The following is a 72,089-nucleotide window of genomic DNA, read 5'->3' on the forward strand; positions in this document are numbered from 1 at the left end:
TCTGTTTCATGCTCAAAGCCCTGTTTTCAGCCTCCAGAAGCCCATTTTTAGGCTGTAAAGCATCACTTGAGGGCGCCAAACCCGGTTTCAGGGTGGAAAGCCACATTTTCATTGCTAGAGCTCCACTGTCAGCACCCAAAGTTCTGTTCTGAAGGCCAAAGCCCTGCTGCTGAGGGTCCAGACTCAACTGTGTGGGGCCCAACGCCCTCTTTTCCAGCTCTAAGCCTCCTTGTAGATCCCCAGGCCCTCTAATATGGACCAAAGCTTCATTTGGGCAAGGAGGGGCAAGAGGCTGCTGAGGGGACTGGAAGACAAATGTTGTGAGGGGCGTCTGAGGGAAGCCGGGCTGTTTAGTCTGGAGGAGGCTCAGGGGAATCTCTTCCGAGAGAGGGTTTTTAGGCCCTGGAAGGGGCTGCCCCGGGAGGTGGCGCAGTCGCCAGCCCTCGGGGTATTTAAAATACGTGCAGACGCAGTGCTTAGGTGCCGCAGCTGAAGTTTTGCGGACTCAACTCAGACCAGTGTGATCAAGTGCTGAGCTCCTTTATTGAAACACACACAGAGCTTATACAGGTTTCTGTATCAGTGCACGAGTTCCATTACGTTGCTGTGGGTCAGATGCTCTGCTCACCCGCCTTACCTGCGTCTCACTATGGCTAATAATGGGTTGAGGCTACACAGTCACGCCGTTCCTTTTTAAGGCACTTGTTCACATTCCTGCAGTTTGTTATCTCATGGAATTGCCTGCAAGCTCGTGTTCTCAGGGACATCTGCTAGCCTGTTACTGCATACTGACACGTCTCTGCTGCCTTCCCCAGGCCTGATTATATGGGGGTCAGGGATAAATCTGGGTGGGCTACAAAACCCACTCCTCTCAAAATGCATTGAAACACTTAGGGACATAGTTCAGTGATGGCTCTGGCAGGCCAGCTTGATGGTGGGACTCGATGATGTGAGAGGTCCCTGCCAGCCAAGACAGCTGAAGGATACTGTGATTCTATGATGCCTTGTGGCCATCAAGGAAGCAATAGGTTCCCCCCATTTAGAGGGCCCAAAGTCTGGTTTATAGCACCTGTGTCATGCTGGGCAGGTCCCATGCCCACCTGCCTGCTTGCTGACCCTGTGAGCACCCGTGGCCCTGTGTGCCCCAAGGTGCAGTTTGGCCCAGGGAACTCCTGGGTTTGCTGCTGTCACGACCCAGACAGTTGTGCTCTGATCTGTATTTCTGTCTACACGTTTATTCGGGTTGGGGAGGCGGATTCCATTCATTGGAGGGCTGGTAGGTGTTGGGCTGGTCCTGTAATTCATTCCTGTCTGTGCTGGAAGCTGGGGTGGAGGTGGGCGGGGTGGTGGGGTCTCCAATGTAGTGGGAGCAGGCCCCCTCCTGGTGCTGGGTGGCTGCCAGGCGTCTTTTCCAGATAGAGGAGATGACTGTTGCTGTTGATGCCACCCCGCAGAGGTGCTGGGTTATGTTGTCTGGCAGTTGAGCAGCGAGGTGTAGCTGCTGGTTTTGGACCAGGCAGAGCTGCGCCTGTGGAGACAGGAGGTTTCTGAGGATGTGTCCCAGCTGTGGTGTTGAGGGGTACAGGATTGGCTTCAATGCCATCCACATTGTGCGATGCAGGCGCTCAGCTGCATGTGGAGCTGTGGGCAAAGAGGGCTCTGTGCAGAAAATGGGGTGCATGGCACCCCTTGGCTCATCTGGGGCTCTACTTGCCTGCTGCTGGCTCTTCTTGTCTCAGAGATGAACGGGAGTTGGGGAGTTGGACTTCCCTGTGCTGGCTGGGGTTCCTGGCGGACAGGTGCCCTTGCGTGAGGACACACTGTGGTCTTCGCCTGCAAGAGCACAGTCATTCATTGGGAGGACAAGCAGAACCCAGCAGCTCTCCTGCTCACCCCCTGGAACCTCCTTGATGGGGTTGCTCAGGGCCAGCGGCGGGGAAAGTGGTACTCACGGTCTGCAGCCTTGATTCCCCAGCCAGGGAGCCTCTGGCCTCTCGCCTGCTGCAATTTGCTGCGCTCATGGCAGGGGATTTGACGTCCCTGGATGTAGAGGGAGCCTGTGGCAGCAGGATCCAAGCCCGGTGTGGCTGGCAGCTCAGTGTTGGCTCTGGGCTTGGGCATGCGCTGGTTTGCTGAAGGCTGGATGTGAGCTCGTGGGAGCAAGGGCAGGCTGAGAGTCAGCGCCTGGTGAGTGTTGTGACCCTTGAGTTCATCACACGGAAACTCCATCTGGGAGGAGAGAAAGCAGCAGCAGCTCAGTTCCACAGGCCTTGACATGAGGTGGGAAGGAAAAGTCGTCTCTGGTCGCCCACAGGTGCTCGCTAAAGCCTGGCCCTGTGCCTTCCCCTGGGTGCAAACCACACTCAGCGCCCTCAACTCAAATGCTCTGAGCGGGCACAGCAGCTGCCTGCATCATCTGCCTGCAGCAGTGCTGACTGCCACCGTCTGCCCTCAGCACTGGTTGAGCCGGAGCAGGCTTTGCGGAGAGAAGTGCCAGGCTCAGCAAGAAAGGCTCTGACCCAGCCCCAGATAAAACTTTGCTGCTGAAAAAGATCCCTTGGAGTTTAGGCAGAGCTTGGGCACACGCACTGCCTTTGCCTCAGGGTGCCTGTGGAGGGCTCATCCCCATCCCTGTTGCATCCTGGTGCAAGGCAGAAGGCAAGGCATGTGGGGAGAGCCGTTGTTTGCAGCGCAGAATTCACCAAGAGCCTTTGGTTGCCCAGGCTTCCCTGTAGTCCCCAACGTCCCAGAACTGGAACAAAACCCATGGACCCAGACACCACGTGGGATCTCGTTGAACTGGGCCGCGCCAGGGCTGCTCGATGCCTGCGCGTCATTGCTCACGCCCCGCCCACGAATGGCTCTCCTGTGCCGGCCTCGCAGGGTCGGCCTTCCCTTACCTGGCCTTTGGGCTTAATGGTGCTGAATTCCTGGGTGTCGGCTGGTCCCTTGGCTGTGGGGAGCAGCTGAGAGAGCTGATCCACAATGCCACAGCGGCGGATAAGATTCGCCCGCTGCAGAAGAGCCTCCCTTCTTTCCTTCTCCTCCTTTTCCACAATGTCCTGGGGCTGCATAGAGTTGTACTGCATGGGCTGCACCTTTGGAAAGACAGACCCGAGTTCCAGCAAACTTGAAGCCCTAGTGATGCCCGAGAGACACCAAGCCACAGGCTGCTCCCAGCCCTAAGGAGAATGACAGACTTGGGGCTGGAGCTGGGACAAGATCCCGGTGGGAGTCCCAACAGCCCTGGGACGGGACAGCCGGGTGCTTGCAAGGGCCTCCCAGCACAAGCTGTCAGCTCTCCCGACATCAGGAAGGGGAGTCAAACCTCGGAGCTCCCTTGCCTGGGAGACACCCCTGGCTAGCCCAGCCCTGATCCACCTTACTGCCTTTGAGGGCCTCATGACCACCAGTGCCAAGAGCAAGGTACCTTCCTGTTCCCTGCGATGCTGAGCCTCTTGGTGAGGAGGATGGTGGGAGCTGTGGGTTTTGCATGGATCTGGGATCTGTCCCCAGCTGACACTCCTTGCAGGTGCTCTTTCCTCTCCGTTTTCTTCTTGATGGTGAGAGCCTCCAGCTTTTCTTTTCTCAGTCGAATTTCCTCCAGCTTCTTCCTGCTGGAGAGCAGGAGTCTCAGTCACCAGGTCAAGAGGAGCCGTAAGAACCAAAGGCGATTACGAGTCTGGACTGAACAGACCCGAAGAGAAGGGTGCAGGGAGATGGGCCAGGAGGACTTGGAAAAGAGACTCGCTTGGCTGTGAGAAACCCCCTTGAATTCGGCCATGGCCGCCAGAAGGGTCGAGGATGCCTGTGCCATAGCACAGGCCCAGAAGTCAGTGGAATAGGGAGTCTGCCTCTCCAGAGGACGCACTCCTGCAGATTCCTTCCCTTCCAGCGCTCACCAGCTTAGGTGCATCTGTTGAGCACCAGAGCTGCTCCCAAGAAGGGCTCAGAAGCCAGTGGTCTCTGTGCCAGCCATGTGAGGAGTGGGTTCTCCACAAGGGTAGCGTACCTGGCACACTCCTCCCTTGCTTTGGATGAGGCGGTTTCCCGGAAGAGGGAGATGCTCTGCTTGAAGAACGGCTCGTACTTCTCTGTCCCACACGCCGGGTAAATGCGCCGGAAACCGCCCAGGTGCGAGTTCTCGTACTGTTCTGCCTCCGCCAGCCAGGCAGCCTGGTTGCTCTCCAGCTCCTGACGTCTGCAAACCGGGAGAAAGCACAGGCAGGGAGTTGGGACAGGAGGCTCCAGGTGCTGCCACGGTGAGGGACAAGGGCCTGGCAAGCTTCTTTCCCCATCTGGTAGCCCCTTTTACGTGCGTGCAGGGAACCAACGTGATCTGTGCTCCACCTACCCCCAGAGTGGGCTGGGGAAGCACTTCCAGCTCTCTCCCCTGCTGCCCACGCTTATGCCATGCTGCCCCTCAGCCTTTTCCCCCAGCTAATCCAAGGAGCAGAGAATTTCCTTTAGAAGCCCCTACTCGAGGCGTTCCTGCTACCCCGCACGCTGTCAGGAGCTTTCTTTGCCAGCCAGCGGGGAGCTTGGAGCAGCTGAGGCTGCAGGGGCAGAGGCTGAGTACGGAGTTAACATGCTCAGCAGCTCCAGCCTGGAATTCTCTTGGGTGTCCTAATTGAAATGGGAGCTGGAGGGGTTCCTGCCCACCACCCCCTGCTCCCTGCAGCAGGAAAAGGCCGGGCAGTGGGCTCGATGGGGATGGACCTTGATGCACAGGTCCCAGAGCACCCAGCGCCTCAAGTCTCCTCGTGCCCAGAGACAAGCCCTGGCGCTTCCTTGCAGGATGCCAAAGGTTTGGGAGATTTGTCCTCCGAGGCCATAGAGTGTCACAGCTTCCGGGAGCTTACGTTTGAAGCCTTGGGGAGATCTTTTCTCACTGGGACCTGAGGCACGATGGGGAAGAGCGGTACCTGGATGCACGGCGAGTCTGATGGCTGTGCAGGAGCCGTTTCTTTACGCGCTGCTTGTCTTCCTGCAGCACCTTCCTTCTGTCACAGGCAGGCACGTTTATCAGGCTGATGGTATCGCGGAGAAGCGCGTCCTTCACCTTGCGGTCCAGGCGAGAGTCTGTGGTGAAGCTGGGAGAGTGGTTCACCTGCCAAAACAAGGAGCTAATTCACACCCCAGCTCCCAGCAAGCGCTGCCAGCAGCCAGCCCCAGCCCCAGCCCCAGACCCAGTCCTACCGCACACTTTCTGATGAAGTTGGCCGGCCGCTCAGACCCCACAGCCCGCAGGACTGGGGGTGTGGAGCAGCTGTCGGGATTCGGGATGCTATTACAGGTCAAGGCAGCCTTGGGTTCAGGGCACTCCCTGCTCTTGGAGAGGGTGACCAGGGAACGGACAGGGACACCCTCCAGTCCTGCTTAGCCTACAGCAGCTCGCCTGGCTACTTGACTTCACAGCTTGTTGGTTTTGGGACCCAGGTGGCCCTTTTGAAGCAGGTCAGCTCTGTTCAGCCCACCTCCCCTCGTTGCACAGTCTCCCCTCGACCAGCCAGCTATCTGCTTTCCACTGCTTCCAGACTTGCTTCAGCCCAGCAGGAGATTCCCCCCTCACCTCGAGCAGCCACGGCTTCAAATTTCTGTCCGGTAGAACATCAAAGCCCAGGATCTGAAAGCAGGCACTGCCAGTCACGTGCTGAGGAAAGCAACTGCGGTACTGGTGCTTCACAATGGGCTGAGCTGAGATCAGCGTCTTGATAATAAGATCTTCAATATCTTCCCTGAGCTTGGCCGTGTCAAAGTTCTTTTCTGTCATCCAGGCAAACAGGGTGGACATTTTCCTGTGTGCAGGACAGAAGACACTAAGAGCTGCCCTGTGAGACCACGATCGCCCTGAGAAAGGCCCTGGCAAACAGGGCTCCCAAAGGCAGCCTTCCTGCAGGTCGTACCCCAGGCATTGCATCATCCACACAAGACCATACCTCTTGCTGCCCTTCACGTCATCCCAGACAAAGTTTTCACTGCATTTGTTGATGGCATAATTGGTTAAATGCATGCAGATGTCATCCTGAGAGAGGAAACGAGAGAGACTTTCATTTACAGTGAGCCACACGGCACCAACACAAACAGCTCACAGACACCCTGAAACACCTTCTGGGAGGAGGAGGCAGGGGTACAGAGTGTGCAAAGAATGGGAAAGAAGCAAGCTGCATGCCATGAAAGCCATCAGACTTGCCTTTTCTACTGGGTTCCTGGTGCTGCAGGGGTTGATGTACTTCACGGTGGCAAAGCGGGCCAGACCCTCCTTGTAAATAAAAATCCTCAGTGGGTCACAAGATGTGACCAGCACATAAACACGAAAGTCAAATTTGAAGCCATCAATGAGGAAAGGCTGTGAGATATAAAAGGCAGAGGGAGCGTGAGAAAAGCAAAGGCTGCGAGGCGGCTGCTGGCTGCCCTGCACGACGCTGGCTGCTCTGTCTCACTGCTTGCGCTGCTCCCCGGCCCCTCAGCAGCGAGGAGAAAGGCAAGCTTTCGCCAGGCCTTTGCTGAGCTGCGGCCACCTCTGTGCCCCTGGCAGGTCCAGAGGACTCAAGGAGGATGTGGGATGCTGGAGGAGCTGCGAGGTTGCACACCCCCAGCTCTAGTTTGAGATCGTCCCCCTTACCTTAGAGATGTACTGCTGGCAGATCATGCGCTTGTCCTGTTTGATCTCCTTTGGGTTTCTCGTTATGAGGATGCCTTTTCCCTGGCAGCCACTCTGAGGCTTGCAGATGAACGTTCCAATTTTCCACTTGCGTATGTAAGCCTGGAAATCTCCATAGCTGTGGAAGGAAGGGGGAACTGTTAAGAGCTGCAAAACCTCCCAGCCCCAGAGCTCTCCCGTAACAGAGGACAGGTTTTCCTGCCCCCAGGAAAGAGCCCCAAGAACAGTCAGAGGCCTGCAAAGAGATGCTCTTTCAGCGAAGATGCTTTCGGTCAGCAAGGGGGAAAATCCTGCTGAGCGGGAGGTGGGTGGGTCCATGGAGCAGGCCTCGTGCCCCTGTCCCGTGCCCTTCCTGGGCAAGCAATGGGCACTGCCCCAGCCCCCGGGAGACGAGAGCCTACCACGCCGCCCCGCCACTGCCGCCTCTCCTCCTCGCTCCGAGCTGCAGAGACACCTTCCAGCCAAAAGCCGATTCACACTCCTCCCTCGCCCACTGCCCTTTGGCATTCCGGGTGGGTGCCCCTCCCCAGCTTTAGCCCCTCTGCACTCTGCCTGCAAGACACACGGCCTGAAGCCAGACACGTGTGCCGACACAGCGCTCAGTCACAGGGAGGGATTCCAAGTCTGAGAGAGGCCCCGCAGCCCACCACAGAGAGGTTCCCGCTGCCTCATTTCCTATCCCTGCTCTCAGCTGCTTTAATGCCCATCACTCACTCAGCTGGCAGGCACCAAGTGCGGGGGAATATCTTGTACTCCTCGGGGAAGAGCTTGAGCATGCGGTTCAGGTTGTGCGCTAACAAGTCCTTCCAGCAGATCTCCATCATGCCTGGGAAGTGGTTGATTTTCTGAAAGAGGTGCAGAGGGAAAAGAGAGTCAGCAAAGGGACAGCAGGGATCCTCCCCCAGAGCTGAGGAAAGCCGGCGCACACGGAAACCAGCGGGTAGAATAGGAAGCTGGGCTTTAAAGCGGTGGCCTTGACCGCCTGCTGAGGGGTTATTCTCCAGCAGTGTCACTGATGGCACCGTACCAGTGGCGCAGCAGAAGCAAAGGCTCGTGAGCGTGCATCCTCTGGAACCTAAGCAGACAAGGGCCATGGGTGATCCTTTGGACGCTTCTGTTTCCTGATGCGACACGCTGTTCCATTACGTCCCCCGCGTATTCTACTTCCCTCCCCCCCCACCCCTTACTGAGCTCCTCCTGCAGCTCTTGACAGGGGGGTACTTACCTGAAACCATTTCATTTTCACCATGTGCTCCAGAGAGACTGAGGTGTCTGCCCAACACACCGTCCACTCCTCGGTTTCTCCCGCTTCTCTAAGCCCGCAGCACTGTGCTGCCCGCCGCACTGGACCAAAGAGAGCAGGTGACAAAGGGGCCAGGCAGAGGGGCCCCGGGAATGCTAAACCCCCAGTGTAACCAGGGACATGGGGGTGGTCAAAACACTTCAGCCTGTGCTTCCAACTACAGATGCAAAGTACCGGCAGAGACCTTCAGTAGGTGACCGAAAAGCTTTATGCAGCTAAACACAGCCCAGACCTTGGCTGCCAGTATTCCGGGAGCTCTCAGCCCCCTGAGTCCACATGCCTCAGGGTCCCAGGGCTTACCACTCTCATACTTGCAGCTGGTCAGGTTGATGGAGGGAACACTGGAATGGAATTAGACAAGAGAGCAGCCGCTCAGCAGGGACCTGGACACTGGGCTAAGGGGCAATTCTGCCTCAGAGCCAAGAGTGGCTCAGCAAGCCATGAGGTGATGTGGCAGAGGGGCCCTGAGCAGCAGCCTCTCCTTGGCCGTGTCACGCTCAGGCTCAATGGGATTCCCGGCTCAGGGGAAAGAGCGAGCACCTCTTTTTCCCATCCCTGGTGCTGCCCCATCTGCTCCATGGGACTGTTGGCTGTTCCAGCCTGTTCCATGGGGACTGGGGTTCACCCAAGGGGAGCACAGCAGGGCTAGTTGTGGAAGGCTCATGCTTTCCTGACAGGACATCTCCTGAGGACGGCCGTCTCTGAGGCTGAAAGCCGGCACTCAGCTGGGCAGCCTGAGAGCCATGGCCCTGGGGACAGGGCTGTGACAAGCCCAGGGCTTGGAGATGTGCTCCTTGCTGCGCAGCCTCCCCCCAGACCAGCCAGCTGTCGGCTCTCCACTGCTTCCGGTCTTGTTTCAGCCCAGCAGGAGATTCCTCCCTCACCTTGAGTAGCCATGGCTTCAACGTTCTGTCCAGTAAAATGTCGAAGCCCAGGATCTCAAAGCAGGCACTGCCAGTCACGTGCTGGGGAAAGCAACTGTGGTACTGGTGCTTCACAATGGGGTGAGCTGAGATCAGTGTCTTGATAACAAGATCTTCAATATCTTCCCAGAGCTTGGCCGTTCTGAGGTTGTTTCCTCTCATCCAGGCAAAGAGGGTGGACAGTTTCCTGTGTGCAGGACAGAAGAACCTAAGAGCTGCCCTGTGATACCACAATAGCCCTGAGAAAGGCCCAGGCAAACAGGGCTCCCAAAGGCAGCCTCCCTGCAGGTCGTGCCCCAGGCACTGCAGCATCCCCACAAGACTGTACCTCTTGCTGCCCTTCACGTCATCCCAGACAAAGTTTTCACTGCGTCTGTTGATGGCATAATTGGTCAAATGCATGCAGGTGTCATCCTGAGAGAGGATACGTGAGAGGCTTTCATTTACTATGAGCCGTGATTGAGGGATGGGACACAGCTTCATGCAATCAAATGTCAATTTATTGTTTGCAATTGGAGGCATATATACTCTTTGCAAGCTATGTCTGCTTGAGCTTGATTGGTGCTTCCTATAACATTCTGTATTTGAGAACTGCTCATTGGTTAAACACAAACAACAAGGCTTACATGACTATTGTTATGTAAACATAAATAATAAATAATAAAAGGATAAATATCTTCTTAGCACAGCTTGTTAGTTCTTCTTTTCAAGGCTGGCTGCTTCCTTCTCTCACAATTTATCACCCCATGACTCTCAGCCCTGCACGAGGCTGCCTGCTCTGTCTCACTGCTTGTGCCGCTCCCCGGCACCTCAGCAGCGAGGAGAAAGGCAAGCTTTCGCCAGGCCTTTGCTGAGCTGCGGCCACCTCTGTGCCCCTGGCAGGTCCAGGAAGGTGCAGGGAGAGGACACAAGGAGGATGTGGGATGCTGGAGGAGCTGCGAGGTTGCACACCCCCAGCTCTAGTTTGAGATCGTCCCCGTTACCTTAGAGATGTGCTGCTGACAGATCTTACGCTTGTCGTGTTTGATCTCCTTTGGGTTACATGTTATGAAGATGCCTTTTCCCTGGCAGCCACTGGGAGGCTTGCAGATGAACGTTGTGGTTTTCCTCTTGTGTCTGTAGACCTGCAAATCTCCATAGCTGTGGGAGGAAGCGGGGGCTGTTCAGAGCTGCAAAAAACCTCCATCCCCTGAGCTCGCACGTACCAGCCCACCCTGTCCAGCTCCAGCTGCCCCAAGATTACAGGGCAATTACGTGTCCAGTTACAGAAACGGCCTCCCAGGCAGCCACGATCTCTGCAAAGCCAAGAAAAGGGGCATCAGAGGGTACCAGGGTTCCCGATCTGGTGGGAGCAGGTCCACCCCTGGTGCTCTGCGGCTGCCAAGCAGCGTTTCAGGATGATGACGATGGCTGCTGCAGATGCTCAGGCTCTCAGAGGAGCTGGGATCGGTTGTCCGTCTGTCCCGCTGCGAGGTGCAGCTGGCGGTGTGGGACCAGGCTCCTGAAGCTGCAGCCAGGTGCCTGTGGAGACAGGAGGCTGCCGAGGCTGATGCAGGCTTCTTGAAAAGAAACCCCAGGTTTAGGGAAGGGGTGGCCCACCAAGAGCTTTCCATCCCGGCACATTCTGCGTGGGACCAGATGCTGTGTGCTTTCAGTTTTGGAGATGGGGTTCAAAAAGTGCAAGAGAGTTTTTGAATCATAACGTTACTCAGACCTGGGGAACTGCAGGCCCTGCACAGCCCCTGCTTTGAGGGGAACGAGCACAACCCAAGGAGCCCTTGGGCTTGGGGCACCACCACGACTGGGACCCAGGAGTCCTGGTGGCTCTGTCCCTAAGAGAGGGCTCTGGTCAATTCAAGCTTAAAAGAACAGGCACAGTCACACACCAGCATGTTCCAGCCACCCCAGCTGTGACAATGATCCTTTTTCTAAAAAAACCCAACCCACAAAGCCCCCAAATAATCTGAGCCCTGTGAAATTTAGGGGGTTAGATCACAGTTTCCCCTTTCCCAACCCTCCCATGCTCACCCACAGGCGCTGGGCCAACTCGTGAGTTGAGACACAAACAGTTTGTGGGACACGCACACACACACACAGAGAGGGATAATAATATTATAATAATAACAACAATAATACAAACAATAATGGGACACATGACAGTCTCCTAAAAGTTCTTTCAGAGGCACAGGCCTCTGCTCATGCACAGACGGCATATGCGAAGTTTCACTGTGAAGCCTTATGGGGACGGTTTCTGAAATAAGACAAGCAATTTTAATCAGAAGAAGCCTTTCACCTTGCATTTGGCAACTGAGGGAGATGGGGAGCCAGCACTACAGAGCAGACACCAGAAAAGGATGCAGGAACCCCCCACCTCCTGTCGTCTTGGAAGCTGTGAGCTGACAGGTAAGGAGCAGAAAGCTGCACATCAAGTGAAACAATATGGAAAGAGTTGGGAAAGAGGAACTTGTTCAGTTCAAAAAGAAGACAGGACATTGCCATGTCCAAAAAAGCACGAGGCCTGACAGGGACTCCCCACCGCTGCCCTTGGGAGCTGCTCCATGGCTGGGAGCAGGGTCAGGCAACGGTAGGGATGCGCTGGGGGACCCCCACTGACAGACAGGAGAAGGAGCAGTCAGAGAGAAGGTTTAGGCAAGCAGCAAACACATGGCTGCTGCACCGTGGCTGTCAGCTTGGAGCTGAGCTGCCTTTTCCCCACACTCCTGCAGCTCTCCACAGAGGCTGAGGGTTTCAGGAGCTGCTTCCCAAGGGGACGCGTTGTGGCTGTCAGCTGACAAAAGCTGTACTTGCTGGGCTGTGGGGGTGGCTGGACAGCACCGGGAGCTGCTGCAGGAGCCTTGCCTGAGGTTCCTGCTGGTCTCAGAACAATGTGGCTGCCAGGACTTCCAGATCCTGATGCCTGGGCTGCTCTGAGCACTGTTGCAGTTCTGTGTAGCTGTGCTGCTGAGATGGCTTTTGAAAGCAGCAGTTTCAGCTTTCTGCCAGCTCCAGACTATAAACATCAGCCAGTTTGAGGCCAAAGTTGCCGCTCACCAGGGCCGAGCCAGTCGGAGATGGTCACAGCGCCACTGTGAGTCACATCGAGGAGAAAAACACCAAACTGCTGCCAGAGGCACTTTGCCACTGGAGAAGGGAGTGAGAAGATGTAACAAGCTGCACAGCCACCCAGGCCAGGCCCAAAGGAGAGTGGGGGGAAGAATGAAGAAGGAGAGTTTCCCCTGCAGCTCGTGGGGAAGACCCTGGTGAGTGTGGAATGCCCTCCCACAGCTGAGACGGGAGACAACTGGGGAGGAATGGACTGAAAACCCCCATTCCCCATTCCCTGCCCCTCCCTGTGCTGCCATGGGGGGAAGAAGGGAGTGAATTTATCATTAAAGTCAAGTGTGTGAAGAGGCGAGGGGTGGGGGGGAAGGAGACGTGTCAAGATCTGGGGAAGGAAAGCAGCTTGTGAGGATCCACCGGAACCCCACTGCCCGTTCCCTGCCCCTCCCCACACCGTGTTGGGGGGTGTCCTGGTTTTGGTCAGGATGGAGGTAACTTCATCTGGAGCAGCGGATGGAATGCTGTGTTTGAGAGTTAAAATGAAAGCAGTGCTGGTAACACCCTGGTGTTTCTAGTTGCTGTCAGACAGTCAAGGACTTTCTCAGCTCTTCATATTTCTCTGTTCATGAGAAAGGAGGGGCGAAGCCAGGACAGGTGACCCAAACTGGCCAAAGAGAGTATTCCATGCCAATTACGTCATGCTCAGTATAAAGGGGGCTGATGGGAGGAGGAGGAGGGGCGGCTCCGGGACGCGCGGTTCTTGAGGGACGGTCGGGTTCTGGGACGGCTCTGGGTGGCACGGCCTGAGCTGTGGGTTCGGTGAGAAACTGCATTGGGTATCAACAGCTTCATATATTTTTGCTCTAAAGTCCTGTCAGCATTGTTATGTTGTATCTTTCTGTTATCTTAGTAAACTATCCTTATCCCAACACACGGGCCTTTTAGTTTCTTGGTTTTGGGATTATTTGCCCCTTTTCGCTTCCCTTGCCTCTCCCCCTCCCCCTTCCCTCTTCCCCTGCTCTTCTCCTTTAAGGAGCAGGCAGCTGCGTGGATCTCGGCTCTCAGACGGGGTAAAACCACGACGGGGGGGAAGAAGGGAGTAAAGTCCTGAATGAAGTTTAAGTCTGCTGAGAAGGGGAGGGGTGTGGGGGAAGGTCCTTTAAGACCTGGCCGCTTCGCATTTTTATTCCGACTCCGGTTCACTGGGTGTATTAGCTGCAGTAGTAATAAATCACTTCCCTTAATTCTTTGCTAAGTCTGCTTTGCCCATTGCACTAACTAGAGAGTGATCCCTCTGTCCTTATCTCAAGTTCTGAGCCTTCAATATATATTTTCTCCCCTTTTCAGCTGAAAGGGGGAGTGAGCGAGCGGCTTTGGTGGGCATTTGGCCTCTAGCCAGGGCCAAACCACCACAGCACCAAGTCTTCCGTGGGCATGACTTGGTCCCCTCAAAAGGGAGGATAACTCAGGCCCAGCTTTCTCTGGGAGCTGTTTCTCTGGAAGTGTGTTTCTAGGCTGTTTGTGTACACCAGCATCTGTCATTCTTGGGGCAAGGAGCATGCTGAGAGTCTGTAAGATGGCTGTCCAGGGCACAGAGACAGGGGATGATGCTATGTTCTTGCCAAGGATAATCCCTGGGAACAAGTCCCTGGGGGATTCCTTGTTCTGGAATTTCCTGGGATCTTCTCTAGCCAAGAGCTGTTAGCAGATATTTTGAGGAAGGGGAATAAAAAAATGGAGAACGTCTATTTTTCTCCAATGCTTTCACTTTTCCTATCCCTAAAACACTCATCAGCCTTTTTGTCTTTTTCCTGGACAGGGCATGTGAGTTGCAGGACCTGTTCTGTGGTCCAAGAGCTATTCCATGGCAAGTGAGTGGTGTTCAGCGCTCACTGACCTGTCTCCCAGCTGCACCCTGATGAGAGCTGACAGAATGAGGAGTCAATCTGAGACAACAGGACGGGGCTCGCTCCCCCCCACCCCTCATCCTCCCCCCCTGAGCTTGTTGATCAGGGCAATGCAGATCATAGAATGGTCAAGATTGGAAAAGACCTTCACGATCATCAAGTCCAACTGTTAGCCCTTGTCAGGGGCTGTGTCAGCCCAGCTCTGCCTGGATTCTGCCCTCACCCAGACCCTCAGGCAGGGGTTTTGCAAGTCCATGTGGGATGGAGTTGGAGCGAGGCAGGGCTCAGGCGCTGGGGGAAGCTGCAAGAGTAGGTACCTCATGGGAGCGGGGTGAACTGAGGGCTGTCAGCGAACTGAGGAATCACCAGGGGTGGAATTTCCTTCTCCCCTCGAATGCACCCTTCCCATGCTGTGCATGCAGAGCTGGTCTGTGGGACCATGGCACAGGCAGTGGGGCAGGGTCAGCACAGGGAGAAGGTTCTGGCAGATGCCAAGAAGCAGCTGCTGGGGGTAGGAGCAAGGGAGCCCTGCCAAAAATGAATTCTTCTACAGTCCTTTGTTGTGTTACAGGTTTGCATGGCAAGATTTGGGGAGTGGGGGGTGGGCTGTCGGGGTGGCTTCTCTGAGAATCTGCTAGAAGCTTCCCCTTGAGCCAACACCAGTGGGCTCAAGGACAGACCTGCTGCTGCCCAAGGCTGAGCCTCTGGCAGAAAATACTTAAGAAGGAAAACAACCTGCATCCGCTTTTTGCCCGAGAGAAGGGAGTGAGAGGATGTGAGGAGCTGTGCAGGGATCAAAGGCAGGGAAGGGGGGAGGAGGCACCCCAGGTACCAGCAGAAAGATGCCCCTGCAGCCCCTGGAGAAACCCATGGTGGAGCGGGTGTCCCCGCACAGCCCAGGGACAAGGCCCAGACCCCACCTGCAGCCCCTGGAGAGACCCCACGGTGGATCAGGGGGAGACAGACAGGAGCTGCTGTGACCCAGGTTGGAGCAAACCCCTGGCAGCACTTGCAGCCTCTGGGGAGAGAGAGACACAGAGATGGGAGAGACAGACCCACGGAGCAGGTTTGCTGGGGGTCTTGTGACCCCGTGGGGGGACCAGGCTGGAGCAGTCTGGGCCTGAGGGACTGAGAGACACTGTGTGATTGCTGACTGCACCCACAGCAGGGACCCACGCTGGGGCAGCTGGGGAAGAGCTGAAGCCCCGTGGGGAAGGACTCACGTTGGGGACGTTCGTGAAGGACTGTCTGCCGTGGGTGGGACCCCAGGGTGCAGCAGGGGAAGGGTTGAAGAGAGGAGGAAGGGAGAGAAATTGATAATAAAGTTGGGATGGGAAGAAGGGAGGGGTAGTGGGAGGTGCTTTACAATCTGGTTTTACTTCTCCTTACCCGACTCGAGTTTCAGTGTGTGTGTGTGCAGTAAAGTGGATGGGGTTTTTATTCCGTGCTGTGTGTCATTTGGACAGGAGACACCCAACTGCTACATGGTCTGGTGGCTACAGCATCCACCTATAGGACCTGTATTTGAGTATAGTTTTCAGAAATAAAATGTAAGCAGGAATGATTTGAAACCTTTCTTCCATATTTCTGGTGAATCAATTGTTTTAGAGAATTAGCAAGATACTGAGTGCAATGGTATAGCAAGGCTATGATTTACTGTGGGAAAGGAAAGGTGGGAGTGGGAAGGTTACCAATACATACTCATACAGGAAAAGGAATAGATGTAAATTTAACAATTCTTTGTTGCATGGGTAAAATATTTTCTGTTGACATTCTAGTTATCGATAGTTAACTATAATACTTCCAATACAGGTAACCCTGCACCTTTTCTTGTAGAACAAAACTAATGTACGAACTTAAAATTAAACATTTGGGTTTTTTTAATTTCTAACTATTTATTCAGTCATATAATTATGGTCAGCATAAACATGTTAGTGCATTTTGAAACTTGTCATTGTATCCCTTTTTTAGTTCTTTTTGTTTCAATTTAATTGCCTAGGTGCCTATTTGATATAAAAGTTATAACTTGAACCCCTTGTGTTCAAAACCAGCTGGTTCTATTCACTCCGTAAAGTGAATAGGACATGAGGAAACAGCCTAAAGTTGGTCCAAGGGAGCTTTAGATAGGATATTGGGAAAAATTATTCCCCAAAAGGGTTGTCAAGCATTGGAACAGGCTTGCCCAGGGAAATGGCTGGGTTGCCATCCCTGAAGGTACTTAAAAGATGTGTAGAGGTTGTGCTTAGGGACATGGTACAGAGGTGGACTTGTCAGTGCTAGGTTAACCATTGGACTTGATGATTTTAAAGGTCTTTTGCAACCTAAATGAGTTTGTGATTCTGTGAAGAGTCAGTGAAATGCAGAATTCTCATTAGAGGGCTCTCTGTTACACAAGTGTAATTTCTACAAGTACATTTCAACAAACTGTGGCTATTTACTTCCAATTAAGAATAAAGTATTACTTCAACAATGAACTATTACCTGAGAGGTAATGATTATATCATCCAGTGCCTCCAACACTAGCCTCTGAAACGTCATTGCTGTACCCAATTCACTCACATGAAGTTGTAATTGTTGTTGATCTGATGTGAATGGTCTATCCAGTCAGAAAACATACAAAAACCTTCTTAATTCAGAGAGTTTGCATATTCTTTTCTCTCATTTTCTACACAGAAAATTTTACAGTTGACAGCCCTATTTCTTCAAAGACACCTAGAACTCATGTTAAAAGATAAACCTCAAACCTAAAATTCATGCCCAAACAGGACATCTGATACTGCAAACTGAATCAGGATACAAAATTCTCTTGAGTGACAACTTCTTTGTCTGTCTGGGGGTAAACTGGGTCAGCCAGCTACAAAGAACACATTTCAATGGCAGAACCAGCACACAACATTGCCTTGCATGCCAGCCTCTGACATGATGACTTTATGAAGTGACCCACTGCACTAAATTACAGCCATAAAAGAAGGATTCTGAGTGACTACTTACCAAGGTAGGAAACTAAATAGGAGCTATTCAGAAGCATTAATTTCTGTGGAAGTCCTGAAAGACAGTACAAGTTCAGTTGACATAACCTTGAACAATAAAGAATGAATAAGGAAGAAATTTTGTTCCTGTGGATTAAGGTATAAATGCTGTGGCTTTAAAGTATGTAGCCAATTTTCTCTACTACCCATGTGTGTTTCTCTTGGTTAACTAGTGTGTTTGAGAGTCAAACTGTAATGGAATTTAACGATAGTCCTTGCTTTATGATCCTGAGGTGTTAGTCTGACCGCTGAGAACCACTTATGTTGTCAGAGGGATTTTTTTAACAAGCGCTGCAAATTATTGTTTCTATGACTTGCATATACCAAAACACTTGCAGATTAGTAGCAAAAGGGTTAAACATTAGAAAGTTTTCAGGTTCAGAAAGTCAGACAACAATGTTCAAATTGCAAAGACAAAAAGAAATCTTTGATGGTAAAAGCCAAAAGAAAGTAAATGTACACAGGATTTGGCAGTTCGCTTCAGCAAGCCTAAACATAACCTCACTCAAAGTATTTTGCAGTTCCATTTAATTAAATAGTAGAAAACTGTGGGAACACTTTTAAACTGGCCTGCAAGAAGTTCCTTGCGATTTAGTTTAAGTCCGTACGAAATCTACTTAAGGTAAATCAATATAAGCTTTTTGTAAAACAATTTAGGAGTAGCTTTATGAGGGCTTCAGGATTCTAACTAAATTGATTTATTTAAATGAGAGTTCAATTAAATGACTGCAGATTTTGTATGTGGACAAGGCCTAAAGGTGTGACATATTGTCTTGTCTGCACTGAGTTCATCCCTATTTTTAATATTTATTAGATTTTTTTAATCTTGATAATGTTACAGCATTCTTCTAAAAGGGAAAAATGCCAACTTTATTTATACATACTGTGATATATCCCTTGCTCAATAAACTATTAGCTGTTGGTAATCTCTTAAATACCTCCAACCAAATCCCAAAATAGACTTTACTGATTAAGGTGGCAGCAAAACTGCCTTGTCCCTTAACCTATTAGGATAATGAGCAGCATATTTTTCAAAGGATCAATTTCTTCAAGGCTACAAGTAGAAAACAAACTCCTTATTACCAGGCCTACTGACAGCTTTGAATACCACTCACTAGTCATGATAAGATGTTCACTGGTCTGAATCAACAGAGCTGAGATGGGATTACAAACCAGAAGCTATTCACTCTTACAAAGAATCACGCCTGTTGGATGTTGCAGGACACAGCATGACAATTCACATGGAAATGACATTGTTTTAAGCTATTCTGGTAAAATCAGAATGGTGATGGACCTCAGGCAGTCCATCACATTTTCACCCAGAATGTAACAATGCCTAATAAGTTGCTTAACACATCTAATTACACTTTCTATTAGTGTTCAGCGCTTCCAAAACCAGAAAAGAATAGAAGCATGAGGTTCTTCTGGTGCCAGAGTCTCAGGATTCTGTCCCACAGACATCGTTATCTGATTTTCCTTACTGGATTGTTCCCTGACTGACTGCTTCCCAACACAAAGGGGAACCAATCTTCATAATGTCACTAGATGCCAGGCACAACTCTAAATATTTTAAAAAATAAAAATCTCTGCAAAGAATGCCTAGCTGCTACTACATTTCTGGCAAGTTTTCTGCCCTTGTTTCTCACAAATATTTGGATGGTTTTGGGATTTACACTAAAAGTAATACAAAATCACAATGACTTGGAAACTGTTCTGTTTTACCCTTTAAAAAGACAAACTTTAATCATGAAACTGTGACCTTTGAAAGCCCCAGATCTCCAATCTGTGGAACTGTCTCTAACAAACTTTAACCACAATGAAGTGAACACTAGCAGGCACAGCTGCTTGAAATTAAATGACAATGTCTTGCTATACAAGCAGATGTATTGAAAGATTGCTGTTACATTTCCAGGTATACCATCATTATCATCACATTATTCTATGCAGCAGCATAGAATAATGCATGGGAATAAACATTCTTCTAACACTAGGTTACAATTCAGAGGATATAAATAAGGATATATTTCTACTAGGGCAGCTGTGGTTTTGTAAGAAAACTAAAATGTTCCTCTCTCATATCTTTAATAATAGATAGCCATGGAGCCAGTTATGCAGCCGGGTGGGCAGCAGAAAAGAAGTTTATAACAATTAATCCATAGCTATATATTCTAAATTAACAAGTATCATCATATTTTAAGGAATATATTCTAAGCAATAACCGTTTATGCAGTACTGTAAATGTATGCAATACATTACAAAAATCTAAAGACATATTCCTGTGTCTGGATTGCTTACAAGCCACCAGCTATAAATATTCTAATCAGGCTTTTATACCTCCACTGTCAGTGCGGTACCGGAGTGCCTTTCTATTAGTGCATTAAGCTACATGACTAGCATTTTTCTGCCTTTCTGTTCCCAGGTGGAAAATCGCATGTATTTAAAAATAATTAATATTTTATTTTTTATCTATGATGTGCATGCACTTTCACTAGAAAATGCAGACAGAACAATATATATCACATTTTACTGTGTTGAATTTAAAGTACTAGACAAGACTGTTGTATTAAAATAAGTATATTTATATGCTGAACTTGTGGAGAACAACAGCTAGAAATGTCTTGAGGAATATGTTTTATACCCATAGCAGCAAGTATTTTTCATTATTCACATTCCACGGTAATCACTGATGAACTATTTGGATGGATTTTCAGATACACTCAGTGGTGGCCTAACTTTGCTTCAACTGGAAGTTTTATCACGTAGAGTAATGGGAGCAGAGTTGGGCCACTGCTTAGCGCATCTGCAAACTCCAGACTCTGAAGACACTGTGAGAGCATAAGCACACCAGAGAGCTCAGGAGTCCCTGACTGGCTGCTCAGGGACCTAATTAATCTGCCCCAGTTCACTTCCAACCTGATGTAGTTCTTTGTTCACCTCCATATGTATGAATTACAAACTTCCTTCCTGCTACATCAACTGCAGTCACCGACACAAGTCTGCCATTTCTCACAGGCAGTTCCAGTTAACTTTACCACAGTAATACTTACTACTTTCCAGTTTACAGTAGGATGGGAAACAGAAAATCTGAAATACTAAAGTATTAGACTAAAATTGTCAGGTTTAGAGAAAAGAAAATTTACATCACTTGGCATACAAGGTTATATCAGAACCACATCTGTGACTTACCTAAACAAATTCTGTGTCCGTATCTTACTGTGCTATTTTGTGTGTTCTTTTTTTATCACAATCCTTTTTTATCCACTACTTTTTCATCACAATCCTTTGCTCCCCCTTTCATTTCCAAGACACAACCATCCTGCTACTTCAAATCTCAGTCAACTCTAGTTTAGTCAGGAAAATAACAATGCACCAAAAAACTTTTCCTGGGAACATGACACAAAGGACATTTTACTAAAGATGCTAATAAGTTAAATTTGAAATAAATCTAGGCAAGTGTTTTGGTATCACACAGAAAGCACAGAAATGTATATCCAGTTTTGAAAGTTAGAGAGGACAAAAACAATGGGTCCTTCTAACGATTTGGTATGCTTCTGGCATTTGCTTGGGAACCAGAATCCCAAGAACAGACTACACAACCTCAGAGGCCAGAGAGACATTATACTATCACATAGGAAAAAACTCGTAATCATCTATCCTACCTAGATTTCAATAAATGGTAATTACAAACTTATTTCTGCTTATTTTTTTATGTAGACATCCCTTTTATGTCTTTAAAGAAAAACCCACAAAAAAAGTAAAATAAATAGTGCTTGATAGGAAAGTATCACAAATCTTGCAGCAGAAAGATGTGGAGAGCTCCATTAACAACTTTTTAAAAGAGGGGTCTGAATTATGCAGCAGTCTGACATTCAGAATGCGTTACTCTACCCCTGTACAACTTCTCACAGCCCCATCCCCAAAACACAGCAGTCATTTCAAAATAAACTCTCTTGAAGCTAAAGTCCTTATTTTTTGTTCCTTAGTCGAAAATGGAAACCGTTTAATCTGAATTCCTCTTTCAAAAACCAAGACCCGTTCACAGAATAATATTTTTCATCTGTACTATCAAGAAGTTTGACATTATTTTGCGTCTATTTTTATTGTTATAATACTATGATGATTAGAGTTTGCAGAGAACCTCTGAGCTCAGAAAGACAGGTGAGGCAGGCTTTCTGACAGATGTCTGATCTCCTCTTCCCCCTATCTACACTGCCATAAAGTCATCTCCTGTTTTGCCCTACCCCACTGTGCTTCACATCATCTTTCTAAGCACCCTGGTGACTTTTCTATTGGCCAATAGATAACAGATGTCATCAGTAGAAAGTTATCTTCATGCTGACTGACCTGCTGCCTGCAACCAGAGTATTTAACAGCTGAGTTGTTCCTGCTTTTCCCTCAGACAACAGGGAGAACAAACATTCAGTTTTCTCTCTTCTGCCCAGCTTTGGCTTTCCATAAAACATACAATTTCAAGATTCATACCTTCCTTCAAATTTAGATGAAGCTGAATAGCTAGTTCAAAACCTACTGGGGAGGGATTGCAGACAAGAAGTCAGATAGCTTTCATCCTTGCTCTCAAAAAAAAGAAATAGCAAAACTGTTCAAAAGTTCACCAGACAGCAAAGGCAGCAATTGTGTAGCACCTTTCTAGCAAAGAAAACCAAAAGAATTTCATTGTTATTCTTAATGAGGCCAGAATTCTGTCAGAGTAACATGAGTATAATCAGAATTATCTCTATTTCAAAGATAGAGATCACCCAGTCCTGTCGTTTTTCCCAATACTTAATACTGCAAATATCTAACAGTGGAGAACTAGGCCAGCACACACTTCAATGTTAAACTATTATCTTTTCAAGCCACCAATACTTGTGAGCTTTAAATCTACACATGTTAAATATGGATCTCATTCTGTTAAGATGTCTATTCTTGATTACAAAGTAATCAAGAAGTGAAAGGACTTATCCAAACACAGTCCTTTTTTTTTCTAATCTCAGAAGTGGATTTAAGTCTAAACATGTCTTCTTTAGGTATTACACTGAGCCAGCCAGCATATGAAAAACCCCCACATATTTGCTAGCAAGATTAGGTCCAGAGCAACAGTAGGAATGACATGGTGGTTAAGGGGACTGACTAGCATGCAGGGACAGTCAAGCTCATTTGACTGCACTTCAGATAAAGTATTTAATATGGGATTGTAGATTTTTACTTATATTCACTAACCCAATAAATCCAAGATAATAAAAGTACCGAGAAAAAAAAAATTCTTCAGTGTCTCCAATAACATTCCTTTGGTGATCAGTTTAGTGATCACATAACTACAAAACCATAATATTTTTCCTATTTTGCCAATATGGCCTAAATAAGAATACAAAAATAAAAGAGAAATTTAAAAATCCAAATTAATAAGGAATCTCATGTACTATTATTCAATATTCTTATTATTCCTAAACACAGCAGATTATTTAATGCATGTTTGGAATGGAATACTTCTATTTTAAAAGATAAAGCAGATTTTTCAACCTCCGTCAATTCATTAGTGTATTTTTTTTAATTAGACTCCAAAGCTACAATAATTAAAACTATATGTAGGGAAGAAATCTCTCATTTTTTATGTTATATTACTTCTTCAGCATTATTATAAGCCCAGTCTGCCTGATGTGAGTCTAATTTTCTACTCAATCTTACGCTGAGTCCCACTGGGAAAGTGAGATATTGTGATTATTAAGAAAAGCAGAGAAAGAAGAGATTAAAGACTCCCTGCTAATGAGTAGAAGAGAAAAAGAGATGTGCCAATCTACAGAGTAGTACCTCTAAATTGAACTGCCAAATAATAAACAACAAAAGGAAATAAACAATTCTTCATTACAGAGAGAGATATTTTTAGATATTCATAGATAATAAGCGCAGAATGAACAAAAATACTGTTAAAAAGAGAAAACACCAAGAGTCATGCACAAATTGGACTACTTACCTTATAGCCTTTGACAAACAAATACAATACAGACATCAAGTACATTCATTAAACATTTCTAAATATAGATGAATAATGAAGGTTAAGCAATTGTACAGACAAAATACTTAGAAATACCACTGTTTGAGGTACTTGCACTCCCTTGTACTCCCAAAATCTTAATTCTACATAATCTAGAAAAAACACTATTATTAAAATGGCTTTGGAGGCTGTCTACAATGCGAATTCTTTCAAGTTTGATATTACAGCATCAGGTAAAATTTTTCTGTTTGCAATATTGGTGAACAGAGACCCCCCTCTCTTCGGGAGATCTCAACGCATTTTACAATGGAGGAAAAAATTTAGGTGGAGAAAATGAGGGAGAAAAATCCAATTGAATGTCTAAAATTATTAATACCACAGAGGCATGAGTAAGAAATATTTTATTTAAAACTTCATATTGTTACAAAGCAGTATTTTTACATTACCAAAGGGAACTTGATGCTACTTGAAAGAATTACCACAAAGACTGGTGGAACTGTAAACTTACCCACATCTATCTATTATATGATTGGAAAATATCCTTAAAGTACTTTTGAGAATATGTAAAAGAAAGAGTATTCTGACCTTGCCTCACACAAATACAGAACTAGCTGTGATTAAAGGAAGGTAGAATGAGCAAAAAAAACCCCAAACATATTCTCTGTGCAAACTGAAGCTTGATAGGGTGACAACATCTGCTCATGTAAAACTAGAAGCGAATTGCATGGTCTCTTATTGTAAGTAGCCTCGACACTAACTGTTGGGTAAGCAGCACAATTAAACATGCAAAACTTGACTCTCTGCAAGAAATGAATAGAAACAAGAATATCCACGTGTAATACTAATAACACCAGATTCTAAGACGAAAGAAAACCTTTGTGGTGACCTGGAAGGAGCATTCCAAAAATAACAGAACATACAAATACCTAACAAGATAGAAGTAGATGCTCTACTCCCACTCAGTGTTCTGTCTAAGCTGGTAAGGTCAATTCAAGTCTTATTGTCTGTTGTATACTAGAAGCCAATTGTTTCACCTTCATTCTTTGTGAAGTTTTCTATGCTGTAAAGCATTACCCCATGTCTTGGTTCCCTACCCAAACTGAGTTTTTAACCAGCAATCTTATGCTGCTCTGTATGTTCAGATCCCCCAGTCTTTGCATCATCTGCACCTTGTCTATGTCATTTATTCCAGGCCACTGACAAGACCTTAAACACTGTGTGGCCATCCCTGATTGAGATGACAAGACCCGTGCCTGTTTGATGATTATTTATGACTTGTTTAGTAACTCTCATGCACTGGGACAACTTTGTATTGTTCTAGCTGCTTAATCAAAAGTCTTTGCCCTCCCAAGTCTCCCATTGCCATAAAGAAAGCCTACATCAACAGGTCTCTCATATCTATCAACCCAAATTGTAATCTCATCAGAAGGGTGTCATATCAGCTTCACAATGTTTGTGTTCCACAAGTTTAAGAATTATTATTACCCCTATTTCATTTTTACAATTGAGTCCAATATCAACCATGTCATTATTTTGCCTAAGATGGATATCGGTCTGACAGGCCTATAATTACCATTGTAACCTCTTTCACCCTTTCAAAACATTGGCTCAACAATAGATTTCTTCTCATGTTCCGGAATTTTCCAGTTCCAGGTTTATTGAAAAGTGATGGCAATGGTCCACTGAGCTCCTCAGACAGTTTTTCTATAAGATTTGGTCACTTACTATAAAGAGATTTCGATTTTAAAAGGTCCAAGGTTAGCAGCCTGTGCCCATTTTTATCCTCATTCGTTGTTGAAACAAGGTATTTCAGTTTCAGCATCATCATATGGCCAGCATTCTGGATCACCACTAACTTTCAATTCCACATTAACTTGTTACAAGTCCCACTAGGGAAAGACAGCAAGTGAGGCAATAAGAGAGAAATATATGGTAGTCCTCTTCAGGGAATAAAAAGGGTTGTAAGGGGAGAATATCAGTCCTGGAGAATCCAGAAAAGGCAAAGTTTATTGGTTCCCGGGGTGAGGACTGCTAAGGAACCCAAGGGATTTGAAGAGACAGCAACAATTGGGAAGCTGAAGAAGAAAAGTCTGCAGGCACAAATGAAAATCTGTTCAGAATGATTCCCTGTAAATCCATAATCTTCATCTATGCATTTTTTTTCCTCCTCTCATCTCTAATTATTTACCACCTTACAACTCCTCCGCTGCTGCTAACCCCTACCTACTTCCACTTAACCAACAATCCCACTGGTAGCACTCTCTTCTGTGCCTCCTAAATCCACCCAGATGACATCACTGAATGCCTTTCAGCTGGGAAACAAGTAATCTTAGCTCAAATATGGCAGACAGGTTAGCACAGAATTGCAGAAAAGTAGTTGTGACAGAAATCACATTGACTACTTTTGCTTTTCCTGCATTATTGTACACATTTCTGCCATTTTCACAGAGTAACAAGCTAAAATCATCATTAGGATTTTTTTCTCTAAAAAACTTTCTAAAGTCCTTAATTCCAATGGTCTCAGGTTTCTCCTTGTTTCCTTCTGCATCCTTTACAAATGTCTTCAATTCCTACCTTCTCATTTATATTAATTTATTCATTGGTATCAACTTCCCTTTTTTCCCATTTGTTTCATCAGAGATTACAGCTTTCCCTTCCCCCGTAAGCCAGGTTAGGTTTTAACTGTTGGGAAAATCTTCATTAAAAAATACCAGTGAACTGACCCTGAAACATTTAAGTCAAGACATCCCTAGTTTGATAAAACTTTTGCCAAAGTCAGCAGAGGACTGAGGAAGAACTCAGATGGGGTGCCTGGGGACTACCAAAGGACCATGAGACCTCTCTGGATTCTTGGTTCTGGGGAAGATCTCCAAAACCTCAAAGCTTCCCGTTTCTAAAACAGAAAAAATAATAAGTCAAAAAGGAAAAAAAGAACCCAACAACAATAAAACCACCAAACCCCACCACACTTTAAATTCTCAGTCCTTAAAAACAAAGAAATGTATCTCTCAAACTCTTTAGAAACAGAGACATCTGAGTGGGGACTTCAAGCATACAGAATGGTCTTCATATATGCTTGTCTATATTACCAGTTCTTGCTTAGTTATCCATGGCTCACTCAATTCCAACATTTTATATTTTTAAATTTGTTCTTCAAACTCATCAAAAGTCCTGGGAAGTGATGAGTGCCTCTCTGGGCGAGAGTGACTGACAGGTGCTGTGCAGGCACGTGTGTAATGAATGTCACAGACAACATGGAGGCCTCCTCAGAGAATGCCACTGGGAGAGACAGCTTGTCTTCTGGCAGTTTGTCAATAGAAATCCAGTGGGAGTTACATGGATTTGAGTTACCAGTCACTTTATTCTTGCCTGCTGTCTAGAGAAATCAGGAGAATAAACAAGTACTCTTCACCACAGCACTTCCCATCCACAGTGGAAGACAGAGTCTATTCAAAACAAACCATTACAAAGAATAATCTCTCTTTTGTTTTATCAACATCCCAATCGTGTTGTTACGACTGCAGTCATGGCCAAATAGCTATCACAGACCTATATTTCCACAAAACGCATTTTTATGATGTGCATATTCTCTCCTTTTTCAAACAGAGCACACATGCCATGCACAAATGCTGATAGGATCCTGAAAGCAAAGTCCTTTAGGGAAGCAATAACACGAGCATGACTTCTGCTGCTTATTTTATTTAGAGACACCTGGACATTGAGCAGAGAGATAGTTCGCCAAGAGCTCTCTCACATACAGATGGAGGGAGCACGCTTTCAGCATAAACCGATCCTATTCAGAATAATAAACTCCATTGTATATTTGCCATGATCTTTTTTTGGGTTTTGGGGGTTTTGTTTGTTTGTTTGCTTCACTTACTGCACCTTTTTGTCAAGAGAATAGAAGAGCAAAGAGCAGCAATGCCTAGAGTTTTATTCAGTGAAATGCAGATATCAGGAAAGCCTTGGAACACATATACTGTTGTTGTCTTTTGGTCTGCATCTCCCTAAGACAGCTGACAGGCATGAGAGGATTGTATTCTCTAAGGCTATCTCCAGGAACTGGCACCTGACACAACAGGACACGCACCTTCAGAGAAATGCCTGCGTGCCCGTGAATGGCTGAGAGGCACAAAGCCAGCAGGTGGCACTCAGAAACACGGGCTGGGGTCTGGCCGGGATCTGCTCTTCCACACTGCACGTGGCAGGCAGATCTCTCGCAGCAGTCGCTGGGCTACATAACCGTCCAGAAACAAAACATGAAACATAAATTCCTGTTAGGCAGGGTCTGATTTTTTTGACCAAATTTTGGAGCAACGTCTATGAACTCTTAGTCCCAGGTGAAATACTGTGTCCGTGACATCTCAAAAGTCGCATTCACATTACCCGACCAGGAAAAAATCACATACTCCCCTGTTCCATTTTCTTCTTCTCTTCACCCAAGTGTCATTTGCCTGTGCAAAGGAGATTTCCACGCATGATTACATTTCTCAGGTTTCAAGAGTGTACAAATTGTATCACTCTTCCGTGACAGGAACCTGCCGGTATGGGACTGGTGTCTTTTTCCACTACCTTCAAAGTATCTGAGCATCTGCAGGCAACTGTCTGTACCTATTCACTGAATATGCTGGCTCATTTTTGAATGGTTTTGCCCCTTTTTTCTCCCCCCTTTCTTGCAATATGTAGCCATTTGCTCAAATTAGCATGTATCCAAGCTCAAAACTATAGCCGTCATCTTGCATTGGTAGACATTTAGCACTGTTTTATTAACGATTAAGCCAAGGCTGCTTCAGTTTGTGAAAAGGCATCACTAATGGTCACCAGCCTCCGCTGTCAATAGATAACAAGAAGTCAGTGCTGCTTGTCATTCCTTGAGAGACACTGCATCCAAGCCTGCCACTTTAAGCGCAGCTCTCATTATTTATTCTCTTTCTTCTACACAGCCCGTTATCAAAACAGACTGCCTTTCATATTTCACAATTTTTAAAAGTTTAAAACTTGACATTTACAGGTTGGGGGTTTTTTTTCCTCCCCTAATTAGACTTCCTGGGGGGTGAGAAACCACCACTAAAAATTAGCAAACTTGGATCATATTGCTAAAATCTTAGTTCCTGCATTTTTACAGTTCCTTCCCAAGGCTATATCCTCCATTTTACAGAGGACCCTATATATGGGTCATTAAGAACAAAGCCCATACTTAATACACTCACTAAAAGGCTAGCCATACAAATGATCCCTAGTCAAGCAGACCCTCTAATGTGGCAAGACAGGCAAGACATCCAGAGAAGCCACAACAAGGATAAAATAAAATAATGTTTACAGCTCTTTTATCCTTTTATCTTTTTTTTTCTTTGAATATGAGCCTTATTGTTCATCCAGTATCAGAGCATACATAGCACAAAATGAAACAAACCACAAAATAAGCATATCCCTTCCCACTACCAAGAAATCCAATAAGAACAAAACTCTCCATTCAGATATATAGAGTACACAGCTTGTGAGATAAAACTATAAGCTCAGAAGTACTTCAAGACATAATAAAAATTCATATAGTGCTTCAAAATCCTTCATACTCCAACCACAGAGTCAGTGTTGCTGAGCATGTCTCCTGATAAGAGGGGGAACTGCTACATGCTCAGATTTAATTTTTTAAGTGATACAAACCTGTATATTGTTCCCTCTAAATGACCAGGTGGGATGTTTCTGAGGGTTTGGGTTTGTTTTTTTCCCCTTCTCACAAGAGGGATACATATAACATACTTGGCCAAATTGGTTGTGTTCTGTTGTTTTTATTAAAATAATTACATTGTGTATATATATCCAGGGAGGCTTAGGGGATTTTATTTTTAAATTATTTTATCATTAACTCCAGTTAAACATTCAAATGAATAAGAAAATAAATCTTATTCTAGTTAAGGAATTTTTTTAGCTGGCTTTACAAAGTGCAGACTATTTTTGTATAAGCCAGACCCAAATTTTACAGACCTGATTGAATTACTCTCAACCGTGAGGAGATCATTTTCTTCATCATTGAGTCAGAATTCTGGCATAACAGTCAGATTTCAAAGGCAACACTCAGAAATTGTCAGCCTGCATGGATTCTCACATATTTTAGACTTTATGTTTTGCAAGTTTTAATTTAAAGATTATTACTGTCCTAATTACTCACCTGCTCTTGTATCACGTAAAATTTTAATGTAGTTGAAGATGAAACAAATAAGGTATTGAAATACTTTGTTATAAAAGAGAAAAAAAATCAACCTTTGTGTTTGTATTTCCTCTTTCCCATAATTTTAAGGAGGCAGATTCCTTCATGGAGAAGTCATTTATCTAACTGTTAGATTACATACTTTGCTTATACCTATAAATTAACTATCAAGTACAAGCGAACTGCATTTTAAACATCAATGAGAAATTACATACCTACTGTAAAGTGGATGGCAGAAGGGGCTCCCCGTTGGTCTGACTGTTTTAATTCATTATGGCTGATTTAATTACAGAGTTTATTTTTTTTTCTTTTTTGGAACTGGATGTTAAATCTTCAAAAATTCTTCTTATTTCATGGTATTAAGAAAAATCAATGTACATTAGTGAATTTAGGTCACCACAGTATTAATGACTCACAGAGAACATACGGTAGCTAGTTAACACCTTTTCCACTGGTGATAAGGTCATTTCTGTGCAAAAACCCCCCCCTTCCACCCAGAATTAATTTCATTGTCCTTTTCTGGATTTCTGCATTTAAAGAAAAATCAAATTTTAAAAACAACCCTTAATATTTAAGACTATTTTAAACACAAGCACATAGAATGATCAATATACATATACATATGCATATAAAATGCATTTGTACATGATGTTTATCTGTTTGCACATATCCTTCTGAGATGATCCACACCCCCCTCCTAACTGTCCCACTGTCTTAAGTTTCCATGATTTGTCTATGTATGCAAAAAGAAAAAAACCTTTGAACAGACACTTACTTGGGCACGTGGACTTTTTCAGATTTTAATAAGCAAAAAGTTTTCAGTACTGCTAGTGATAGTAGCTTGAAGTCTGGTTTTCCCTTTATCCTTGATAATTGCTAGTTATAGCTGAATGTCTCACAGTTTTTATAACAACTCTCGTGATTTGAGAAGTAGAAAACCAGCACAATCAAAATCTTAGCACAGTAAATTTTATTAAAAGGTTGAGATGCGTAACAAGGGAGAGGTGTTTTTTCTCAACTGGTTATGGTTACAAATGCATGATATATAGTCTTATAGAATTCCAAAATGGAAAGCATTTTTTAAAGTTATAGAAGGTACCAAGACAGTTCCTCTTTTTCTAAGATTTTAATTTCTTTTTTATCTACAGAAAACTTTGCAAGCCTTAGACAGACTTGGTAAATGACATGGTGTCAGAATATTTTTGTGCAGGTTGTAACTGTACATAAAATGTTGACGTTTGGAAAAATATTGTTTCTTTTAATCAGATTTTTATCAAAGAAGTTGAGTCCTTCATTCTAAGATGAGTGACTATAATTAGATGGTTCCCTAACCAAATCCTCCCACTCTCCCAGCTTTTGATACAACTGCAAGTTATTTACTCATAGAATAAACCCTGCCACCAAGTTAATGAGATGCACAATAAATGCACCATTAATTTATGCTAGATACTATTCTGTTCCCTTCATATCTATTGTCATTATCCTCCCACAGCACTCAAGCTAATTCTAATTGATGGTTTCCATCAGCAAATTAAAAAACAATATACTCCAGACTGGAGCAATGAAAAACATACAGAGTAAAACATTATGTTCTAAGAGAACACCACACTTTGTTATCTTTACGGTGCAGAATGAAAGACAAACTGGTTAAAGAATGCTGTGCAAGTCTTTTTATTGCTTTTATGATAATAAGAAGATAGTCCTTATTTGTTTTGATTGGATGCTACAAATTCATTGTCCTGTTACAAATTATAGATTTGGTTGAAAATCAGGATTTGCCTGTTTTAATACTTACAGGTGTTTCCTTCTGATAGTTTACATTTGCAATTTAAATTGCATTCAGAAAGCTTAAATAACTAATCCTCAACTTGTAGACATGCTCCTCTTTGGAAAATATAAATCCATTGTCAAGCACCTTTTTTTTTGTTACATACGTTATTGGTGAGAAATTCTTTATTCACCCTACCAAATGGAGAGAGAGTCACAAAGTTTTAGCAGGGAACGTAGATTCTGGGGAGGGGAGGGGAGGGCAGGGAATCGCGGGATTTAGAAGTTTCTTTAGTAAGTGTTCAAAGACAGCCCCAAGCTAGTTGCATTTTGTTTGGTCTACCTACAGAAAGGGCAGGAGAGGAGCCACAGTTTATTCGAAGGTAATCTGTGGTGTTGCAAACCGAGAGGGGACAAAGCAAGCCCAGACACAGTGGTACTCTCACCAGTGCTGATACTTGCCGTTGGGAAATATTTATGCACTTACAACCAGAGCGCAAAGTTCCTCATTGCTCAGGAACAGATGTAGGTGGGGACAACAGTGGAATCATAGAATCATGAAATGGCATGGGTTAGAAGGGACCCCAAGGATCATAGTGCTCCAACCCCCCTGCCACAGGCAGGGACACCAACCTCCAGGTCTGGATCTACACAAGGTTGCCCCGGGCACCATCCAACCTGGCCTCCAGGGACGGGGCATCCACCACCTCTCTGGGCAGTCTGTTCCAGCACCTCACCACTCTCTCTGTACAAAACTTTCCCCTAATATCTGATTTAAACCTTTCTTCCTTTAGCTTTAATCCATTCCCACTTGTCTTGCCATTGTCTACCCTTTTAAAAAGTTGATTGCCCTCTTGTTTCTATACTTCCTTCAGGTACTCGAAGGCTGCAATGAGATCCCCCCACAGCCTTCTCTTCTCCAGGCTGAACAAGCCCAGCTCCCCCAGCCTCTCTTCACAGGGGAGGTGCTCCAGCCCTCTAATCATCTTTGTGGCCTCCTCTGAACCCTCTCCAACAGTTCTACATCTTTCTTGTATTGCGGGCCCCAGATCTGGACACAGTACTCCAGATGGAGCCTCATGAGGGCAGAGTAGAGAGGGACAATCACCTCCCTGTCCCTGCTGGCCACCCCTCTTCTGATGAAGCCCAGCAAACCCACAAGCAAGTCTCTTGAACCTGAGACTCACTCTGGTGTTTCCCATCCCTTTCCCTCCCAACATCCAACATGGCCTCCATCCCTCATCTGTACACATGGGCTTTCCCTTCTCTGCCCATAAGGACAAAACCAGAAGGACCTGTGCCCCTGCGCAGGCCCACACTGCCACCAGGGTCCTGAGGGCACCTGCACACCTTCCAAGTGGGCCTCAGCAGCCTCACCTGGGGCCTCCCTTCCACCCTTTTTCTCTGGGCACCATTTCACCTCAGCCCCGCTGCAGCTACATCCCAGCTCAGTGAGGGATGCCTGGCCAGGCTAGCCTGGGTGCCGCTGCCACAGGGATCAGGAGGCCAGAGCAGCAGGCATCCCAATCTGTAACAGGATACCCTGTCTGTGATGCAATAACATGTAACACTTTAATTACTCGGAGAATTTGGGGGTTTTTTTGACTTCTTTTGAAAAAGCAGCTGTCTCTTAGTGGAAACGATTTACCACTTCTCTGCAGAAAAGCTATTGCTTCAGCAGATATTGCCAAGAAATAGGGAAAGATTTAGAAAAATGTTACACACCAGCCCTTCCGTCCTCTTCCTTCTGCCACCTGCCTGCTCTGAAACTAGGATACAACAGCAGCTCAAATTTATCTTCCCTGATATACAAATAACTTTTCACATGCCTTTTTCAAATGACAGTTCTCCCTGTGCTGAGGCTTTCTTTGATCTGCTCCAGCCCCCTTCTAAACCACCAAATCTGGCAGCCTGAACAGGTGTGGACCCAACACAGCATTATGTTCACTATGTCTCGATAACTGTTTGCCCTCTCTAGAGTTCAATTTCATCTTAAAACTCTAACAGTAGGAGTCCTACATCCATGCAGTGATTTGAAGAAACTAGAAATCACCATACTGTCCAAGCAACTATCCTTACTTTCAAATGTTTCTCAGTTAACAGAAAGAAAATTATGACGCTTTTCTTTTTGCCTTTTTTCTTTTTTTTCCCACCCCAATCTAATAGCAGCAATGAAGTTTTTCTTTTTTTTTTTTTAATTTAATGATCTTTCACTTAGTTTTCTCATATGGAATATAATTTATAATTAAGTAGGCCATAAATAAACGATGTAAACAAGGCTTTTATACTTGACAATAGTTTTTGATATTCTCTCATAACTGTTCTTCATTTATTATCATTATTAGCCCTGTTTCTGACCAACAAAAAAGAAGCTACACTGCCACATGAACTTATGCAACTCTGATGAGCTAACTGCACGAGTAAACAGTGCAATGAGAACAACAAAGACATATAAGTAATAATAAAAAAAAAAAAATCTTTTGAGGCATATGCATTACATTTCAATCAAATTTTTTCCTGCAGTTAGCTTTTAAAAATTAGCTGAACAAACAATCACACAGATGCAAATTCTTTATACAAGTCGTCACTTGAAGTTTTGCATGAGGGATGATTTAAGGATTTGATGTATACACTACAAAGTATATTAAGCCCAATTTTCAGTTTTAACCCAAAGCATTATTTTAAAATCTCGTCTCAAATTACACTGTACCTTCAACAAAAAAAGTTGCTACTTTCTAACTTCCTGGATCTGAAACTCTCCATCCTGGAGTCCCAAATAATGGGGGCACAGCATACAGGGGGAAAGAGTTGATATTTCACTGTAGCTACTTTCTTTGCCCTTGAGTTTCGAAGCTTTATTTGGAGCACAATTTTTCCAGTGCCTCAAACACTCAGAATATCATCTGAGAAGGAAGCAGCTATTTTCCTTTCTTGGGTGGGTCTGCCACTACTCTCTGCCTCTGAGCATAATGCATGTGATGAAGCATTCAACTTGAGGGAGACAGCGAAGACTTGCAGCCAGTTATCAGCCCGTTAGTATGCAGTGCTGTGATGCATGTGAACCCAGTTTCTTGACCTTTTTCAAATATGAATTCAATGCCACGTGGGCGTAACCTTCTGAGTGACATTACAACCAAACTCCATTGCTCCATTCGAGAAAGTATGACCCTAAGAGCTGCAGGTGAATGGAAAAGGAGTAAAAGCACGGTTGTTACCAACGGGAGCATCCGCCAAACCAACAGGAATGCTCCAGACGTACAGAATAACCAGCAGCCAGCCAAGAGGTTTGAGCAAACACCAGCAGGATGCCATTCAGAGGAACAAATGCCATTTCTTAAAAAATAGATCACAGACTGCGAGCAGCCACAGGGGTTGATTCTTCTGTCAAAGTATCAAAGGAAAGGAGCTGCAAAGAGGAAGAGCACTCTAAAGGCTTCAAGAGACAGAAGGTGGTCATTTCAGGTTACTGTTATTGAGAGGAGGTATTGTGCATGTGCCATTCACTTTAAGCACCTAATTAATATTTTAAAGACATTCTTGAGCACTGATAATTTTATTATTTTTAAATTCTACTCTTTAAATGCCCTCTGAGAACCTTGAAATCCCAATGTCTTTCCCTATTAATTCTTTTCTACTTGACACAACCGTTTATCTGAGTTTCTTAGCAAGGCTCAAATTAACATCTTTTTCTTTCCCTTTCCCTTCCTTGTTTGGAAAGTGTGGCTTGTTACACATGCAGAAGATAAAATATCTTAAAGCAAACAGCACAGCACATCACAAAGCACTCAACAAGGGATGGTGAAAATAGCGTTCAGTAGCCTTGCATTGAATAACTCAGGCCCTCCCTCTCTGGACTGTTTCTGTCTTGTAGCCACTGACTGCTGAATGTAAATCGGACAAATGCTGCACTAAGCAAAGAGTAGATGCTGATACTCCTCATTCTGCAGCCATGCTTAAGCTATGTGACTCATGGTCTCACTTGTGCTGTCTTTTCTTACGACTGTTGAATCATTTTCTACATAATGGATCAGCTTCAAGGGCAAAGTTCAGATTGGTGCTGAGATTGCAGCCCCACTCATATTGCTTTATGATTCACATTGCTTTCCCAGTGCTAAAGAGAATATGTATGAAGGAAAGCAGCAGCTCCACAGCTATTGCTCCTACCCAGCTCTGTATTTGAAACAGACACTTCCTCAGTTCTTTAGAGAAGCTGGTTAGAAGCATTTACCATTTGGAAATACTTCTTTAGACTGAAAGCGATGCAAATGGAGATGACTGCTTACAGGTCTGAGTAGCATGGTGAAGAGTAAGAGGGTGGCAATTCCAGCACAGAATTTATTTTCTTATTTCCTATTTAATAGTTAAGCAGTCTGCTTTTCTCATTGTGTGATTTTGGATGACTTTTGAGCAAGTTAACTCACCAAACACAATGCAAAGGATCACACATTAGTTACTCAAGGATCTGTTTGCAGCATGTGCCTTGCAGGTATTTATATCCTTTATCAGAACTACCCACAGTGGAAGCAATCATATTGTCAAAAATAGATGCCTGTAAGAGAGCTAATGCGTGAATAAATGTGAAAAAGCCAGTTTGGCAGAACAATGAAGGTGAGAAAGGGGGCTGCTAAGTATTGCTGTGTTGCCTTGAAGCAGATATTTTCATCTGAAGAGGATGTGGATTTGTTAATCTCAGGTGGTGAACAGAAACAGCAGAATAATTTTCATTCATTTAATACAGCAGCAATATCCTGCATTCTGTAAACTAGTATGTGGTAAAGCAACCAAACACCAAGAGAAACACCCACAAAAATATTAAGATTAGAAGGTTGGTTATGCTTATTACCTTTCCCTTGGAGCATGATGCCTAAGTAATCTCTAAAACTTCAAATTTCATAAACACTTGGGAAGGCATGTGGCTTCCAAGAATTCAGACAAAAGATCATCTTCCATTTAACCATTGATCTCTACACCCTAGGATCGAAGGATAGCTATCCTGGCATCACTTAGACTTTCTTTACAATTCCACATACCTCAAGAAGGTGGCAGAATTATGGCTTATCCTCCAGTGTAGCAAGGAAAGAGTACTTCACACTTGTATTTTGTTTAAATTTCCTATTGCAACAGAAAAAAAAACCTGTCTGCTTACCTTTGTTTCATGACCCATGTAGGATACCACCGAACATCATACACTCTTATTCTTGTAAAACTACTTGGCTATCTTTTAAAAGTCAACCTCACAAATAAAGCAACAGTTTCTCATCAGTCTTTCTATTTATTCAGTCATTAAAGAAGGTGTTGATATTGTCATCTAATACTTTTTGCTATGCCCACATCTAGAAGGATTTGAAGATGTGCCATCACTTTAAATGTAGCCCAATAATAATGATTTTAAATATTTTTTCCATAAAAGATTTTGGTCCTGAAAATTAATCTTTTAGAAATGAAACTCCTATGAAAACATGCTATTACTGTTTCTTTTCCCTAAGACATTTCCGAGTAGTTAGCATTTCTCTATGTTCCTTATCTATAACCTACATTTAAAAGCCATTATAAACTTTTAAATGTTTTTAAAATAGTTGCCTCTTTTTAATAACTTTTCCTTATGCACTATGTTTTCTTTCAATGTAGAAAATGTACCAGCTGCTGTTGTTGGGAAGGATCTGTGCAGTGTATTGTACAGGACTTTATTCTTCTACTTACAAGTAATATTATTCTACTTATAAGTCATAAACTGCTGCTGCAGAAATGTGTCAGTATTTGGGAATAAACTACCCTTCCAAAAAGTGAAGGTTGGATTGACATTTTCATACAAATTTAAGCCAGCATAATTCAAACAGAAAGGTAAGGGTTGAGAACCCAAAAGTGGTTGTTTCATAAGCACATGAACTGAATTTCAGCCTGTGGTCTTCAATCCCCACTGGTCTCTTTCTTTACAGAGGTTTTATATTTTTCAAATGATGGTTATCCAATCTTAAATGGATAACTTCAGAAATTCTGCTTAAAGTAACAGTTTGTTCTATGTGAATAAATAGACAATTTAGTGTCTATCTTTCTTTTCCTTTCTTAAACAGAACTGAAAAAATCCTTTTCCTAAACTCATTATCACTGTTCTAGTACTTCAAGAAGGTACAGATGCCCCCTGGAAATATCCCATATTAAAGGCTCATGTGAGGGGTGGAGTAGTAAAGGGTAAGCATCATCAGGGGTGATATATTTAGACATCTGAGCACTATCTCTCAGGTATCCTGTGTTTCTCTCGGCCTCTAAAGTCATATTCCACTAGTCAACATGTTTACTTCACACTCCTTACTTGAAATCACAACTGAGAGAGTAGTGACTTTAGTAGGAATTGGTTTATAATCACAAAACATGCAACAGAATTAGATTTTTTTTTGTTTCTGTATTCAAATGGACACTTGAGAATATTGACTTTCAATTAAGAAAAAGCAAAAGAAAACAAAAAAAAAATCCCTCAACCATAGAGACAATGAAGCATATTCTCATACAGCTCAATGCCCTCAGGGCCTTCTCAGAACACCACAATAAATCCTGACTCTTACAATCATCAGACATAAAACCACACATAAGACAGCAAGCTGGCTGCTGCCACACAGGATGTATAGCCACTCTCCTTCAGTGGACACAGTACCTTTTTTTCTGCTTTACATTCCATTTACCAATTCTGGAAAAAAAACATTTAAGAATGTTCAGACTTCAGTCCTTTTTTTCTAATCTGATTTAAATTGGCTGGCTAGGTTCAAAAGTTATCCAAGATCATTTCCTTAAGAAACTCAGTCCAAAAGTTTTATAGATATGAAGAAAATAGTTTGAAACGTGACTACATGCACATTGACACCTTAAAAGAGAGAGACAACTCAAGTATTTTGAAGCTGTTATATAGTTAAATTCTACATTCAGGCAAGAGAAGGCCTATTAAAAATATTTCAGGAATGGTGATACTAAATATAATACAAGAATGTCTTCATAAAATCTGACTGACCGTTTTCTTCACAAGCAGCTTTACCGTGCTCAGAGAGAAAGCATTCCAAAGCAGCGGTTGCTTATAGGAGCTAGGTATTGAGAATGCTTCTCATAATTCTAGTTTATGCATTCTTGCCCAGGCAGGAGCTTAAATTTCTAATGCAGATAGTATTCTGCTATGTATGATGCCCTTTCAGCACAAAAGAGTATGCAAAAGCAGCCTGTAAAGGATTTAAGATTCCTTATGCTTGCTTTCATTCTTAATTAGTACCCTGTTTATAAAGATCCAATTAGTCCAGTGGCCTTGTTTGCAGACATTAGGTCAACAAATAGCAGGATAGATACAATTTCATGTGACGCAACATGGATATCTCATTCTGCAAATTATGCTCAGAGGAGCACTTGCAAAATTCTACAAGCCTAATATGATTGTAAGACTATTTGATGAACTACATAAAACACACACATTCATATAAAAAAATAATTAGCAGGTCATGGATAATTCACATGTAGAAAACCTGATTAAATCCCAAAGCTGTTATATACAATGAATGGTTTTGACCTGTTCTACTCAGTACATGCATATTGCAAAATTGCATACTGCTTACAGGTACAAGCACTGATTATGTTAATTTAAATTATAAATGCTTTTTCTTCAGTGTGATTGTGTAATTTTAAGTCTTTTAGACAATCATGCTCCAAGCACATTTGGCATAGAGTATACGAACTGATAACTTTCATATGGTAATAAGTTTCCAATTTCATGTAAATCTTTTTTCTTCTCATTTTTTACTGAAAGCATTTATCTTTTATTCATTACATAATCCTCTTTACATACAATGGCTATAGGAAATATCAGTAATAATCTGTTTCATCCTTTTGATTTTTTGAGAATTTTATGCAGACCAAAATTTGATTCTCATGTTTTCTGCCTACAAGGCTTTCCATATTTTGCTTGGTTCTTTTGCTGCTCACACCCAAATTGACAAACTCTGACGTGAACACATGCAGGCCCAGATTCAGTAAAAACATTTATAGCACCTATATCTAAGGCTGTCTGCGGCATAAGTGTGCCTACTTGACTGCTTAAAGCTAGGCAAGGGCTTATGTGCTTTGCTGCATCTTAAAGAAACTTTATATTATATATAAGGCATCATAGCCAGACATATAACTATGGTCTGAGATGATACCTTGTTAATAATCAGCAAGGCTCCACGTATATAAAAAAGAGTTCACTGAAGAATCAGCTCTTTATAGATCACCTACAAGTTATTTACAATCAAATCTGCAGAATTTTTTTAACTCTTCAGACAGTAAAAAGAAGAGCATCAGTAACTACTGTTTAACATACTCAGAATAACCCTAATTGCTATATCTGGCCTCTGGTATGTTTGAACAGAGCTTAAGGCTCTCTGGAGCCTCCATAAAGACAGCAGACATGAGATTTAACCCATCTCACTGTAGCCAGAGAGTTATTTCTTCATTGTAGTTACTGAAGAAATAAGTGTTTCTACAGAATTATATATGTCATCAAAATGTTCACATGCACTCCTTAAATTATATTTCTGCTTCTCTCTACCAACCACAACAAAAGTCTCCATGGCCACATTAGTTAAGGCCATGACATTGCAGATAACTCTCACCCTGCTGGGCGCCTCAACCCTCTGTAGTTTTATCCTTAAATTATGTTTTTTCCTTAAAGTACAGTTAAGGTTTTTCCTATCACTGCAAAGCACTGATCTTCTCACAGAGGAGGAGCCATTAAAATGGGTAGCACCTGAAGTGAGAATTTGCAGTGGTTGCTCTGTAAGCATTAGGCCCTAAAAGACAGCATTACCTGAGATGCAATATACTAGTCTTCAGTGGGATATTTCATGTCCTGTAAGTGCCTGCACAAAGGAATCTCCTCAGTGGGTCACTGGTCAGACTGACTAGAAGTGTTTGGAGCATAAAAAGCCATGAGTAGATCCTGAGACGCAACACCAGTTGCTCAGCAGTGTAGGGTGGTTGCTAATCATGAGAATTGCTCATTCACCAATCAGCCAGGGAATCAAAGACACGGTCAAAGTTCCACAGTTGCCAGATTTATTCTCTATATCTCAAGAAAAAAAGGCTACCAGATATTTACTCTTTCTTTAAGGTTACCAGGGCATTATCACTTATTCAACTTTTCCCACAGAAAAGATAATCAACTATGAAGTGCCAAATAAAGCATTTTGCCTATCCTGTTGTTTGTGCAGGACAGAAGTCCCTAGACTTTTACGTGTTGCTCCTTAACTTACTCCAGTGTGTGACCAGATTGAAATAAACAATTAGAAAGCTACCATTAGAAAGGGAAAAGTATAGTACTTTAGATTGATCTTACAACACTGCACCTTATAAAAAGGTAAAATGATCTGACGGTAATCAGGAAAGCTCTAATATGAATGAAAAGGGAAGAAAATATGTGAGTGTGACCTTTAAGAAGATTCAGTTCTTTGTATATAAGTATTTTATAGTTAATTCTGCATTTTCTGGTAGAAAAATTCTAACTTGAAAGGGGGTAATATTTGGGAACATAACAGAGCAAATACATTGCTAACTTGCCTTAGAGAACCAATGCATTAAATAGAAAAATCAAAGGAGATAAGACAAAACTAACCAACCAAAAAACATCAGACAAAAAACCTTCACTTTTTTTCACCAAGTATTGACAAAGCAGGAAAACAGGTTAAAAAAGCCATAATCAAAATAAATGAGCCCAAGAACACTACTACAGAGATGTGTGACGCAAATCCAGAAAGTTATCCTTCTAGGGAGGAATCCATTAGTCCAAAACTTTGTGAGAGCTCTTGAACATGCCAAAACCTCTAGTGCCAAGGGAAAAACCATAATCTTCAGTCCAGATTGAACTATTATCATGAGTCCAAATGTTGGAACCCTATCTGGTTCATCATCTAGTAGTCTATTACAAATTCTTCTTCAGGAAAAAATCAAAATAGCATCCTATAACTTCTCAATAAAAAAAAAAAAAAACAGAAATGCACTGTGTACAAGGAGGTTCTCTAGATGCTAGCTGGGTGTGCAAACAAATCAGAAGTTTCCTGACTGCTTGTGAGGTGGATGCTAATTTCTCTGATAATTGGTTCTAATAGAGTAACCTCAGTTTTTGGACTCTGTTTTAAGGCAGAAACAGTTCACAAAAATAAGGTCATTCTCCAAGAACTGAAATGTCAGAGAAATCACCATCCAATTTGCAAACTGTGCCTCTAAAGGAGACTGGTGTGATTTGTGACTTTATGGTTTGTTTTTTATTGTTCGTATTCCTGAGAAAATCACCGTGGAGCTCATTTGTTCCAGAGCCTGCACAGCCAGAAATCCAGCACGAGGAACTCGCAGAAGGCATGATCATCGAACATGCTGCTCTTTTGTTCGCAGAACAGCACCTTCCAGAGGTCGAAGGAAAATGAGTCTGATAAGCCGATGCCAAGTCATACTTTGCTGCAGAGAGGGCTGACTGAAAGGGGCAAAGTCAAAGATCTGTTTGAAGCTTGGATCATCCAGTACACCCGCCACAGCCAAGTTCTCAAACACAATACAGGAAGAGAAAAAAAGCAGTGCCTGCAAGCAGCTTAAGAGACTGAAAGAAAATATGGGGCTGTTTATTCACAATGTGAATGCTTAGCTTAAAGTTCAGTCATTGGTTTAGATGGACTTTTTTTTAGTTTGGATTTTTTAAATATACAAACCAACATTTTATCATCACCTTAAATGAACTTTACTACCAATATGGCTATTTAAAACTGTTTTTTATGCATCTTCCATCGCATACTAAAAATTGTTATGAAACTAGACTAAAATCTAAACTTTTAGAGGAACTTAGCTGATACTGCACCAGCTGTCCTACTTTTTAATTCCCTTTTACCTATAGGAACAAGACTTAGGTTTAGGAGCCTGAGTTCTGCACAAATATTATAAAACTCACGTATGTAAGAGAAGTTGACAGGAGACAGAGTAAAATACCACTAAATATTCATCATCAGCTACGTGTCCTGTAATTCACTGCATAATCCTAGTTTTCTTCTATCTGAAAACCAACACAGAGAGCCTTCAGAGCAATTTTTACAAATATTTGGACACCCAGGTTCGACACCCTGCACTGCCTCATTTTGTATATCATAAGTAAGCAGTTTAGGCACTAGCCTCACCCCTACATCCAGATACAGAAATTCAGTGTAAATTTCAAAATATTCCTGTGTAGGATCTTCTGTTCATGTTACCAATGACAAAAATCTACTTCTAAATAAGGAGGAGACGCATTGCTTAAAATGCCACCTGTCCAGCTTTGGTCAAAGTTGGGCTCCAGCCAGGTCAATAGGAATAGAACATTGTCACCATATCTGAGCTAAGAGCATGCTGACAGACAGAAACTGCAGGGTTCAGGTTCTGCAGAGCAGGACTTAGTGGTTGTCAGAAGTGTCTATTTTGTGCACCCAAGTGCATTTATGGTTGGTATTTATGCATCTGGGTGAAAAAAAAAAAAAAAAGAAAAAAAGAAAATAATTCTCATCCTTCCTAGCATTTAGAAAATATTATAGAATAAATCACCTACAGTAATAAATATTTCTTTTCTGAATCTGGCCTAATTCTGTCTATTCAACAGGCAGATCTAAAAAAAGGCTAGTTTGTGTCTTTAAAGCCAGTACTGACGTTACCGTCCAGTGTTCATTTAATTGGGTCACATGCTGCTGTACCTACTGACAAAGGTAATTTGGTTACACATAGATTTTTCTGATTTGTCCCTGTTGTACTCTAAGTGGATATTCATGTCAAGGTCACTATTTTATTGCATGAGTATTAGGTGCATCAGTAACTCCTTCAAGTGATGTGGCTAATGTTATCTAGTGGATTTTTTTCTCACATCAGCTGAATTTAATATCTGTCTTTGGAGGCAGAAGCCAGACACACTCTGCCACAGTATCTGAATCAGTCACAACTATGAAGAGTTCTTTGGAATTATAAAGTTCTGGGACGAAAATGTAATTTTTACATTACAGATGGAGAGCAAGGGCACAGGTAAATGAAGATGACTGACACCAGGTTAACAAAGGATAGCTCTGCCTTAAATGAGAACCAACCCTGACTTTTGTACATCCAAGCCAAGTACCTCAGCCTCTAGACCATCCAACCAATTGCAAAGATAAATGCATATTAAATAAAAACTATTAGATGTGCAAGTCTTCCTTATGGACCCATCACTGAGATTAGTAGGTTTAAAATATTGTGTGTCATTCTAATCTTCAGAGACAAGTGATTTAAATATATTACCTCATCACATCCACAGACATCTTTTCCATTATCATTTTAGGGGGCTTTAACAAATGGAGAAGAGATGGGAGAATGTGTGGGTTGACATTAAAAATGCTTTTTTGAGAGAACAGAAAACATTGACCAAGGGTCTGTCTTCAATGTATTCAATATTGATGGGCTATTAAAGAAGGTTTTTCACCCTTCTTTTATACTGTCGTACTTGCAGCTGTTAATAAATTAGCACTTTTCAATTCCAGGACATGGAACAGTGATAGGTTGCAGAATGGCAGTAAGTTCAAACCATTAAGAATAAGAAAAATTATTACCTCACCTTATTAGAAACGTACCAGTAGTGCTGCACTACGTACTTGTCTGGGAAAAGCTGTTGCTTCCCTGCCTCTGTGTTGGTCTTAGCTGCCAGGAAAAAAACTCATATTCTAAATCAATACTGCAAAAACTAGGCACAGACCCCCAACTGGAATGCATGAGACCTTCTTCATCTTTTTTGCCTTGGCACTCAACTCACTGGAGAGGCTGAGTTAAGATAATGACTCACGTGAGGTGTGCGTTTGAAGGGGACAAAGATGCTTTGAATGTGCATTGCTTTTGCCAAATGAATCTCATTCAGGTTCATGGTTTTCAATACATCTTCATTTGCTCCGTATTCTGTACACTCCACTGAGCATCTATAAAATAATAGCCAAATAAAATTGTTTTAAAATCCCCCACCATTCTGGTGAATGCACAAAGCACAGGGTTGAGCTTGGACCATGAAAATGGAGACTGCTCATTTAAATTCTCCCTAAATACAGTCAAAGATCAGCACAGACAGAACTGTTTTCCAGTATTTGATTAAGGCACAGAATGGAACACTAAAAGTGTGCACAATGAAATGTATCCTCTGCTTTTTATAGTAACTTCTCACCTAGTGTGTCAGAGGACTGCATTTTGTGTGCCGTACAGTTACTGAAATACTGCTAGAACAAATTTTCTGTGTCTTGTGTGGCACCTAAGTGCTCTTTAAAAGATCAATTTTAAAAAGTGGTAAACTCAGTGGTCTAGAGTCAAAAGCCAGGAGAGAGATTCACTTTAATTATCATTTAATTACATGGACTTTAAGTCAGGTTCTTGAATACTGAACAAGGGTTAAATCCATGCAAATTTACCAGGATCTCCTGGAGAGAGTCTTCTTTTCTCTAGCCTGAACAGTCCCAGCTCACTCAGCCTTTCCTCACAGGAGAGATGCTCCAGGCCCTTGATCATCTTTGTAGCCCTTCTCTGGACTGTCTCCAGGAGATCCCTGTCTTTTTTATACCAGGGAGCCCAGAACTGGACACAATACTCCAGGTGGGGCCTGATCAGGGTAGAATAGAGGGGGAGGATCACCTCCTTTGACCTGCTGGACACACTCTTCCTGATGCACCTGAGGATCCCATTGGCTCTCTTAGCCACCAGGGCACACTGCTGGCTCATGGCCAACCTGTCATCAACCAGGACCCCCAGGTCCTTCTCCACAGAGCTCTTCTCCAGCAGGTCATCCCTCAGCCTGTACTCATACAAGCGGTTGATCCTGAAGTATTGATTCTATCTTTAATCTTCATATGCTGAGTGAGCAAGCAAATGAACAGCAGGGCAGAACAACATCAAAACCAAAACTATGCAATAGGAGGACAAAGAGCAAAGTAGTCTTGCATGTATTTTATCATGGTTTCTTGCTGGTAAGCACTGGTAAGTGGAAGCATAATATGAATGCACAAAATCAAAACACGAGTCACGAATTTTATGATAGCAGACCACACTTAACATGTAATTAGAGCATCTAACAATATACCAATTTAAGTTTAAAGAAAAAAAAGTAGTATCACATGCAGTGGTTGAATCTAATAATTCATAATTCTACAGTTTATAGAGCACTTTAGGCTGGGTCATCTGTGTGGGGTTTGTTGAGCTTTGCTGTGGTTTTGTTTGCTTGGTTGGTTGGCTGTTGAAAGAAAAAGAATAGGTCATAAGCTGTCACCATCAATAAACAAGGGTGGTTAGGTGCCTCTTATTGAATATGATAACGTTTCATCTAGCACAAAAACATTATTTGAATTGAGTAGTCATACGAATGATCCTCAAGTCTGACTGAGACACTGCTTTATTCAAGGTAGCTGCAATGAAGTAACAAGGACCAGCTAAGAATTATCCTCTTATAGGAAGATAAAGTTGGTTCAATCTCCAGGAAAAATTCGAGTAACCTCTCTACAGCATTTAACTGCCATTAGGGAGGAATAAATGCTATTTTATGTAATATTCCACAGACTCACTTTTCTATGGGGTAGACATACTCATAAATTATGAATCAATTTAATTATATGAAACCAAGGAACGTTTAAAGTCTCAAGAAGCATATAGCAGAATGTTCTTGATTCCTACCTACACAAAATTAATAATAGGATGGAAAATCCTATGAATAAATTGCTATCATCTCTTACTGTCAAAGTTTGTTTACCTTCCTGTTGTCTGCACAGATCTTCCCACTTTCTGAAGATTTTCTATGGAGCATTTCTTTCAATAAGAGAGACATAAAAGCATCAGAAATATTTACCTTTGTAAAGAAATGTTTTGTGATTCAGGAAGGAAGGAAAAAATTAAGATCATTAATACATCTTTAGGGAAAATTTTCAGGTAATGTAAATTGTCAGAAGTCATTAAAAGGCCTATAACAAATAAAATCAAGCAGAAATCCTCCCTGTTCACATCTTTATAGTTCAACATTTTCCAACTTCAAAGATCTCGAGTCCACCAAATTTTTCAGTGAAGATGCAGATTCACTCAAAATATTTCCACACAGAGTTATAAACATGTATTAAATTTTCTTCTGCTTTTCCTAATTTGCAATTTCCTTGCAAACAATCCAGATATCCTTACCCTATGAATAACTGATCACAGATCAAAAAATGTTTGGTGTCCCAAATATAAGCTCCTTGGCCAAGCAATTTCTGATAACCAAACTGTAGGTATTGTTTGGAAAACTTTTGTCTCAGTTCATTCCTTAATTTCCCCTATGACTCAGGACTGTAGATGCTTTAAAAAAAATCTGTTATTTTTTTATTTAATTTGTATTCTTCACACAAAAGCCAGGTAGAAAATATTGACCTCCAGAATGCTGAAATAATTAGAATAATTTTTTAAATGAAAAACTGAACTGGCCACTCAGAGAAGTTGTGGAATCTCCATCCTTGTAGAAATTCAAAACCCCATCACAGGTGGCCACAAGCAACCTGCTGTATCTGGACCTGCTTTGAGATGCATGCTGGACTAGTTGACTTCTAGAAGTCCTTTCCAACCCACATAATTCTGTGACCATGGCGTTAAATAGGTGTGTTAGACAGTCCTAGACATTCAGAAACTGTGTTCATTTCAACCATAATTTTCTAGTGATCTTCAAGCTTCCATGGCTTTACCCATTATAATATTTGTGTGGTCCCATTGCTGTACTTTTATAAATTCACCCAACCCTAATATCCTCTGTAATGACAGCCATATTAACTGCTCTTCTGGGCTAGATCTGTTTTGAGCAACTCCTATGTGTACCATTGTCCAGCACTAAAATTCAATGTCAGCATAGGTCACAGACACCATACTAGCAATAGGTAGATAATCATCCAATTACTGGAAATAGTGGTAATTCTAACAGACTTGGTGTAGCTGCCCAGAAAGTAAAGCACGTTCCCTAAGGGCTTAAGAATTTTGGTTTCTTTCTTTATGGTTCTGGCTCTAACTCTTAAGGTAGCACAGAAGAACTTGGAATAGCTCACAGAAACTTCCAGAAAATACTCATAGAAACAGGAAATTAAGTTAATGAGGTGCCAAAAAAGCTTATAAATTCAGTACTTTTAAGAAAAAAAAATAGGACAAACTTAATGCACATATTGCACTATGCTTATTTACACCAGTATCATTTGGTGTACATTTTTCCACTGAAAATTAAAGCTGATAACAAAGTATTGAGATACACCAATTCTCATCCTTCTGGAAGAAACAGTAATTATACCAATGATATTATATAATGCCCTTTGATTTTTTTTTCAGTTGAGATGCCCTCTGCTTATAGGAACACAATGCATGGACATGAGTCTCTGTGTTTTTCTGTTGTCAGCACATACTTGAAATCCTAAGGCCTGTAGTAGCTAGTCTACCTAAAAAAATATAACAGCCCATCACCTTGCTGAGTAAGACCAAGAAGTGATATATAATTCTACATCCCATGTGGAGATCAATGACAGCATTTCAGCATTTTCCTTTTTTTTTACTGTTTGGTCAAAAAAAGTAGGAAAATTTCATGTGAAATAATTGAGTTAAAGGTTAAGACTGAACAGCAACGCACTCCAGAAGCTCGGAAATAAAATAAAGGTGTACTGAGCAACACTGCTCAGATCCTTCCTGCACAAACACCACAATCTGAATGCTGCCTTGTAGAACATGCATGTACACTGTGGCTCTTTCCCTTTCCTTCTCCCCACTCTTTGCCACGCAGGCAAAATGACCCATTGTCTTTCATTAGAAAAGCACCAAGTGCTGTGAATGTGTCCATTTCATTCTTTGGAAAAGAAGAATGGTGATATCAAATCAGGTGGACCTTCTCTCCAGTGATGCTAATGTTGACCAGTAGCTATTGTTCAGATACAGTGTAAGAATAAAGCAGGCATATGGTGAAAAAAATCCCCCGAGTTCAGTGATTTGCAGATGTGCTGACTATTCAAATCAACAAGAACTGAGCTTTGTATTCGATATGAATACCAAGACTGATGGAAGACTGGACCAAGCTTGACAGTCCAAATAACCAAAAACTTTCTACTTTAAATTTTGTTCTGCACTAAAAATAAATAAGAAAGGGGAATCAAGGAAACTTTCAAGAAGACTGCTGTGAAGATAAATTCCTTAGGATTTGTGAAGCAGTTCAACACTACAGCTGAAGTGTATGACAAAGGAGCACACAAGGAAATTAATAATTTCATACTCTGTGGGGTTTGGATGGCAAAGTAAAAAAGACTTAGGGTACCTACCATATGATCCAATACAAGAAAACTCTGAGCAATTAACCCCATGGTGACCACTATATGTCTTTGTATAAGTGCATATATAAGTACACGCATACACAGTGTATAAAAGGGTCTTGTGGGAGGAAAAAACCCTTGGTGTAAACTGGTGATTAAAACCTTTCCAACAGTATATTCATTTAGGAGCTGAATAAAATTTCCATAGATATTCACCTTCTGAAAACCTCATATTCTATTTTTCTTAATGTGTTTCTCTGCAACATACATACATCCAAATTTACACAAAGTCTACCAACTGACCAAATTACTTTTTGACATCCTTTGATATATGGAAAACACTTTCCCTTTGGTTATGTTGCTTGTAAAGATATACATGGAATATATATGCACTTGAACTATTACATTATTTTAAATAATTGCAATAGTTAAATGTTATTTATCTATTTTAAAGGGGTTTTTCTGTGTACTCAAATTGACTTTATTAACATCTTCAAATTATGTACTACATATCTTTAATGCGCTTTTTAACATAATAAATAATACGACACATAAAGCTAGGCATTCCTCTTCCTACAGATGATTCTGAAGCAATTCACAATCAATAAGCATAAATCCGCCTCGTGTCTACCACAGAACAATAAAGAAATTAACTCTGAAAGCTCAGATTCTCAATTTCTGAAGAGCTGCAGTGTAACAGTAATAAGATAGTGACATCTTCTTCTCAAAAAAAGGGGGGTATTGAAAAGATATTATCCTCCTTGTCCTACAGGTCATTTTTATATATGGCTTAATTCCTTAGTAACACTTTCAGAAGCATACTGACACCTCCAGACTACTTAAATGTTATGCCGGACCCTGCACTCCTGAGCCTTGACTGCCCTGTGGGACTAGCTAGGTGCAATATCAGTTTATAGCAAGTTGCCTTGAGGCTCAGTGCAAGCAGTACAAGTCACCAAATCCCCACAGAAGATGTGCACAAGTCTCAGTTAATGTGGGAAGACCTACCTTGGATTTTGGTACTGAGATACGTTTAACTGCAAGAGGAAACATCGCTCAGAGCAATGACAAGGAGAAAGATAGCTCTCAAACCAATTTTATATAAGGGATATTGAATCCTTATTTCATTTACAGATCTTTTGAAATTTCTATCTTTGGACATCTGTTTATGTATACACTTCCCCTTTCTTAAATCACTGCAGAGTTTTTCCACAGGTTTTACTCGACAAGTTTATCTCCTCTGAAGTCTTGCTTCACCCCTCGGGAGCTACAACAAAAGCTCATAAAAGCATATTGCAAACTTTTAAAACTATTATTTAGATTGTTTGGGAGAAAAGTCTGAGTTATGAGAAACCTAATCATTAGGAAGCCTTTGGGTGCATTCTGATTCTAAGCTTGTTCCTGTAAAAGTCCAAGTTGCACTCCCATGGAATGTAATAACTAGAAACATCTGAGTGAACAGGGCACCAGCATCCTCCCAACCAGCATCAACATGGAAAGAAAAATGAAAACTAGTCTCCAGTACATGAAGAAGATGAGCAGCACTGTCTGTGTCAGGGTCTCATTTTGATACAGGTTGTGCTTCCAGCATTTCTTAAATATTTGTTTTATGCCTGTGCTATGGTCAAGTGAAAACTCGGGTTGTTACTAAAATGTCACTAAGCAATGTTTCTGAGGACATACATTTGAAAGCTATGTCTAAAAGTACGATTGATTCATAATCCATATATATATATATATATATATCCATATATATATCCATATATATAATCCATGAATATATAAATCCAAAATGTGAAAAAGAACAAAATATGCTCGACGTGTCACTGGCAGACATTCTCCCTGTCTAGTGTCAAACTAACAGGTAAAAGACAAAGAAGGCACATAAGGGAGAAAATAATCTTCTCATACTGTGGAGGGAGGGGAAGGGGAGAATGGGGTAGAGAGGAAATCAAGCCTCTAAACAAAACCCCACATGTACAATGCTCTTAATATGCCAGAGACTATCTATGCATCCATCAATCAATGTACATATAAGGAAACATTTACCAAGAACCAACTAAAACACTAACATATAAAGATAAAACTGGTACATATTTACAGAATAATACTGATATACGACCATGTCCTATATCTACAGAGACAAAAATCGGTTCGGCAATAGAGTAAAATACATTTTATTAGGCTACATGCAATAATTGATAAAACAATCAAGTATTTATCACAGAAATCCTTCTTTGGGTAAAGACAGTATAAACCAGCTTGTCTAACAAAAAGGCATTAATACTATTTACAAACCTGTTTTGCTTGTGTCCTGAGGACTTTGTAGCTACAGCAAAACATCATTACTTCTACTTAGACATGCCTACTATTTTTATTTAATACAATTATTAAGGTTTGGGGAAAGCTGTGTTAATTGAAAAATGCACTCAAACTATTACTCAATTTCTCAATAAAACTCACCAAGAAAAACCTTCTAAAACTTATCACAAAACCACTGAAAAACACCTCTTATTCTTTGTCTGTTAGGATATATGTAAAGTTTTGGGGGATTTTTTTCAAGACAGCTGAAAAATCTGTCCACAACTATAATTATATTATAAATGTCAGTGAAAACAGTTGTTCTCCAAACAGAAGAAAGATACAAAAAGGGAATTCATGTTTATCATGCAAAATGCTTTGAGGTAATATCAGAAGAAACACACTGAAAAGTAATTCCAGTAAAAACACAAGAAGAATAACAGAACATGCAAGCTATAGCAAAAAAAAAAAAAGGAATAGAATTTTTAAAATGTTTACCGAACCTAGTTTTAACTAATTGTTAAGTAAAAGAGCCTTTAGAATATCAAGTAGACACTTAATCACATTAGTTGAAAAATGTAATGAAATAACAGTTAACAAAATTACCAGTTATTACCAGAGCATCACTGCAAAATCAAAGTAAAATAAAGTGGTTTAGTTGCTTGTGTAAAGTTAGATGGAAAACATTTTGTATAAATTTTGTTATTTAGAAACAGTTTAGGCACTGACCCTGTAAAAAGACACTTCTAAACTTGCAAGCTTACAGTGGCTGACTTTCACCTCTGAAGCATTTTGGTCTCATCTAACCATGGCACACTGCAAAAGTGCTTGACATTGAGCAAATTATATTCCATGACATAGTCTGACAATAATCAGCATTTAATTAAAAGTTAAAGAATACAATTTATACAAATAAAGTTACATGACAGTTACATGAAGAATGAAAAAGCTCCCTGTGCAAGATATTATTTCGACTGTTCTGTATATTGGATTACTGTGGGATTAATCGACCTCCTGGGAAGAGCATTGTTAAAACAGTATTTTCATGACAAGGAAAGATGTTTCAAACACACTTGTTACTGAAACATGCACTGAGAGACAACCATTACCAGTAGGTTTTGGACTACTTATACCAAAGAATGGTGAAAACAAACGAAAAAAACACTGCTCATCCTTCAGTTGTACAGATAAAAACGGAGGAGGAACTGAAGAGAGTGTAGGCATGCCAGGAGAAAAAAAAATATTCTTTGTTAAAAAATAAATAAATTGAATTCTACAAAAGGTGCCTGACAAGAAGGTAGCCTTATTCAATAGATAAAGCTGGAAGTTGAGTACAGTACAACTAGCTAGTGCATGAGAAGAAAGACCTATTGCACAAGAGACCTCCTCAGAATTTGGCCCTAGCAGAACTGGAGACAAAACAAAGCTGTGAGCTGAGGTGTCTGGGATATCTAATTGTTTGGGGTTTTTTTCTTTAACTGATAGTTTCTAACATGACAGCAATACATTCAAATCTAAATCAGACTAAAGACAAACTAGATAGCCTGTTGTCTGCTAAATAAATCACATTCTGTGATGTATCCACAACACTGTAAGTAAATCTGAGGCAACAAAAGGCTCGTAACATTTTTTACTAGAGTGAAATTATGCTTAGTGTCTCAAGGTAGGATTAATAATTGCAAATTAATTTCTGCTCTTTCTAGACTAGTAGGCAGAGACATGCAACCCGTAGAGTCACGATAATGTCTGACTCACTTGTCTCCAGTGCAATAAATTTAGATGAGGGATCCTCTGTGCAAATTGAAAACAGGTATCTGATCCAAAAGAAAGTGTCATCATATGAAAAAGCCTGCAGGGCTGTGCCAGGCCACACTGAGTAATGCTCCCTGTGCTATAAATCCGTTTCATACTAAATCCTTCTAAAGCACAAGCATTCCCTTTTTTGCCTACTCTGAGATACCAGATTATATAAGTGACAGGTCAGATAACAAGTGTTATAATTGCCCACACTTACCTTGTATTAAAATTCCAATCAGTGACAAAGTTAGAATCAGGCATTCAGTGAAGGGGTTTTTTTATTTTTAAATTTTTTTACATAAAGGAACAAATCATTACAAAAGTATAACAGAAGAGTTCTAGAAAGCTCAGAGGCTGATCCTGGTAAAGCATGCAAAGTCTCATCTGCATGCCTGAATCTGAAAATATTGGAGGAACAGAGTCTTGCAACGGTTTCTTTAAGTCCTGCTTTCAATGCAACCCATATATTATGGGAGAGGGACCCCTGTCACTGTTCTGTCCAACTTTAATATGTTAAGGAAACTTCTTTGATTTGCAGAAGAAAAAACTAATATTTGAGGTCTCGGCTCTGTAGAGCTTCTCTTGGCACACTAATGGCCAGGTGGAAAATTATCAAAGGAAACTCTCTGTTCCATGCTAGACACTGCCATTATTTAGATGAGACTGAAAGACACTAATATGTATCAGCTAGCTACAGTTCCTAAAGGATTGTATAGCAAATAAGCACAGGCAAAGTACACTGTGATGCACCTCTTCATGCCTCCTGCCTTGAAGATGAGTATAGGAATCAGCAGAGCACCTGAGAGGTCACCTTTCCAGTGCTTTCATGAATTCTAGGCATGATCCACACGTTGATTAAGGTCCTGCTGCATTACCTGAGTGCTTTTTCTTCCTAAATTAAATTTGCATTGCATGAAATGATCAAAACCAGCATGTAGCCCAATAAGGTTCAATGCATGCAAGTGTATGGAAAGCAGGTATGCCTACCAGAACAAGGAGTATAATGGAGAATATAATTTTTCATACATATAAAAATCCCAACAATAATTAAACAATTCAGAAGTCTGGTTTTGTGTGCACTGAGCAGTTCCTCATGCTGAGTGTCACCTTACTCTTCGAGATTCTACAGATCTCCCAAGTGTGTAAAGCTCCACCATTTACCACTGTGAGTATAGACTTTTGATCCAAGGTAGAAGAATTAGACTGCCATTTTCCAGCTTTAGAAATCTGGACAAGTGCACACAGAACTCCCAGTGATAAAGTAAGTGTTAACTCACTAAGAAACAGCTGCTCATTTGGAAACTGAGGAGACTCCAGTCACAGTAGCATATTCAAGACCTGTCTGGATGCCTCCCTGAGCAACCTGTCCTAGGGAACCTGCTTTGGCAGAGGGGTTGGACTTGATGATCTCTGGAGGTCCCTTCCAACCCTTACAATTCTGTGATTCTGTGACTTAAGTCACATTTGACGAACACAATCTGGATTCACTTTCTGCCCTGGCTTACCAGTAAGTTTGTCCAGACATTCAGACATGGAGAACAGGTATCAGTTATGCTGGGACAGGAGAACAAAATTGTTTGGGGTATCCCTAAATATTATACTTCGATCTAGAATTCCAACAGGAACTGAACAAAAGCTAGATATTTTTATTTTGTTAGAGGTACAAACCTGTGTTAACAAAAACATTACTCCTCTCTCCATTCCTTTTCAATAGTTGGGAGCTGGCTGTGGGAACGGCACACTGGCATACTGCCTTTCTTCTCCTAAACTGCATGTCCTCAGACTGCAGGCTGAAGGCACTGGAGCTTTAGTGTCACCAAAAGTAATTGCATAAATGTAATTCCAAATCCTTCATATAGCATCTCTGTCCTTATTATTAAATGAGTGCCTTTCACTAAGGTCAGAATATTAAAATCACACAATATTGAAAATACGACCAGCATTTCGTATGTAGAAATAGCTGTACGCAGTCACCCCAAAAGGGTCTTTGACTCAGCAACTTATATTCGCCAATGACAGTCAAAAAGAACATGAGAAATCAAGAAAAATACAATTGCCGCTTCCTTGAACACTCTTAACACCTTTTAATATTTGAGAGACAGATTACTCAAATCCAAGCTGCAATACTGAAATTATTTCACTTTTGTGAACCTCTCTACTTCCCTATCAAACCAGCAGGAAGTTTTACTATACACAACTGTCTGGCAACGTATTTCCCAGCTCATTATTTCACATCTTTACATTGTCTTATATATATACTATATTACTTGAACATACTATGGACAGATAACTCGAACCAAAAGGGTTTTAATCAAGCACAGCAATGTAAATCAGCAAGATGTTTCCTATTTGAAGCATGAAAACAGTCCTGCTCAGTTACGCACCTGTTCTGTTAACTTAATGCTCAAGTTACTTACACCTTGCAAAACAGATAGTAAAAAAATCCTTACATCTCAAAAAAATCCTCAAGTGAAATGCAAAAGTGGACATTTTCTTAGTTATGTTTATATATATTGGTTTATTTAATCTTGATCGGTGGGCTGTCTTTTTTTTTATTAAAATAAATGGATGTGCAGGTTTGCCGCTGAAATATTGCAACATCAGGGTATTAGAAATTAAAACTGAAATAGACTATTAGCTTACCAGAAATAACAGTGACTGCCTTTGCCTTAGCTGAAAGGTGGACCAAAAAAGTTACAAACCAAAAAAGGAACATGGTTTTGATCAAATTGTGAGCAAGGTCTCTTGTATGTGACCCTTTTTTTTAAATCTAAAAACGTCCTTTAGGCAGTCCTATAAAATATAAAATTCTTTAATAAAAGATTACAGCCTTTAACTATAAGCTGAGCTATAATAAAATGTACATGGCTTTTAATGTGGATCTCTCAGCATCCACTTTGATATTTTAAATCACAGATTTTAAGACTGTAGAACTCGCAAAGTGAAAATAAGTTCACGTTATATAATACCATTACTATACATATTCAGTATTAAAGGAATCACAATGTTCCTGGGTTGGCTGAAATATAAGTGCCATCTATGCAAGCTGTAGAAAGTTAAAGGAGTTTAGAATAATAGAAATATTAATTATAACACATGTTGGAAAGGGGCACCAAAAATTGCATAGTACACAAGCAGGTCCTGAGGTCTGGCAGCTTGGAAAATCTAAAACGTATTCATAGGGGATTGATTCTTTCTTTTTCCTGAGGAAATACCAAGGGAGGAGATGCAGATCTGGTACTCCAACATCACCAATGTTTTCCATTCAATAACAGATGTCCAATGATACTGGAATAAATTACCCTAGTGCTGCATTAAGGTGTAACAGATTCAGGTCTAACTTACATTAGCCTGTCATCAAGTATAACTTTAAAGTGTTTTGCAGTTACATGGCACTAATGTTTTATCAGGATGTTTACAAGCACTGAGTAAATTCATATTCATATCACTAGAATTCTGGATTTAGCTTGGTGTCATGTACAATTTATCTGAAAGTAAATGTGATCTGTTTGGCTGGATAGGATGTGGCTGGGCAATACTTTTTTCCACCACATGTGCCTCATTCTGCTGACAAGGAGCTTACTCTGCTGCTTCTTCTCAGGGTCTTTGAATTCTTACAGTTTGTTTCATTTGCATTTAGTGCTTTTTGAATGAAGGCACTTTATAAAAAGAAAAATTCTCCTGGCTTACCTTTGAAAATAAGCAAAAATCCAATTACAACTTTAAGGGTAAGAACTTCAGGCTGTATCATTTCCTAAGCAAATGGGCAAATGGTGATTTTGCACTTGTACACGAGGCATTAGCTCAGTCACACAAATGCAGCGCCATTATGAAGCCTCCTATCAAGTAGTTAGATACCATTATACATCTGCTGCTCAATATCCCTGTTAAAAAACCTTGGCTCTTTCAGAGCTTTGCACATCTGATTTTGTTATAGCACATTTCCCAGAATGATTGAAACTGAACCTTAATATATACAGGAGAAATCAGAAAAGATACAGATATGCTGCAAGCCTAGAACTGTCAGTTCAGAACTTAAATTTTTTGACTTACTCAATGCAAGATGAAAGCTGTGTCTTTTTTTCTGTCTCTATAGCATCGTAACCAATGACATGTACCTGTAGACAGTGACAGCACAGGGCACCATCCTTGACAATTCAACAGATTCCTTACTGTTCTTACACTGGGAAAATTTCTGCTTATGTGAATTTATCAAACTTATAAATTGAATTATAAACTGAAAAAAAGTCTAAAGAGTATGTTTTTAATAATCGTGACTCCTACAAAAAATAAACTGACATAATCCCATTGAGGAAGTTATCAACATAACATATATATTTACCTCAATTTCACAGTTAATTTGGTTCCACAGTGACATTCCAAAATGTCCTAATGAGACTTCTCAGTGAATTTAAATTTCCAGAAAACAAAGCAAAACATGTTACTGGCATAAGATCCTGTGTATCCAAATCAATCTGTAGGGATCCAGAAAAAAATCAGAACTTTCAGGGAAGCCTCAGTTAGGCTTCAGTATTTTCTACAGAAAGCTTTCACAATTATTTGTTATTTTATACAGTGTTTTCCCATCTATCACTGTGTTTGAGAATGTTTGAGACAGCTGCTGATCTTAATTGAATATTTGGCAGAAACTAAAAATCAAAGCATATTACTGAAGGAGTCTGAGTAACTTTCGTTCACATATGCTCATTAGAAGGAAAGACGACTGCCTCTCCAAAACTGGAATGCCTGAGAAAAAGTGGATATGCCAGCATCTGCCTATAGCACACTATGTATGATTAACTCCATTGACGGCGATTTTTGCTACTTTAGGAGAATACAAATCAACAAAAGAAAAGAATTTTCAGTCCTTATAATTTGCAAAAACCCTTGCCTTTATACCAAACAGTTTCCCACTGTGAGTTTTGTACTGATATTTCTTTGTGGGTCATAAGGTATCCATTTACATACAGTATGAACAATCAAAGCATTTAATTTCCACCTCGTTGCCTTAACTAATTTATCAGTCTTTATAAATACTATTAACATCTGATCTGTAATTCAGACCTCAAACTGTGTACTGCCTTTAATGTGGATCTTTCCCTAGTCACATCACTAAGATATTTTAATCTCAGCCTGATATATAACTGAGATATTTTAATCTCAGTCCATCTTCCTACACAAATTTTTTAAAGATATGGCTTTCTTCTGTGGCCGAACAGATGAAATTGGCACCTTTGCCTTGTATGTAATGTATTTCAATCTTCACTTGTCAGCCTTGACCTTCTCAATTTAAGACTATAGATATACACTCAAAATACTGCACAAAACCCAGTTTTCCTTAATAATTACATGTATCCTGTCAGCTCTGTTTTCCTTCAATGGCTTTCTCTTTTCTCTCAAATTCAAATTTGTCTTTGTGTATCAACATCTCCTGTGTGCACCACTAATATGCCACATCCTCCTTTTCCTCAATAGTTCTCTATCTGTTAATTTCCAAAAGACTTTCAGCACTACCCTTTGGAGGCAAGTTTTAGAGTTAGAAGGACAAATTTCTTAGAACCACCTCACTATCACAAGAGCAACAGAAATTTATGAAATTTATGGAGCTTTTGCTCATGACAAAACTTTCCTAAACATATGACCCTATTTCTTTGTTGTAGGTAGCACTAATCCGATCACAAATTTTTTTTTCTTCCCATATCAAGGACTTTTAAAACTTCCAGCGCTGCATGTTCAATCTTACTCCAGACAGTGAACAGACACATGGTTATAAGAGAATATGGACATGCTAGGAAAATCAAGCTTTAAATAGTTTTTTCTTCTATTGTGCACTGTGGATTCCCATAATAATTTCAAATTTGAACAGTTTTTCATTCAGAAACCTCCACGTCACATCAGCCAATTTTCCGAACTCCTCTTTTTCCATGTATTTTTCATTCAAACCAAAGATACGTCCCAGCCGTTCTCAGCAGAAAACATTTAGACCCACGTATGAATTTCTAATTCTTAGGTGACCTAAAAAGACAACATGAAATCACCATGTCTGACAATTCACAGTAAACCACTTAAGTCATTTATCATCAACATCTTTCAGAGAGATTTCCAGTACATTTTAATGAGGTCCTTAATCAGGTTACCCCAAGATGTTTAACTGAAAGATGTACTGAGGCCCTGTGCTTCTCTACATCAGTAGTTGTGTTTACCTTTTCTGCTGTTCATAGACTCAATCTTCTAAGCTTTCATCCTATACTTTAAAAGCCAGATTTGTTTTTAAAATCATTGTTTTCACAGTAACCAGAAATCTTAAATTAATTCTTGCTTCATTTGGAAATAGACACAAAATTCCCATTTTCCTCCTCTATTGCAGCTTCTTACAACACTAAAACTTCGCAAAAATAGAGTACTTGTATTTCAACAGCCCTAGACTCTCCTTTCACTTAATCTTACTGTTACTTACACTTTCCTTATTATTTCAATGTTACCACTATATTTACCACACCCAATTTACCACTCTCTGCCTTGTTTAGCACCTCATGGGCTGCTTCTCAGAAAAGCATAAAATGTCAGAGCACTGCGATTTGTCACGCATGTTGGAGGCATTTAAATATGTAACTTAGTTTGTAGTATGCAATGTTGAGATATCAGTATCAAAACAAGTTTTTTCTCTTTAATAAATGCCTAACGAGATTCAGTTTCCCATTTAGCACCGTAATAGTCATTGCTCAACTAGTACTTCGCAGTGGAAAGTCAAAACTGGAAATTGTCCCCAGCTAACAACGTTGATGTTCATATAATTAACATTTTACTAGGTCCTTTTCAAAAATGCCCTGCAACTCTCTTGTGCAGACGTTCCCAAGAGATTTATGTAGCCCCACTTAAGGCAACATGTAATTAGGCAGAATTTAAAAGGTCCCACTGGCCACTTGAAGCATTATGTTAGCTTCAAAAAGAAAACTGAAGCCACTTAACGCTATATTGTTTAGTTTGGGGACTAAGATTTCCTAATATTTAACAGAGGTGCTGGAAATCCAAAGAAGTTTTTAACAACCAGGGAACAATGTAAAGCTAGAAGTGAAAATATTTAAAGCGAAGTAAAGAGGATTTCAAATCCATTTTACACAGCTGTATCTGCTGTGACAGTTTATTAAGCTGCAAGGCAAGGGATTTTTTTCTTCTTCTTCTTCTTGCTGAAATATTTACCATAAGCTAAATAGAATTGTCACAGTGTCTCAAGTCACTGCCATGGAAAGCTGAACATTAGCATTCCCAAATGAGAACATTACTTGATTGATTCACTGAGTGAAAGGGTGAGCAAAATCAGATCAAAATGGAAGCCAACGAGCAGCATTCAGATCTGCGGAAGGAACTGAAAATGGGAGAAAAGCTGGAGGGGGGCAAGTAATAGGATTTGTGCACTGGTGGATAGAAAACAGCTGAGAATTTGCCATTTTTTGAACAGCTTCCAGGTTCTGACGGTGTACCAAGCAGAAAGCACATATATTTAAACCTTCATTTTTTGCAGAAGCTGCTGCATGATTTCATGAGGGCTTGAAACAAGAGTTACAATTTCTCTTTGAGGAAGTGACCACCTTGCTTTGGGAGAACATTGTGTAAAATTATGATTTGCGGTTTGCTTGCATTTTCTGAAGCTATTAGCATAAGGTAAGATCCTTTAAGTTGTACCACTCTCAAGTGATGCGTTACTGGATTTGGTAGAAAAGCAGGACCACAAAGCCCCTTATCTCTCAGCTAGGCTACCATTGGAAACATCTCTCTCAAAACCACCTGCCAACTGCAACAAGCTATCACCAATCCTCCAAAAGACTTTTTTTCTTCTAACTAAATCCTTCTTTACTAAATCCTTGTTAAATTTTCAGTCATGTGAAATAAGAGATTCACTGGTGCGTATAACACCAAAATAAAGGTTTGGTCATTCAAACTGGACATTTACTTCAGCGGGTCAATTTCAACACTAAATTAACTATGACAGTGACCATTTTTACTTTGCATGTGTGAACAGAGCAGCTATGCAGAGTAAAGCAGAGAAGAGACTAAGGGAAAAAAACCAGAAACTAGAGGCAAATCCCACCTGACTCATGCAAACCCTTCTACAGAAGTTAACAGAACTATCTGTGTGAATCAGGAGTGCAAGATGTGACCCTCTGTTTTTCCCCCTTGATATTTAGAGATAAATCATTTCACTCTGTGTGTGCATGTGTGTCACACAGCTAGACCCTGGAATAGAAGATACTGACCTTTAAGAGCTCATCCTAATTAAAGTTACCCATTTGAGATTGTACAAGTAGTTCTGGCACCTTTGGCCATTCATGGATGTTAACTGTTACCTGAAAAAGCACTGAAACAGTCTGCAATTAAATGTTCTTTAAAGCTCTGCTCTTTTTAAATTTTATTTCAAGTCCTCTGAAAATATTCTCCCAGTTTTAGTATAAATAATCACAAAGTGTTGAAAATAAAGTTATGATGTTGCTAGAAAATTTCAGCATTAAATATGGCGTTAGAAGTTAAAGGTTTCATGATAGGATGTCACGTCTCTAAGAAGCTATCACACATGGTCTCAGAAACTGAAAAGTAAGCTGTGTCATGACAGCTTACCTGTAGCACTAATTTTGTTATCATGTATTTTCTTTCTACAAAATAAGTTGTCATGGCAGCAATTCAAGCACACGTCACTGTGTACTTTCCTTGGAAGGACTGTGCAGGTCCCTCCAACGATTCCATGATCTGTATCATCACAGGACCTTCAATTTCTTACTAAACGCTGAGCTGCGCTCTAACTGCTAATGGAGTTTGACTTGTTAACATGATTTTTTCTTTCAGGAAGGGGGTGGGAGACTGAAGAGTGGGGATCATCAGCAGGAACTTTCTTTTCCAAGTACTTATCACTTTCATGAAACTTACGGATTTAACATCTCGGAGTCTTGTCAAAACTCACATGAATATGGAAGGGAGAAGCTCAGCAGTAGGAGATATTGGGCGTACTAGGCCTCAGCATTCAGAATATATTTGGCAATCAAATCTAAATTAGTAAAATTAAAGAATAATAAGATCTTCCAAAGAAGACTGGTATGATTTAGGCTAGGAAGCAACAAAGAAAACCCAAAGATTAATGTGTGAAAAGGAACATTTTTCCTTTTGGAAACCAAATAACAAGGGGACAGTGGGTGTCTCTAGAATACTACAGCCACCCAAAGAGCACCCCAAGCATGACCGGCATTGAAAAGCTCTCATGTGGCCCATTTTCATTGAAACAACATTGATTATTTTTTATTTACATAGTAATGGAAAGGATATTCACTGGTCACAAGAAGAAGAACTAAGAAATCACATTCAATGACAGAGGGTAGAATAATTACCTAATTAAGTCATAACTGCAGGAAATTAGGCAAATTCATGAAATATGCATGGGTAATGGATCGGTATATTTTCCAAGCTTCTACTCTGCTGTTTTCATCTGCAATATGCATGCTAAAGGGGAAGGAGAGAGGCAGGAGGAGAAAGTAGAGTAGGAGAGCAAGGACGAGGAAGGTCTGCATGCTGCATCTGCTTTGCAACTTAAAATAAAAGATTAAAATAGATTTCAAAAACAAGTTTCAACTGATTAATGTCACAGGACGGATATTTTCACTATATTCATCTGATCTTCAAAACTAGTATTTTTCATATATGCCTATAAAGAGTTTTACACTTATATTATAAAAATGCAGGAGATTCAATGAAGCTCTGATAAAAAACAACTGAGACTTACAACTGACATACACCACTGTCACACTTGACCCATTCTATGAATTCCATACACTTCGGAATTCTGACTACAAACCTGGCCGCATTTGCTCTATACCTGTCTTTCAAATGTTGAAATATGAACCCATGATGCCAAAGAAAAATGTTTTCAGAATTTCTCCCTCTACATTGCAGGGCCATGTTACTCTGCAGTATAACCATTCTGGTTACTCTAAAACATTCTTTGCTTTTCATGGCACCCTCTACAGCCTGGGAAGCATGTAATTCACTTTCATTGTGCCTATTCAGTGAAGGAATAGCCAAACAAGTGCCTGAATACCAACTTTGAACCCGCTGGAAAAGTCTAAGTATTATTCTCCTCATTAATATTTATTTGCATGGTCAAGAAATGCAGTAGCAAGGGAAACAAAAAAAATTGCTGGAAAAGAAGTGTCCGCCACTGAAGTCCCGTTAACAAACCAAGATGTCAGCAGCCATCACAGAAACTTCTGAATGGGAAAGGATGAGGAGTAAGGTGCCAAGAAAGTGGTCTCTTCATATCTAAGCTTGTTTTGCATTTTATACAATGCCTTTGACATAGTATGAATTGATGAAACATCACAGATAATAAAAACAGTGAGAAGCATTAACATCAGCATTGAAGAAAACTTCCCTGGATACTGTGGCACTTTCGGGAAAGAGTCAAGATTCCCAAGTCCTTACACACCTAACACACCAGTGATCCGACAGTAAATCGCAGAACATCAAATACATAACTGATCTTGACATAAGTTGGATGCTTTCTTTGAGAACAGAAAGGAAGCATCCATATAGTAGATTTTCAGTAGCTTTTCACCTCTATAGTACATCCTAATTTAATTTCCTCAATTTTATGTGAATTATCAAACTAGTTAACTTAAAAACTATTTTACCCATTAAACTATTGTCAACTTGAACCCAATTAAACTCAGATGCTAAGTTTATTAAAGTAGGCTCAGTAAACTAACAAGTCTGGAGACAACTTTTCGGCATCCCTCAGCTTAGCCTCTAAGGCCCTTTAGAACGGGCATCATTACAACCACACCTCTTCAGCACATGCTTCCAACCATGCACATCTCCAGATAGCAAAGAGCAATGCAAACGTAGATCTTTTCGGTAATGGATGCTTCATTTCAGACTATTGATACTATAAGGACGAAGGAAGTGCATCTCAACAGGCTTCAAAGACATTTTCTAACACCTTTTTCACTTGCTCCACTTCAAGCTTTCAGACCAACTTTTGTTCTTCTTCCATGTCACAATCCCTGGGCTACAATGCAAGTAAAGGACATAATTATGTGGAAGGTCCATGTGTTAAACACACTACTGGGCTTCACTGGTTTCACTTTGATGGGTTCTTACAGGCACTGAAGTCGTTATTAAACCTTTCCCCTGTTGTTATTTGAGTTTATGCATGAAGCCACCGTGAAGACATATTTTTAGCCTTCTGAAGTGTTTTCCCCCCTCTCGGTTAATTATCAAGTACTTGACTGATTGCTCATGATTGATGACTGATGGGGAGAAGGTTCAGCAGGTGTTAATGGTTTGGTTAATGTGAGTGGCACAGAGGAAGGAAGCGGCCCAGAATTCCATCAAACTATACTTGCTGCTGTTGTCTGCAAATGGTTTTCTCCATGGCGGAGTGTGTGTGCATTTGTATTATAGACTGAAAATGGAAATTTCTGTAAGGCACTATTACTAAAAGAGTATTGCTAAAGGAGTATGATTATTTCTGATCTTTGCTTATGGAAATTGTTGTTTATTTCAACTTTCAAGTGACGCAGAAGTCAAATGAAAAAGAACTTCAAGTGGAATAATCAAACAAAATACTACAAACTGAATTCACCATTGGGAAAAATACCTTGCAATGTAATCTAAAACCTATCCCACTAACGTCATATAATTATGAGGAGAAATTAATTTACATGAAAGACTTAAAAGATTTTTAAAGTTAGCAATTGAACAGGAAGTCATCTTAACAGCAGTGACTTCACTTGAGACATGAGAAATGTAGCAAAGTTATTTAAATACACAACAAATTTGAAACTGATTTCTAAAACACAGATTCACGTGTCTAGTGTCTTCTGCTCCAGTGGACTCTGTGCTGTCATGGTTATTTTCATATAGCCATAAGCATATCTCCCCATCCTATGTTTAGCTAGCTCTTCCTAGAAGCAGATCCTGAAGGGAGTAGGCTGGTGTTTCTGCCTACATAGCATTTTAGTGAAAGAAATCAGGATACCTAAAAAAAAATAATCTTCTGATAGGACTGTGTTTTATGTAATCTCATGTACTCCATTACATGCATGGGATGTACAAAACTAAAATTACTAACCCTCTTAACAGAACTATACATGCATACAAACTTGCAGAGTATGGATGAATTTTTTGTTTGTTTCATTTATACATTCTATAATCTGGTTTTCTGTTTTCAAAAGGGGAAGAATTCCTAGAAACAACAAAAACATCAGTCCAACAGAAAATCCATGGAAATTTTTTAGAATGCTTATGAAAAAATTTTAATAAATAAATACATGTGAAAGAGGAGACATCTTTGGATTAAAGTAATGCTTGAAAATTATTCAAAAGAGGGAAGCTAAAATGTCAACATTCTTTCAAAACCACAGTTTCAAATTTAAAAAGTAGAAGGACATAGAGTACATAAAGTTATATAATCAATAAATATTTCTGAGTAGAGCTAGCAGTGAATATTTTTCTATGGAAATAATGAGGTTTTATTAAATTTAAGACATTTTCTAGCTAAATGCAAGGACATAAGTAATCCACAAAATTATGAAACAAGGAAAAAAATGAGCTACTTATGTGCCTTAATGCTAAAATATGTATTAATATTAATTTTAAAATATGGATTATACAAAACTGTATCTGTAAATTAAGATAAGTTTGATGCAATCAACTTCTATAAACTATCAAATAGGACAACAGCCTCCGAATCTGCTGTAATTTCATTACTACAAGTGTCACTGAAATTTATAAAATCCTATTTCAGAACCTCTTGAAAGTTTAGTCAGTTTTCTATTTGAAGATTGATGTGATTAATATGATAAATTAATTCCAAAATCAAAGTTTGAATCCTATTAATTTAATAGAAGTTTCCCAAATTAGATGCAAACCAAAATCTGTTAATTTACAAAGGTATAGTAATTGTGTAGATGATGGCTATATTGTGATTTCTTCTAGGTTTTAGATGTATGAATTTCAACCTACAGGAACATAAAATACCACACTATACTCACATCATGTACTGTTCAGAAAACACACATTCTTAAGTTTTAAAAGCCATCAAGAATTTTAGGTATAAAATTCTTTTCAAGTTCCAATAGGATTTCCCATTTTAAATCCAGTAAGAGCTATTGTAAAATCCTGTCCTCTCTTCTCTACCGCACTGGCAAGTCTATTCTGAAACCCTGTTGGTGAAACTGATTCTTTTTGTTCCTGAGCACAAGGAGAAATCCTGCTCCTTCTACATTCTGAACTCTTCTGTGGGAAAAAATTTCCAAGCTATTTTAGCTTAGTAAAATTTGTGAAGGCTTTTACTTTAGGGACAGCAAGTTAGACATCTTTCCATCTATCCTTAGACAGTGTGTTCTAGTTGAAAAGCCACAGAATCACAGAATCACAAGGTTGGAAAAGACCTTGAAGATCATCAAGTCCAACCATTCCCATCCTATGCTAACCATATCCCTAAGTACCTCATCAACCCTTTTTTTGAACACATCCAGGGAAAGTGACTCCACCACATCCCTGGGCAGCCTGTTCCAGGCCCTGAATACTCTTTCAGTAAAAATATTTTTCTAATATCTAATCTAAACCTGACCTGGCACAGCTTTGTGCCATTTCCCCTTCCTCTATCTCCTGTCACCTGGCTGAAGAGACCATTGCCCACCTCTCTACAACCTCCTGTCAGGTAGTTGTAGGTGTGTCCTGGTTTCAGTCAGGATGGAGTTAACTTCTTTTGTAGCAGCGGATGGAATGCTGTGTTTGAGAGTTAAAATGAAAGCAGTGCTGATAACACCCTGATGTTTCTAGTTGCTGTCAGACAGTCAAGGACTTTCTCAGCTCTTCATACTTCTCTATTCATGAGAAAGGAGGGGCGAAGCGAGGACAGATGACCCAAACTGGCCAAAGAGAGTATTCCATGCCAATTACATCCTGCCTAGTTCAAAGAGGGGCTGATGAGAGGAGGAGCAGAGGGGTGGCTCTGGGACGCACGGTTCTTGGGGGACGGTCGGGTTCCGGGACGGCTCTGGGTGGCACGGCCTGAGTTGTGGGTTCGGTGAGAAACTTCATTGTGTATCAACAGCTTCATACATTTTTTGCTCTAAAGTCCTGTTAGCATTGCTATATTTTATCTTTCTGCTATTTTAGTAAACTATCCTTATCCCAATGCACGGGCCTTTTAGTTTCTTGGTTTTGGAGTTATTTGCCCCTTCCTTTTCCCTTCCCTTGCCCCTCACCCCCCTTCCCCCTTCCCCTGCTCTTTTCCTTTAAGGAGCAGACAGCTGCGTGGATCTCGTGGATCTCGGCTCTCAGCCAGGGTAAAACCATGACAAGGTGGTGATAAGATCTCCCCTCAGCCTCCTCTTCTCAAAGCTAAACAACCCCAGCTCCCTCAACTACTCCTCATAGGATTTGCCCTCCAGCCCCTTCACCAGCCTGGTGCCCTTCTCTGCACTCACTCGAGGACCTCAATATCCTTCTTATGGTGAGGAGCCCAGAACTGGACACAGTACTCGAGGTGTGGCCTCACCAATGCCAGGTACAGGGGTACAATCACTTCCCTAGACATACTGGCTACACTGTTTTTGACACAAGCCAAGATGCCATTTGCCTTCTTGTCCGCCTGGGCACACTGCTGGCTCATAATCAGCCTACAGTCAACCAGCACCCCCAGTAGGAGCATGGCTGTTTGGGCTGCATCCCAAACAGCTCAGGGCATGCGTTACTGGATTGTATCTTTCTCTAAAAAGAAATTTTAAAACCTCTTCCTAAAAAGGCACCCAGAAATTATGATTTCCTGACAGTGAAATATGACTACCACAAGCAGTGCTTTCCATAGGCTGAACTTCCAGTTGCTATATACCACATCAAGAATGACAGGTTGATAGAGAAAAAACATGGGGAACTACCATACATAAGTATTGTGATATGTTATCGTGGGTTTCCCAGTCACCAGTCGGAAACCAGTTAATTCAGTTACAAACTTAATTTTATTAATTTAGCAGGTGGCAATTAAGCAAACAGCACTGGGCGGCCAGAGCGTCTCAGCTCTACCAACGGCACGCACCGTCCCTTTCCCAATTCAGGTTTTTATAGTCCTTTAGTTCCGGGTCCCGATTGTTTCACTGAGGCTTCTTCTGCACATGCGCCAGTTGTTGTTAGGGGGTCGTCTTCTACCTTCTAGTGGTCGATGGGATGAAGTTGCTCCTCTTCCTCACTTGTCCCTTAGTTGACCCCTCTCCCATATTTGGTCATCTTTAACAGCAAGCTCATTCATTGGCTACTTAATTTCTATGGTTTCCACTTCTAAGTTACCTATAACTCAGTTCTATGCTTCGTTAGCAACTAACAATATACGTTACACAATCATTCTCATAAAATCAGAATGTTACAACCTGTTTCAAGGTACATGTGGTTTACTGAACAAAGGCTCATCTATCACATGATACAAACCACAATTTTCTCTTTTTGGGGTTTAAAAAGATGCTTTTGGTCTATCCTCCAAAGAAAAATTGTCTGCAATGGACACTCATATCTGTATTATATATACACACATACACCCCAATACGTATATCTGGCATTCATATATCTGTCGTCTCCATTACATGGGCAGGATGTTACTTCCCTAGCTTATCAGACTGTGTTATAATGACAACTTTTTTAAAATATCATATGTATTGCATACCATGTAAACTATTATTATTGTTACTGGTGTGTAAGAGGCTGATTACAAAGACAAAATAATCCCTGTAACAAGCATTACAGCTTTGTATGTAGGGATAATGCAAGTATGATGATAGGAGTTTCCATCCCTTTCTTTCAAAATAACACATATATTCCATGTATTCTATTTGGGGCCTTGAATCTTTGGGGAAATAGGTTTCATGACAGCAATTTCCAATAAAAAATCTAGTATTGTGGCTCTGGTATAAACCTTCCCTAATGAAAGAAGACATTTTGTATGGAATGAAAAAGTGCAAATAGAGAGGAAAATAAAAAATTACTGTTTCTATGCTCTAAGGCTAGAATATTTTGTAGTATTTAACTTAATGAAAAATGTTTATGTTTGTTCTTTTGAAAAGCATATTTTTGTAAGGCAAAATGACAGTATTGTTGGTGTTGTTAATATTATTATTGTTGTTATTGCTATTCTTATTACTATTATAATGAAAGGATTACTAAATGTTTCTGGAAACCACACAATCCAGTGTCTAAGGTGCTATTCAGCAAGCCTGTAGTGTATAGCCTTTTTAAGGACTTTCTAGGGACTGCAATAAATAGCAGTCAAGAGGAAGAGCATTACTCACGGGAGGTAAATGAGTTATATGTGTACAGCCTGAAAGAACAAAGAAAAATTTTAGTAAAAATCTTTCAAGTATCATCAGATGAAAAAAGCAAAAGCATTAAGTTTAATGCATAAATGGAGAATTATAAGTAAATTAGACTATCCAGGAATCTTAAAATTGTTCGAACCCTTTAAATGAAAATGACTAAATGACATTCTATTTCTGATGTTATTAGCATAGTCACAATATGCTTAAATACATCACAAGTATTTTATGTATTCATCCTTAAAAATATGATTTATAAAGCAATGTGAATCCAAAATAACCTATGCTGTTTTCAGTTTCTCTCCTAATCCTGGGGCATTTTGGTTTGTTTCTCTTGGAATGGAATCTGTAAATATTATATATTACATTTAGATGAAAGGAGAGTTGTTAGATCAACCAGAAAAGTGGAAAATTGATGAACAGTGCAATGTTATCAAGTTCAGATCATCATCATTACCACTTCTGATGACTCCAATAAGTGTGCCATTAGAAGTTATCTTTAGTTATCTGGTCTGCCTAGATTTAGGATTAACATTAATCAAGGACCTATTAAGGTTAAACTTTAGAATTCAGTCTACCAAAATCATGTCTAAAGATGTTTCGTTCTAGTCCTCATCATTACTGCTTGGTTTATGCCTTGAAGTACGAGGTGTTTTAGCCCTAATTAATTTTATCCCATCTAACGTAACCGCACATGTTCTCATTACTCATGTAGACATCTAATCCTACTAAGCTCTTTACCTTCTTGATATCTCATGGCAATAATTTCCATAAGCTAATTATATATTGGGTGGGAAAATATTTCCTTTTAATCTCTGTCATTTTACTCCATGCAATCATTCTGTAACCTCCCACAATCCCATAACCAATCTTCTGCCCTAAGAAACCCATTGCTTAGCATTCAGACCCTCACTAATTCAGCTGATAAGTGTCATTGTCTCTGGCTACTGCTTCTTCTAACTGACTGAGCTCTGACCTCAGCAAAGACATCCAACACTTTCCTTTCTAATTCAGTTTGCCTTTAACATTTCCTTAGTATCTAAATCAATTGGCCCTCTCTGTCCCCCAAAGCAATAGCATTTTCCATTTACAGATATTGAGTCACCCTGTGCACCCCCAAACGATCACGTTTTGATATGTTTAACATCAGTTGTTACTATGTCTCTCTTATTCACCTGCCCTCAGTACCCCAAACAAAAATGATTTTGTGGCTTTACCCATACATAACTTCTCTTGAATTCCTTCTCCTGACACTGATCTTTCCCTACCCAGGCCATTTATTTATCCCGTAATTTCCCTTGTTTACTGTCTTTTCTTACCTGCACCTGATGATATTTCATTCAAACTTTTAAATAAGGTATTACATTTGAATAATAGATTGTGACTGACCTCTGAAGCATGAAGGAGGAAAGGAAAGAAAAGACCAAGCCAATACAGTGCACAGAAAGCCGCTATTGCCCTTACCAAGACTACTAAATATTGGAAAGTAGAAGCTGGAAGAACTTCCTGCTTAGTGTACAACAGTCCCATTTAGGCTTAATCAAGGATAGTTTCTACTCCCTTTTGATGTCCATCCAGTATAAAGTTTCATTTATGTAGGTGTTATCGTGGGTTTCCCAGTCACCAGTCGGAAACCAGTTAATTCAGTTACAAACTTAATTTTATTAATTTAGCAGGCGGCAATTAAGCAAACAGCGCTGGGCGGCCGGAGAGTCTCAGCTCTACCAACGGCACGCACCGTCCCTCTCCGAATTCAGGTTTTTATAGTCCTTTAGTTCCGGGTCCCGATTGTTTCACTGAGGCTTCTTCTGCACATGCGCCAGTTGTTGTTAGGGGGTCGTCTTCTACCTTCTAGTGGTCGATGGGATGAAGTTGCTCCTCTTCCTCACTTGTCCCTTAGTTGACCCCTCTCCCATATTTGGTCATCTTTAACAGCAAGCTCATTCATTGGCTACTTAATTTCTATGGTTTCCACTACTAAGTTACCTATAACTCAGTTCTATGCTTCGTTAGCAACTAACAATATACGTTACACAATCATTCTTACAAAATCAGAACGTTACAACCTGTTTCAAGGTACATGTGGTTTACTGAACAAAGGCTCATCTATCACAATCCCCCCTTTTTCTTTTTATCACCATTTTGTTCAGTAAACCATAATAATTTTCGGTGGCTTAGTGTAAGAGTTTAGTCAACCGGGGAAAGAGTTAAACCATGATTCATACCAGCCTTGTTGAGATTCTCTTTCTCGTCATCTCTTTTCCAACCCTTCCCTAAGTTTAGCCACAGTATCTCTAACAATGCCGGTATGATCTGCATAAATACACCATTCTTCTCCTAAGGCTATACAAAGTCCCCCTTGTTTTAAAAATAGGAGATCTAAACCTCTCCTGTTCTGTAACACCACCTCAGATCGTGATCTTAGGGATTTTTCCGTTAACATTAACTTTAAGGACCGTTGAATCCTCCCACCTAACAAGGGTCCTTGACATGGTCTAATTAATTGTTCCCAGATACATACAATAATTAAAATAATCAGCCAGGATGGGTGGTGGTATTCCGATTTCCTACAAGGTTTTTCTTGATCCCATTTATTGCCCTCTAGCCCCCCTTTTTCTTTTCCTAGGTGGGTGTGTTCCTGAGGCAGTGTTAAGCCGGGATTTGCACTAGGGCAGCTCCTCCGAGGCTTGCGCTTTACTCTGATCTCGGGGTTCCGTCCTCCACAGTTTTTACACCTCTGCCTCGCCCGTCGGCTCGGTTGCTTCGAGTCACGGGGTGTTCCATCTTCCCGGCAGCAGGGGTATTCTTCAGGAGGTTCCGAGATTTTTCTCTTAGCGCACCTTTGTTTCAATTTCTCCCAGTTATTCGTTTTACTCTGGGGAGCTGCACCATACTCCACTTAGGTCTCTCCGGCAACACACCTGGACAAGAGTTATTGAAAGAGGAACAGGCTCGTTTGGGTGGAAACAGTAGTATTCTGGTAATCTATATATATTCCACCACTGTGGTGACCATTTTTCAATTTCCCCTTAAGCTGTTTTATACTCAAATATTTCTTGTGTCAATTTCAATTTTTATGTGTAATTATTCCCATAAATTCCCCTAGGAGGGGTTCCTTCATAACAATGAGACCACCACCGTCCTTGGCAGATTTTACAAATAAAACACATAAAAGGATAACAATTACAACGTTTGACTCCACACTTAACTGTAAAGTTTTTACACACTCAGAGTTACAAGTTTCTCCTTCATCACTTATCTGTATAAGAACATCGGTGTTCAAGATCTCTTTAGGGTCATTCTGAGACTTCCAGGAGAATTGGTGACCTTCCAGGATGGCTCTTGCAATGTTGAATCCGAAATAGGTCCCTTCACTCGACTGGCATGTGTCCATCCACACTCAGCAGTCCTAATGGCTGTATCTGTTGTAAGACAAGAAAAGGTCCCTCCCTTTTGAGGTGTTAAAGAAGTTTC

At 41.4% G+C, this 72,089-nt stretch overlaps 1 protein-coding gene across 1 annotated transcript; it reads right to left on the reverse strand.

Moving 5' to 3' along the window:
• Nucleotides 1-3,906: 3,906 nt before the first annotated feature.
• LOC311199742 (tubulin polyglutamylase TTLL13-like) lies at nucleotides 3,907-16,395 on the reverse strand (the record flags this gene model as incomplete). Its single annotated transcript, XM_084273876.1, has 11 exons — nucleotides 3,907-4,201; nucleotides 4,926-5,110; nucleotides 5,573-5,798; nucleotides 5,940-6,025; nucleotides 6,203-6,349; nucleotides 6,626-6,782; nucleotides 7,379-7,509; nucleotides 7,890-8,008; nucleotides 8,268-8,308; nucleotides 9,219-9,304; nucleotides 16,339-16,395. 11 exons carry the CDS (start codon nucleotides 16,393-16,395, stop codon nucleotides 3,907-3,909), a joined length of 1,530 nt encoding a protein of 509 aa, XP_084130002.1.
• Between the last annotated feature and the right edge of the window lie 55,694 nt (nucleotides 16,396-72,089).

Source organism: Gallinula chloropus (assembly GCF_964237585.1).
Source record: "Gallinula chloropus genome assembly, chromosome: 21".
NCBI lineage: Eukaryota > Metazoa > Chordata > Aves > Gruiformes > Rallidae > Gallinula > Gallinula chloropus.